Source organism: Papio anubis, chromosome 1, assembly GCF_008728515.1.
Source record: "Papio anubis isolate 15944 chromosome 1, Panubis1.0, whole genome shotgun sequence".
NCBI classification, from domain to species: domain Eukaryota; kingdom Metazoa; phylum Chordata; class Mammalia; order Primates; family Cercopithecidae; genus Papio; species Papio anubis.
The window spans coordinates 73,137,351-73,209,439 of record NC_044976.1 but is presented as its reverse complement, the minus strand read 5'-3'; the positions used below and the strand labels follow the sequence as shown (position 1 = coordinate 73,209,439).

The window sequence follows — 72,089 nt, the reverse complement described above, 5'->3', positions numbered from 1 at the left end:
TGCAGGTTGGGTCAAATTTGATAGACACTCAATTGTTTAGCTGACTTAGGAAATGGTATTTCTTAGAGAAAACAGAATTTTATTTTCATATCTTATCAGTAAAATTTAGATTCAAAATGAAGATATTTCAAGCTATATTTTTACTTAAGTCAAAAGTGTTAATTTCATTTTCACTGTTCACGGTGCCTTTCAAATTTTGTTGTTTAACTTTGAAACACCATCTTCAACTTTTCACTGTGCCTAAAAGCCAAAGTTTTCTGGTCCACATGGAGTCTGTTTTTTGTTATATACATAAGGAGAACTCAATGGGTGTTAGTAATTAAGGGTTTGTATTGTAGGCTTTATGGTAGAATCTCATTGCCAAAGAAATACTTCTCAGAAAGGCAACCTGTTGATGAAGTGAAAAAGACATAGACTTTGAAGTAAAAAACAAAATAAAAAACAAAACAAGACAAAAAATCCTGGGACTCGGTGTCTTATTAAGTCTATTCTTTATAACTGTGTGATCTTAGAAGTATTATTAAACTTTTCTGTCTTTAGTAAGCTGTGAGCAAATATGCAGTGGTTAAAATGGTAGATATTGAAATCTAACTAATTGGGTTTTGATCCACATTAACTATGTAGCTTTAGATAAATTACTTAAACTCTCTTAGGCAACTGCTTTGTGTGTGAATGGGTGTAACCACAGTACTTGTTTTATAGAGTTGTATAATATAGGAGAAGTATTTAGATCACTGTCTGTTACAGAATAGTTATTCAATATATGCTGGATGTAATTATATTAAATAATCACCATTGCCTTATAATTCCTATTGCTGTCTATAAAATGGAAACAAATGGTATGAACTTTATGGAGGATTAAGTAAAGTAATAAACATAAACCACCTAAAATGGTGCAGAGCAGATGCTCAACAAATGTCAATTGTTATCTGTAAAATACTTTGCAAGTAATTTGTGAAGAGTAATTAAAATAATACATTTTAAAGCCCAGCATGGGGAGCAGAACAGTAAAAATGCTTAATAAATGTTGATGTCAACTTGGAAATATTTTCTTTTTCCACAGACTTAACTATGAAAACATATGAAATTTAAATTATTAGAAGTGTATTCCACTTAGTAATATTCCTTGTAGCTTTAATATAATGGCGTTTGAAGACCAACTCAGTCTTCATTTAGGTTGACATTAGAGAAAATCTCTCAGATGTCATTTTAAACATCTGAAGAATTATCTACCAACTAATTAATAAAATTGGCACACCCTGCTATGCTTGTGATTCTTCTAAATTCTCCTCATGCTTCAATTTCTATGAGGAGCTTACAGAGACCTTCCACATTATCTCCCTTTCTGTGGAAGTCTTGCTTTCTTTGGGACATCCGTCTTTTGTATGAAACTGCTCATGCTGTTTGCCTCAGAAAGAACTTCATTTTGGAACTGCGGGAACCACAATAACATCACTGCCTGGTACACTAGTACTCTGGAGATACAATCATTATCTACCCATGCAACACATACTTCACCTGCTTTCTGCAAGCATTTAACAGGGAAAACCACATTTGGGAGTGAGAGAACTGGGTTACAAGCCCTGGGGGATGGCAAGAGGTAAGGTAGAGGAGGGGCAGTGATTGGAAGAGTTCCAGACAATCTGTTTATTTTTATTTTTTACTTTCTATGTGAAAATCATGTACCTCCCAGTACCACAATATCGATGCTGCTGCCAGAACTACTTAAGTACTAGCCTCATTTTCCGGGCTGAGAGTCATACTCCTCCATTTACAGTGATTATCAACATTTTTTACACCAAAATGCCCTCAAACCCAGGGGACTTGGCAGAGCTCAACAGCCATGTCAGCAACTTCTCAGTTGTTGGATTTCAGTTTCAGAAATGGAAAATTTCAGAGCCCAGAAGTATGGATACTTTGCTGAACATCTGCTTCCCTCTGCAGGGGGCAGGAGGTAGACAGGGAGAGGTCTTGGTGTTTGTGGTGACTGCTTCCATTGTTTATCTTGGGCTCCCAGGGAGGCAGCAGAGTCTTATGGGAAGAACGCTGGTTTTGGAGTTAGTCAGATCTGTGTTCACATCCCAACTATTTCACTTATTGCTGTGTACTTGAGCAAATTACTTAAGTCTTTCTGAGGTCCATTTTAGTGATCTATAAAATGGATTTTATGAATTCAAAACTTGCAGTGTTGGCATGAGGATTAAATTATGTAATTATGGAAAGGCATCCAAAAGATGTTCTTTTGTCCTTCAACTGTTGCTTAACCATTATGAGATAGGCACATGCAACTCTCTTGGCAACCCCGAACATGGTTTACTTACTACTAGAAGTGTCATAAAACTTGTGTCTGTCTAGGGGAATGTAAGTGAAATAGGCAACTGATCATTTTCCCAGATATCTTTATTTCTATAGGTCCCACCAACCTTATTGACAACAGAGTATAGAGATCTTACATAGGAATTTTTAACTCCAAACTCCATCCCTGTTAACTCCCATCACCTACCATCTTCCCACATTAGTGAAAGTTGATGATTTCTGGCTGCTATTGCTGATATACTTTCCAATCTATTCATCTTTGGCGATCATGTTCTATAGCAGCTGTTGCTGCTCTCAGAGCCTGTCAGAAATGACCAGCTGAGGACCACTGCTGTGGCTCTCAGCTTTGCTGATGGCATTTGTTATCACTTTCTCTCACTTCCTGCTGCTGCCTTTATCACCATGATTCCTGGCACTTCTACCCCTGGAATCTTCTCAGGAGGCCTGTCTCCTTATGGTGATTATAGGCCTAACCAACCTGTAGGATTTTGGACTCTGCTGAGGAACTTGAAACACACAGGTTTACAGAAGTTTGGCTGATATTGTATGAGAGACACCTCCCAGGATTGTACCGTGAACATACACAGTGTCCCTGAACCAGTCAGCATCCAAGAATTGGGTCTGAGAATGTCAAATTCAGCTCCCTTTTACTAAAACATCATTATCCTAGTGTCAGTTCAGGGATCAATTCAGTCTCTAAATGTCTTCTTTGACTCCCAGGTATGACTAATCTGTCATGGTCACGAAGAGGTAAATAGCAAAGTCCTCATCCATGCAGCAACTTGTCCTCAGTGGGGAACTTTGAACTCTACCCTTGGATTTCAATTTTATTTGTTTATATAACTATTGATGCTCTGGGTTGGGGGACAGTTAAGAATGAAGAGAATAATAGAGTAAAAGTCATCTTGAAGGATGATGGAAGGTCTCCAAGCAGGTGAATGCAGTCCCAAATCATGGATGCTTAGAGTGCTTTGCATGTAGTTTCATATCTGGAAGAATTTGAGTTACACACGTTTAAGTGATAGCAATTAGTAACAGAAATAGTAACACTAGACATGCACTTTTTGATCTCTTTATAGAAGAGAAGTAAAGACTTTATGAAGGATTGAACTTTGAGTAATGATATACAGAAAAACTTATAAAGCTCTTTATTCTGTTTATTGAGTATATTGATGTTGTTATTCTAGAAAACCAGGCTAGCATGGACCAACCAGAGATACAACATGTAGAAAACAAGAAAATAGAAGAATTCATGCTAAGACGTCATTATCAGCCACTTGAGACTTAGATAATGTGGCCATAAAATTTTATCATCCAAACCAGGAGACTCTTGAGAATGAAAAAGGATAATATTACAGTGAAACTTTCCCAGGCACAAAATTAGAATATATGGTCACCCTAGGCTTACAGCCTTGCCATTGCTAGTGAAGATCTATAGGTAGACACATTGAATGTGTGCCTGTGCATGACTAATAATTTATTGTGATTGTTTACATGTAAGTTAACTGTTATTGAACTATATATTACACATTCCTTAGGAAGGATTCAAGTCATTTGAATTAGTTTTGTTGTTGTTGTTGCATATCTTCAAATTAAAAGAACCACTTTCAGAATTGTTATGAAGAGATACTTGCTCCTTCTTAAAAATTGTAGTTCCCATCTTCATTACCAAAGAAAGATTAATTTGATTTTATAATTTGAAATGCTAGTTCACCACCAACTTTATTTAATTCTGTGCTCTGCGAACTCTGGAATAAATGCTGATGACTGAGTGGCTCATTGGAGTAAATACTTATGTTTATGCAACCTACTTATTTCTATTCACTATGGAAATATAGTTCTTTTGGTGCTCCTTTTAGTTGTAACAGATTTGAAAATAAAGTTTCACTTATTTACCTATTTTACATGTATCATCGTATTTTGTGATTAAAATAAAATGCATTCATCTTCTAATCTGAAGTATAGAAAAAATAAGTTTTGACATATTTCACACGTCAAAAGACTTTACTCCCAACACTAGCCTTGAGATTATACTTACCTCTCTAAAAAGTAAGTCATTTGCTATAGTATGTATGTAAAGTCATTCAACTTAAAAATATTACATTTGGTCTTGGCCAAAGAAAGGTAGGTTAAGCGATAGGCAGTAAAAGCTGAATAAAGGCATGTTGATTCTCACAGCATCTTTCAAAGTAAAATTTTGCTCTTGATTTTAAAAGCCACTTCTTAGATTACTCAGATGTCGAGTAAGTACATACAGTGTTCCAAATTACTTATTTTCTGTTTAGTGGATAGTCTTTCTGCCCATCTCATTTCAAAATTAATCATGTATTTGAAAGAAATAAAGATAAACTCTATACATCTAAGTACTTGTAGCAAACAGTATATGTTCTGCTTACCTCTACCCCTTCTTCATAAATTGAAGGAAGTCACTCTCTATCCACATCTACTGCTGGCATCCTGCCCTTTCTAATACTGAATAGATTACTTTACTCATGGGGCATGTCCTTTTCTCTCTCTTTTCCAATCAATGTCTGATTGGCTTCCTGGTAACCTTATTCCTGAATGTGTACAGCTAAAATGAAGACCTACAATTTCCTTCTTCTAGCCAAGTTTTATTTAAAAAACTAGAACTTAGAAAAAGCTTACTTTCTTTCCTAAACAGTAAGGAAAAATGAGTACTCTTCTAGCAAAATAATGATATCTTCTGCTCTATTTGCACTTTATTTGTCTTCCAGGAGTTCCTACATTTAGAATTTTCTGCTTGTACCCGATTATTTTATGTCACCTATAACACGCTAGTGGCTGCTTGGCTTCTCTTTTCTTCATGAGTTTTGAGATGACCTGGAGAGATTATTGTGGTATAGCAGTGAGTGGAGCAGCCATTCTTTGGCCTACCTGAAATGAAAAGCAAGTATACAGAAACATTTCTATTTCTTCAGCAGGAAGCAAAGATAGAGGGTTCTGTTTTTCACTTATCACTAGTCAAAAAGAATTACAATTCTCAGGAGCAAATTGAAAAGTTAGGGGGAAAATATTTTCAAGAGTACAAGTTCTCCAGGTTTTGAAGGGATTGAACACAACAGATCTAATGGATGTATCAACATTGACATTTGTGAAAATGTGCATGAAGAAATATGCATTGATTTTAAATGGCATGCCACAAAAGCCTGAAAAATAATGCATGATTTTCCATCTTCTAACTTAGATGGAAAAACATGTGTTTTGCTCACAATTTTGTCTAAGGGAAATGTGAACTCCCAGCCAATTGCATTCACATGCAGGCCCTTCTTCTGAGATTGCTTTCAAATGTAAGCATAACATATGTTGTTCTGTTAGGAAAATAAATGAATAAAGTTAACTTTTACAATGTAAATTCCTAATATATAGGATTATGGGAGTCGTGTTGTTTAAAACAATGTTTAGTTTTCCCTCTAGGTAGATTCACGGGGGTGGGGATGAGGGGTGAGCAATTTTAACCCTTGCATGGTTTATGTTACCCCATAGTGCCTGCATATGTGTCAGAACAACTTTTCTCTGATACAGCATAGAGAGTCAAGCTCAATAACCACTTGAAGAAGAAGAATAGGCCAATGGCACATGTGTTGACAGATGTGTCTTACCCAGTGGAAGGGAGATAGAGGAAATTAGATGATGAATTTTAAGAACTGAAGCATATACTGTAGTTTTTAGAAATCGCCAAAGATTGTGTTCTTGAAACCACCAAATATGAGTTGGCTGCCTTCAGTAACGTGGAAAAGCCCTTAGAGTCTAAATGGATGAGGTCTGAAATTGGTCCCATGATGAACTGCTAACCAATTTGTCTCAACTGGTGCTTGAATACAGAATTTAAAATGAAGGTCTTCTGGACTGCATTGCAGCCTGCAGAAGAGCACTGAATGATTTATTCTCACTCATTTTCTCCACTTTCCATGCTAAAATATTTTTACATGGTCAATAAATTATGGAGGCTGACATTAACAGAATGAACAATGGATAAAATTATGTGAGCCTGAATATTTATAAGAATGTGAAATTGAAATTTTACTTTTTTTCCAACTAGCTCTGGACTTGTGGGATCTGTTAAATGACGGCATCTAATTTACTTAATTCAGATTAATTTAGTAAGGAGTCTTGGAAACTGATGAATCATGGGTTATTAATAAAGGAAAAAGAGGGTGCTTAATACTTAGGACATTTTAGTAAAAGAAGGTGACATGTTTGGAATGAGTAAGATACTTTCACTCCTTTTTGGGGAAGCCTTTGGTATTGATACTGAATTTGATCCTGACCTAGAGCAATATATGAGTTCTGATTTGCCAGTAATATATATTTGTCATGTAAAGGATCAGGTTAGCATCTGGCAGAGGTTGCTTAGGACCAGAGGAGAAGACTAACGTTGCAAGCTGTCCCAACACTAGGGGCATATTCTAATAAAAAAGGAAAGGAAATTTAATTCAGGAAGAGTTAGTTATACATTAGAGAAAAGCTAAAATGTTCTACTTGGAGAAGGTTGTATGACTCACTTCTGAGAAAAAAAAAACTCCACATCTTTTGAGAAATCAAAATATTACAAAAGAACCATTAAGAAATAATCCAGGCAGATAGGGAACAACAGTACTGGCAACTAACATTTTCGGCTTGTAATATAACATCGTTGGTACAATTTTTACTTCATTTACATTTCAAGACTATATTATGAAGACAGGCAGGTCTTAGGTTCTTTTTAGTTTTTGTCTATGAACTCTGTCTTGCATTTACAATAATAATATCAAATATATATTAAGCCTCTGCAGGCCACAAATCCCCATCCTAAGTCTTTGAGCATGTGTCAGGCAGGCAATTTAAAAAATAGCAAGTATTCCATGGTGTATATGTGCAATATTTTCTTAATCCAGTCTGTCACTGATGGATATGACGAGTTGATGGGTGCAGCACGCCAACATGGCACAAGTATACATATGTAACAAACCTGCACGTTATGCACATGTACCCTAGAACTTAAAGTATAATAATAATAAAAAAAAAATACAACGAGGTGTCACCTCACAGCTGTTGGAATGGCTATTATCTAACAGACACAAGATAAGTGTTAGTGAGGATGTGGAGAAAGGGAGACTTTGCACACCGTTGGTGGCAATGTAAATTGGTATATCCATTATGGAAAACAGGATGGAGGTTCCTCAAAAAACTAAAAATAGAACTACTATTTGATCCCAGTAATCTCATTTCCGGGTGCATAACCAAAAGAATTAAAACCAGTATCAAGCCAGACACAGTGGCTCACATCTGTAATCCTAGCACTCTGGGAGGCTGAGGCAGGCGGATCATTGAGGTCAGAGTTTGAAATCAGCCTGACCAAGATGGTGAAACCCCGTCTCTACTAAAAATACAAAAATTAGCTGGGCATGGTGGTGCACACCTGTAATCCCAACTACTTGGGAGGCGGAGACAGGAGAATTGCTTGAGCCTGGGAGGCAGAGGTTGCCATGAGCCAAGATCACGCTGCTGCACTCCAGCTTGGGTAACAGAGCAAAGACTCCATTTCAAAAAAATAATAATAAAAATTTTAAAAAAATAGCAAGAGAACATTTTTGCTAAATGCTTTATACTATATTGCTTTATACCTGGATTTTGCACAATCAGTAGTCTTCAAGTTTTATGTGTTTTTCATGCCTGAAGAGGGAAATATATTTTCTGGAATCCATTAGGATCTAAATATTTGACTTTTTTTCTAGATGCCAACTTCCTGAGCTCAAAGGTACTGACATGACAAGCACATGGAATGTATGAAATGCTTGTGACCTCATGAACATTGAAATGAGAGATGACGAAGTTTATTTTTAGCAGAGTGTTTAGAGGAGTCCCATGGGCTAATTTTCGCTTAGGGCTTTATATAACAGTTGAAGATGTGCTAATAGGGAACACTGCCAAAGTCTATGATTATTGCTATTTAGCAATTTAAGAGCTTTAAGCACCATCCAAAAATATTTATTAAGTGCATGTATCTTCAGGGCCAGGCTGTCTGAGTGCTGGACAAGCTTTGTAGATCTAAAAACTGAATAATTTCAGCCTTCAGCGCATGAAGAGGGATAAGGGCCATTATTCCCTATGCTCCACTGAGCAGAAGAAAGCATGATTTGCTTAGTTCTTTTCACAAAAAGTATCAGAGTTTTGAAAAGTTACAATTCTGCTTTTGCTACTCATATTAACTTATTATTTGCTGTATATTACACATAAAAATTGAGAAATGAAAAATAACCTGGGTAGTTCAATGAGTGTGGCAAGATATTCTGTATCAATGTAGTACAAACCTCCTTCTTTGCCCCATAAAAGCTGGTTGGTGGGTTGTGCTGGGTTTTATGGATTTTTTTTACTTTTCATTTTTCTACTTCCTTGTGTGCTGTAGGGATCTACCCTATCTGGGCAGATTCTATTTTGACTTTTTTTTTTTTTTTTTTTTTTTTTTTTTTTTTTTTTTATCATAATGGGATAGAAATTTCAGGACAGGATCTCAAAAGACAGACTGGCCAAAGGATTTTATTGCTCTTAATTTGTTATTAAATTTAATGCCCTGCAATATCCAGATGCAATCCATGTTTCTCCTAGTTCTCTGCAAAAATGTGGAAATCCTCAATCATTGAAATGACCTGAAGCTCCAAAGGTGGTCAAATTCACTGATTCTGAGGATGGAGACAAAAGGTATTTGCACTTGTAGGATAGCCATACTCCTGTAGAGATTGTCAAGTGACCTGTCCAAGAAGGAGTGGGATGTTCTGATCACTCTATTACTTTTTCTAAAGAAAAATGTGAGTCTGTGGAGAAAGCTGATTATAACCTCTTTTGCCTTATTTAGACAAAGGAGAGATTTATTCCTCCTCTGTTCATATTTAAGAACACATTATGGTTTGAATAAACATTTGTGTCCCTGCAAAATTCATATGTTGAATTTTTAACCCCAAAGGTGATGTCATAGTAGATGGGGTCTTTGGAAGGTAATTATTTCATGAAGGTGGAGCCCTCATGAAACGGATTAGTGCCCTTATAAAAGGGATCCCAGAGTGCTGTCTTCCTCTTTCTTTGCACCATGTGAAGATACAAAGGTAAGTCACTGCCTGCAACTCAAAAGAGGGTCCTCACCAGAACCCGACAATGCTGTCACCCTGATCTCAGACTTACAGCCTCCAGAACTATGACAAATAAATGTTTTTTTATTCAAGCTATGCAGTCTACGGTATTCTGATTTAGCAGCTTGAAATGAGATGTAACTGAAAAAGCCAAGCAAACAAAATTTACAGGCAAAGGGCTTTGAGAAAGGAACCTCAAGTATCTCTTACTTTCTTCTATGTAAATAAGCATTTTAAATTTAGGAAAAGGGTGCCATGATACCAATATGCCCTTAGAATATTGATCATAATCTAATTAGGCTATGTATTGCCATGAGAAGGAAAAGTCGTTATGTAGGTGTGCCAGAGGTTTAAGCATTGAAGTCTTCCATATGCTTAATCTTACAGGTGTTGTAGCTAAAGTTCGAATGAGTTCTAACGTCCAACAACAATCAGTAAAAAAGTGGATTGTCCTAACTTTGACATTTATTTTCTTTATCTAAGAATTTAATTATCCTAAAATAGAGATCATTAACACAACACATACTGAAAAAAAACTAGCCAAAAATTAGTAATGTGAACAAAAAATAAGTACAAGCATACATTATTATTTTGCTATACTCAACTGCTAATACTTAGTATTGCATAGAATAAAAACAAAAGCCATGAATTCAAATAATTATGTTGGAAAATTTTTATGAAGATTAAATAAAATGTTTCTGTAATGCCTTGCACAGTGCTTGACATATGTAGGTGCTGAATGAATCTTTAATACAATTTTTTTTGTAAAAGTTATTAACCATCTATTAATATGTAGCAATGAAGGTAACCGTCAATCATCATTTTGTCCAGCATATCCATGCTGTATACATTACACTGATTAATGTATGTATACATTAGTCATTGACATTGTCTGCTTCTGACATCCAGCCATCAACATTGTCATGGCCCAATGATCCAGGATCACCCAAAGCAGATGATCTTCCTTTTTGACATATCATCAGAAGGCCAGTAGTAACCTAATGCTATGTCTCAACACCTGCGTCATTCACCTCATTTCGTCTAACCAGGTAGGCGTTTTATCATCTCACGTCATCGCAAGAAGAAGGGTGCATATAGCACCCTTTGGGACAAAGAAAGACCTCTTTCACATGACTTTTGTTGTAATTATTTTGTTATTATTACTTATTGTTAATCCCTTAACTATGCTTAATTTATAAATTGAACTTTAACATAGATATGTATATATAGTCAAAAATCACAGTATGTATAGAATTCTGTACCATCTGCATTTTCAGGCATCTGCTGGGGGTCTGGGAATATAAGCCCCACGGTTAGAGGGGCACCACTCTCGGTATGTCATTTGGGAAAAATTACCTTATTTCTCAGTGCCTGTTTCATTTTTCATACAATAAGGATAATAAGAATTACTTTATAAGGTCCCAGTGAGCATTAAAATATATAAAGCATGTATATCAAAGTGTTTGTGCATGTGTTTGTGTGTGTGTGTTTCACTTTATTATGCTTCACAGATATTGCATTTTTGTTTTTTTTAAATGTATTTTATTTTAAGTTCTGGGGTACATGTGCAGGATGTGTAGGTTTGTTACATATGTAAACGTGTGCCATGGTGGTTTGCTGCACCTGTAAACTCACCACCTAGGTACTAAGCCCCACGTGCATTAGTTATTTATCCTGATGTTGTTCCTCCCCCACCTCCACTCCCAGTGTATGTTTAAAACGTTAAGTAATACACAATTCTAACTGAGTTATTTTAAGTGATACTTCCATAAGGATAGAAAAAATCAAGCAGCATAGAAAAGTACAAAATAAAAGGTAAAAGCCTACCCATCATTCTCAATAATTCCAAATGACACCTCTCTTAACTATGGAAATAGATATCTATTTGGTTAATATTGCCTGATATATATACAGAGATAAGAGAAGGATGTTTGAATGGATGGATGGAAAAATACACAGATAGAATAAAAAATCTTATCTTATAAAAATAGGATCATACTCTTAAATTGTTCAAACGATATGGAATCTCTAATTTAAAATTAAACACCTTTTTGTTATAGAGAGACAAAAGCTGAGTGAGTTGATTAGCTATTAAAAACTGTATGAATACCCCTGTAGTTTTAAATAGCTCATTTTAAGTTAAATAATATGGAGTTCTAGAGTTAGTGATGGTTCTCAGAATTTATATAAGCTTAAGAAAATAAATAGAATCAAGAAGGGTTTAGATGAACTTATGGATCATGAATCTATAGCAGTGAATAAAGGAAATTGGGGATATTTATTGATGTATTTACTTCTGAGATAAAATAACTTGCCATTATGGAAAACATACATTGGTTCCATTGCAAATTTAAATAAGAATTTAATAGGGCTTAAACAATAGGACATTTATTATGGCAAAACTATACAGAGATATTAAACTTCTCAATGTATTTTATTCTCAAGTAGAAAGTCATGCATGTTTTGCAGTGATCTTGAGAAACTGTGCAAAATAATTAAATGAGCACTGAAATAAGAGTCAGCTGACCTGACTTCCAGTTTTAGGTAAACAAATAACTCCCTGAAAATCCTTGAATTCATCACTGGTGCTTTCTCAGCAGAACTTCATCTTTAATTAGTAATGAGACCAAGGCACTTCTAAGACTCTGGTAGCCCTTACAGGAGAAATCACACCTCTCACCTTTCTTGCTCCTAATAATGACTGCATAGTTAACAGGCCCAGATTATAAAGCATGGTTCAAAATCCCAGTCGCATTTTCAAAAGTGACCAAATGCCCCAATATACTTACTATAGTCACTTTTTGATTATCCATTTTAACAGACAGGACAGAAAGGAAAACAATCTTTTTAAAGCAGATGAGCCTTAAAAATATATTTGGCTTGAGATAACACCATGTTTAGTAATGTTTTTATAAGAATTTTTTTCTCCATGTTATATTTTACTTTGACTAATGTAACAATTGGTAGATATTTCCTAAGAACACAATTTCACATTTGGAGAAGAGAGTCTTAGAATCGACTTGGTATGAAATGTTTTCTGTTTGCTGTTAATAATTCCAAGAGAGAATAATCTGCATCTGCATAAAATTAATAAGGATACCTACACTTTCAGCAATTTTTGGTGGTCTAAAGGATGTTTTTAAAGGATGTGTGCAATTCTTGGATACTCCTCCTGTCTAGAGGTGGAGTCTATGCCTTCTCCTATTCAACCTGAGTAGGACTTAGTACTTAGTGACTTAGTGAAACAGAGGTGATGCTGTGTGATTTCAGAGGTTCAGTTAGGAAAGGATATGTATCATTCACAAGTTGTTCTCAGGATAAGAACAGCTTGTGTTTAAGCCACCATGTGTGCAATCTGGGTATCTCAACATTGCCTTGTAGAGATCCTACATGGAGCAATAACATGTGGAGAGAGACAAATAGCCCCAGCTTTTCCAGCCCCTGGATGTTTGAGCCTTTTCAGCTCAGGCACTAGACAGGTTACTAAGGAAGCTTTAAAGGTGACCCTAGCCCTAGCCACTGTCCAGCTTAAACTCATGAGACAACCTGAACAGAACCTGCCTAGCTGGGTCTTATCAAAACCCCAATTCATTGTGAACAGAAATAATAGTTATTGTTTTAAGTCATTATTTTTGGTAAGTCGTTATGAAATAGATAGCTAGAACACACTTTCAAAATCATTTCATCCCCGAAATTTCCCTGAGAGGGCAAACTTATATTCTTGTTTCACAAATAAGGAAACTGAGACAGAAAAATTAAATAGGTGAACTAGACTAGTCCAAGTTCCTCTTTTTACCAGTGTGGAAAATGAGGACCAGAGAGGTAAGATGACTTGCAAAAGCCATAAAGCCTGTCAGTGGAAAAGCTGAGCCTTTTTCCAACCCTCTTTTCAGTAATTAGTTATATATATGTCCCCTGCTCCATTATGGCGACACTCACTTTTCATTAAAATAAGTGGAAGTGTCTAGGATCATTTTTATATTTAGGTCAAATTGTCCTTGCATCAGTAGAAATAGTGGAAAGAGCACTAGCCTTTTCAAATCAATTTGCTGGCTGTGTGTTCACAGTTAAATTATTTAACCTCTCTGAACCACATTTCTATCATCTCTGAAACATGGATAAGAGTGCTAACTTTGGAGCAGTGTTAGGAAAACAAGATACATAAGGACTCTAAATTGCCTGGCACAATATAAGTCCTCAATAGATGTATCTTTAGAAAGTCTCTTGTAAAGTAACATTTTAGTACCATCGTTATTATTTTAATTTGTTTCCCGAGGGCCTAAAATGATAAAAGTGATAATATTATAGTGTAATAATACTAGCAACTATGATTTAGCTTATTTGATCCTCACAGTATGTGGAATAATGTTTTTAACTTTTCTTAGATGAGGAAACAGTCATGGAGCAATGGTTAAGTAATGTGCCAATGTTACTTGGGATTTGAATCTTGGCAGACCAGGAGGAGAGAAAAATTATTTTTTAGCACAGTGTTAAAAAAGAGAAAACATATTCTGTTACTATTTGACCTCCCCTTCAGGCCCTATAGGGAATAAAACCAAGTGTAATATGCCTGATAACGGCCAAATCTTCTACCAAGCCAGATGATTTCCCAATCATTCTGGAAAGTGAATCAAATTCTATGTAATTGTATGTAACATTAATGTTGCTTAAGATAAGGTCTTTCTGGAATGTGAGGGATTTATTGTCTAGGGTCTGCAGTGTAATTTTCATGTTCCAGATAAGGGCTCCTAACCTGAAATGCGTATGCTCTAAATGAAGCTATGAAGTGTATTTGCAAACTGAAGCATGAGACACCACTATTAAGAACTATTTCAGGCTCAGAGTGAACCTGAAATGAATGTTTATTTGCATTGCGCTATAATTTTTAGATTCATGATTCAAGAGTTTTGAAGTAAATTGTCTTTATTGTAATGTTACAGCTATCTGTACATGTGGATCACATTACTTATTAAAAAAATTCTTGGGGCTTTTACATTATAGAAAGCCTTGCCATTGGCCAATAATCCCCTTATTCTTTAAAAATGTAATATGCTTATTACATTATATAATTTTCTAGTGTGAGAGTATCTTGTAAATTTCCATGTTGTCACAAAGTTATTCTAATAGCGCTGATCATTTCTCTTGGCAACCCATTTAGGACTGCTCACTGGGGAAGAGTCTGGGGAAATACCTCAGATGTTAAAGCTCAAAGGCACATTGTAACTGCCGGTCTTCATTTCCTTAGAATTCAGACTGTTAACAAAAGTCTGAAAAGCTAATGTTCTCTACTTTCTCTCCTGTCCTCCATAAACTTCTTTAAACTCTTCCTTTTCATTCCCTGCAACTTACATAGTCAAATGAGAATGTCTTGCTTAACTAGTAGAGTGATGCATATGCTTTTAATTCAGGAGAGGGAGGCTGACAATTTAGCATGTTTATGAATCAAGACTAGACTTGCACTTCACTAGAAACAGTTTGTGCTTACGTATTATTGGAGAATGCTGGAAAGCTAAGTGTCCACTCTAAAATTTTTCCCAATTTTGATATGTCTAGAATTTTACTGATGGAGATGATTTCTTACAGTTATAATAACACAAACCCAAAGAAATGATGGATAAAATATACAATTAAGCAAACAAGAAAAGGTACATAGATGTGCTGGAATTAAAAGTGAACAGTAGCCATCGTGATAGTAATGTGAGCTCTTGAAACCATGGATCAGGAGGACATAGCACCTAAACAGAAGATCTAAAATCCTCTCATGAAAAAAAATTTTTTTAAAGTAAATCACATCAAGAAATAATCCATGAAAAACTAGAGAAATAACACAATCAAAAAGAGAATGTGTTCCCTCAAAAACCTGAAAAGACAGAACTACCCAAAAGATCCTATAAAGCAAACATATTTAAAGTAATTAGAGACATAAAATAAGGAAATAAAAATTTTTTAATGAAATGATAAGACCCTGTAAGAAAACAGTAACAGTTATTTGAAAAAGTATATTTTAGAAATAAAAAATAGTTACTGAAATTTAAGCCCATGACCATCCTATGTGGCAAGTACTATAATCATTCCCTCCATTTAACAGATAAAGAAACTGAGGTTCTGGCAGGGCACAGCGGCTCATGCCTGTAATCCCAGCACTTTGGGAAGCCGAGGAGGGTGGATCACCTGAAGTCGGGAGTTCAAGACGAGCCTGACCAACATGGAGAAACCCCATCTCTACTAAAAATACAAAAATTATCCAGGCATGGTGGCGCATGCCTGTAATCCCAGCTACTTGAGAGGCTGAGGCAGGAGAATCGCTTGAACACAGGAGGCGGAGGTTGCGGTGAGCTGAGATCGTGTCATTGCACTCCAGTCTGGGCAAAAAGAGCAAAATTCCATCTCAAAAAAAAAAAAAAAGAAAAAGAAAAAGAAACTCAGGTTCTGAAGATTAAATAATTTGCCCAAGTTCACATAGCTTGTAAATGCTGGAGCTGGACTTGAACCCATGTCTCTGACTCCAAAGTTTGTACTTTTAACTATTATGCTGTAATTATTAATGAAAGTATGACTCTCATAACCATAATAAAGGTAGATATACACATATATCTTTATAGGTTACCAATGTAAACATCTATGTAAGCAAACACAGAGATACAGTAATGTTAATAGTGGTGAATTATGAGAGTTGATTTACTTCTAATCTTCTCTGTATCCAGAATTTTTTTATGCTGTGGACTGAATGTTTGTCTCCCCTCTCCCCAGATTCCTATGTTGAAACCTAATCTCCAATGTGATGGTATTTGGAAGTGAGACATTTTGGAGGTAAGTAAAACATGAAGATGGGACCCACATGAATGGAACTAGTGTCCTTATAAGGGCATGTAATTACCTTCTCCGCTATGTGATGATATGAGAAGACAGCCATCTGTAAACCAGGAGAAAGCCTTCACCAAGAACCCAACCATGCTGGCACCTTGGTCTTGGATTTCAAGCACCAAGAACTGTGGGAAACAAATGTTTGCTTAAGCGCACACCTTATAATATTTTAGCAGCCTAAAGCTAAAACACTTTACTTAAAACATAATAATATAAAAATAAATCGTCACATCTTATGACTTCCTTTGCTGAATAATTGGATGAAGTAAAGAATGAAAAAGCAAAACAAAACCAGACACAATGAAGAGGATAAAAGGCAGTTTGAATTCTGCTGAAGACAGAATGTGTGATATGAAAAGTAGATCTGAGAAATTACCTATAATACAATGAAAAGAAATCTTATACATTCAATTTCTAGTGGTTGCTCTCATATTTTAAACATCCATACCTGGTTTTACATAATCTAGTTACTCAGTATCTTTAGGCTCTTCCCAAGCAACACAATGATATTCCAATTTTTAACTCTGAACCTCTGTTTGAAATACAATTTTTGCTAGTATTTCATTTCCAACTTCTGTGTGTTCCCCCATCTTTATTATTATTTATATTGTCCTATATAGTCAACGTTTGTTTAGAGTTATCCATTGCTTTTTATATCTCCAGCTTCCATCTTTTGAAAATACACTGTAATAGTATTCCATAACAGTGTAAGAAATTAACAGAAACTTGGTAGTTTACAACAACATACAGGCAAGCCTTTTTTTGTTTTGTTTTGTTTTTTGTTTTGTTTTGAGATAGAGTCTCACTCTGTCACCCAGGCTGGAGTGCAGCGGCACAATCTCAGCTCACTGCCACCTCTGCCTCCTGAGTTTAAGCAATTCTCCTGCCTCAGCCTCCCGAGTAGCTGGGACTACAGTTGTGTACCACCATGCCCAGCTAATTTTTATATATATATTTTAGTAGAGACAGAGTTTTACCATGTTGGCCAGGCTGGTCTTGAACTCCTGACCTCAAGTGATCTGCCTGCCTTGGCCTCCCAAAGTGCTGGGATTGCAGGCATGAGCCACTGATCCCGGCCACCTTCTTTTTTTGTACCTCACTTTATTGTGCTTTGCAGATAATTGTGTTTTTTACAAATTAAAGGTTTGTGGCATACCTGTGTTGATCAAGTCTGTTGGCACCATTTTTCCACTAGCACGTGCTAACTGTATCTACACCACATTTTGGTAACTCTCACAATATTTCAAACATTTTCATTATTATTATATCTGTTATGGTGATCTGTGATGAGTGATTTATGGTGTTACTAGTTACTATTGTAACTGTTTCGTGGTACCATACACTGTGTCTATAAAAGGAAGAACTTAATTGATAAATGTGTGCATTCTGACTGCTCCACTGACCAACAATTCCCCTGCCTCTCTCCCTCTCCTTGGGTCTCCCTATTCCCTGAGAAACAACAATATTAAAATTAGGCCAGTTAATAATCCCAAAATAGCCTCTAAGTGATCAAGAGAAAGAAAGAGTTGCGAGTTTCCCACTTTAAATCAAAAGCTAATTAGCTTAGTGAAGAAAGCATGTCAAAAGCTGAGAGAGGCCAAATTGTATGGCCTCTTGTGCCAAACAGTTAACCAAGTTGTGAATGTGAAGGAAAAGTTCTTGAAGGAAATTAAAAGTCCTACTCCACCAAACACAAATGATAAGAAAGTGAAACAGCCTTATTGCTGATAGGGAGAACATTTTAGTGGATGGAGATCAAATTAGCCACTACATTCCCCTAAGCCAAAACTGAATCTAGAGCAAGGTCCTAACTCTCTTCAATTTTATAAAGGCTGAGAGAGGTGAGGAAGCTGCCAAAGAAAAGTTTGAAGCAAGCAGAGGCTGCTCATGAGGTTTAAAGAGAAAACATAGAAGTTATAAAAGTGCAAGGTGAAGCAGCAAGTGCTGATGTAGAAGCTGCAGCAAGTTACCTAGAAGATCTAGCTAAGAAAACTGTTGAAGGTGGCTCCACTAAGCAATAGATTTTCATATATGAAACAACCTTACACTGGAAAAAGATGCCCTCGATGCCTGAATCCAAAGCTTCAAAGGACAGGCCAACTCTCTTGTTAGTGGCTAATTCAACTGGTGACTTTAAGTTGATGCCAATGGTTATTTACCATTCTAAAAATGCTAGGCCCCTTAATAATTTGTGCTAAATCTATTCTGCCTTTGCTCTATAAATAGAACAATTAAGTCTGGATGACAGCGCACTTATTTGCAGCATGGTTTGTTGAATATATGCAGCTCACTGCTGAGACCTACTGCTCAGAGAAAAAGATTTCTTTTAAAATATTATTGCTCATTGACACTCAGCTAGTCACCCAAAAGTTGTGATGGAGATGTACAAGGAGATGAATCTTGTTTTCCTACCTGCTAATATAACATCCATTCTGCACCCCATGGATCAAGGAGTAATTTGAAAATCTTCTGGTAAAGGATGACTTTGAGATGTTCAAGACTTCAGTGGAGGAAGTAACTGCAGTTGTGGTAGAAATAGCAAGAGAACTATAATTACAAGTGGAACTTGAAGATGTGGCTGAATTACTGCAGTCTCATGAAACTTGAACTGGTAATGAGTTGCTTCTTATAGATGAGCAAAAAAAGTGGTTTTTTGAGTCATTCATGAAGGTTGGAATCGAACTCTTCCAAACTCCTGTTAATGTTTGTATTTTGACTTCCTTTCATGAACATGAATGTTCTTAATGGCACCTAGAATGATGAATCTTTCCAGAAGATTTTCAATTTACTTTGCCCAAACCCATGATAGGAATCACTGTTTATGGCTGCTATGGTTTTATGAAATATAGTTTTTAAGCAACAAGATTTGAAGCTCAAAATTATTCCTTGATCTATGGGCTGCAGAATGGATGTAGTGTATGCAGGCAGTCTGTTCCTGGTGAAGATGCTGTAAACATTGCTGAGATGACGACAACAACAACAACAAAAATTAGAACGTTTACATAAACTTGATGGAAAAAGCAGTGGCAGGGTTTGACTCCAGTTATGAAAGTTCTATTGTGTCTAAAATGCCATCAAACCGTATCTCATGCTACAGAGAAATCTTTCATGAAAAGGTCAACCAATGCAATAAATTTTGATGTTGTGTTATTTTAAGAAATTGGCACAGCCACCCTAACCTTCAGTAGCCATCACCCTGATCAGTTAGCAGCCATCAGCATTAAGACAAGACCCTCTGCCAGCAAAAGGATTGTAATTCACTGATGACTCAGATGATTGTTTGCATTTTTTATCAATAAAGTATTTTCAGATTAAGATAGGTAAATTGTTTTTATATATAATGACGTTGCACACTTAATAGACTACAGTGTAGTGTAAAGATAACTTTTATATGTAGTATAAAACAGAAAAAGTTGTGTGACTCGCTTTATTGCAATATTTGCTTTACTTTGGTGGACTAGAATGGAACCTGCAATATATCCAAGGTATGCCTGTACATCCTTTCAGTTATCTCTCAGTTTCTGTGGATCAAGAGTCCAGACACAGGTGGAAACTTGGACCTCTGCTCAGCTTTTCAAAAGGTTGAAATCAGGTTGTCAGCCAGCCTGCATTGCTTCCTGAAGGCTCTGGGAAATAATATGCTTCCAAGGTTATTCAGTATGTCGGTGACTACAGTTTTTTGTAGTCATAGGATTTAGGATCCCTTTCTGTTGGTGACTATTGGCTTGGGTCTACACTCTCAGCTCCTAGAAGCTGCCCAGTTTCTTGCCATGTAGCCTCCTTCAACTACCCTCACACTTTGAGTCTCTCTGACTTCCCCTGTCTCTGATCCCTAAGCCCAGATCTAAAGGACTCGTATGATAATCTCCTTAAGACCAGTTGATTTGGGGACATCAATACATCAGCAAAATCCCTTCACAACAGCACCCCAATTAATGTTTGAATAACTAGTAGAAGGTATGTTTACAATAGTTACAGGTAAGCATCATGGGTGCCATTTCAGGATTCTGCCTACCACATAAAATGTTAACTTATTTTTTAGATAGAGAAACTATAAAGAGTAAACTCTCTCAGTATTTTATTGTCTTAAAATTTTTGAATGGCTACACTCTTAAATGGTTGTTAAGCTTGATTGAGGATTCTATATTGACAGTACAGTAATCCCCCCTTATTTGTGGGGGAAGTTTTCCAGTTCCTCCAGTGGATGCTTGAAACTATGGAGAGTACCAAATCCTGTATATGCCATGTTTTTTCCTATACATACATAACTGTGGTAAACTTTCATTTATGAATTAGGCACATTAAGGGATTAACAACAATAACCAATAATAAAATAGAACAATTATAACAATATGCCAGCATCACTACTCTTGTGATTTGGAGCCATAAGTGAAATAAGGGTTACTTGCACACAAGCACTGAGATGCTACAACAGTCAATCTCATAACCAATATGGCTAATAAGTGACTAACAGGTGGATTGTGCATGTAGTATGAATATGCTGAACAAAGGGATGATTCACATCTCGCCTGGGCAAGACAGAGTGGGATGGTGAGACATTTCTTCATGCTGCTCAGAAAGGTGCCCAATTTGAAATTTAACATTTTTTTTTTCTAAAATTTTCCATTTAGTCTGTTTGAACTGCAGTTGACTGCAGGTAACAAAATGTGGAAAGCAAAACCATAGATAAGGGGGGACTACAGTAAACTCTTGGCTTTAAAATATTCCATTGTCTTCTGGCTTCTCTTGTTGTTGTCCATAAACCTGCTGTATGTTGGATTCTCAAACTTCGTAGCAAATCTGTCTTTTTTACCTTGATTTTGTTCTTTAAGTTTTCTTTATTTTTGATGTTCTGCAATTTCACTAAGGTATATCTAGTGTGGATTTAGTTTTATTTATTCTGCTTGTTGTACATCCTGAATCTAAGAATTTTTGTCTTAATAATTTTGCAAAATTCTCAGCCACTATCTATTTGAAAATTACTCCTTTTCTGTTTTGTTTTTTTTTTTTGAAACATCTATTAAACCTATGTTGTACCTTCTCATTAGATCTTTCATGCCTTTTAATTTTGCTTTAAAAATGTCCATTTCTTTATATTGTTAGGTTGGATTCTGAATAATTTTCCAGAGACATTTTCTAGTATATTAATTCTCTGTTCAGCTGCATTTAATGTCTTTTTAATTCATCCATTAACTTCTGAATTTCAATGACATTGTCTATCATTTCTGGATGTTCTCTTTAGTTCTTTTACAAATCTGCCTGGTTTTGTTGTTGTTGTTTTCTTTTTATGTTGTCATTTCTTTATTTATACTTTAATTTACTTAAAATCCTAATTTATCATAATTTGGCAACTAACATAGAAATAAGTGTTTCAGGTAAGAATCATCAAGAGATCCTAAAACTAATGGGTAGAAGTTTGATAGGAAATAAAATATGTACATAGTCTCAAAGTATCTCTCCACATGAAATTTATTAATTACAAAGGAGAAATAGTAAGTTTGTGCTGAAGAAACCTGACACACATTTCTTAACCAAGTGTTCAAAGTTAATCTCCCACAGTAAAAGGGCAAATAGACATCATTTGCCTTCGATATGTTGCACTGAGAAGAACACAATATTATTCTTGCCAAAAATACCTAACTTGAATCTACTCATGAGGAAATTTGAGAAAACCAAATTAGGAGATATAGTACAAAATAACTTGCCTCTATTCTTCAAAAATATCAAAGTCATAAATGACAAAGACTGAAGAAGGATTTTAGATTGAAGGAGACAAAAGAGACATAGCAACTAAAAGCAATGTGTGGTCCTGAATTGGGCCTTAAACTAGACAAACATTTTTTTCTTTTACTTTAAAGTATGTTCAATGGACAATTGACAAAATTTAAATAAGTTCTGTAGATTAGATAATAGAGCTATATCAATGTTTATTTCCTGATATTATAATTATATACAGTGATTATATAAGAAAATAGCCTTATTTTATGAAATACATACTGAGGTATTTAATATTAATGTGCATTACATCTATAACTTACTCAAATGGTTCAGAAAAATATCTGTATATATATGATAGAATGCTTATGTTAAACATTGGGAAAATCCAGATTAAAGGTATATATGACTTCATTATTTTTACAACTTTTCTGTAAGTCTGAAAAATTTTTGAAACATCAAAAATAATGAGTTTTATAGGTTCTATCATATTATATTATCTAATCAGCTGTTTGTAGCACTCATAATGAACTGTGTACTCTTTGATTTTAACATTTGGAACTGTGAACTGATCTTTAGTGGGGCTTTAACTGTCAGACTCAGTACACCTGAATTGACAGCTTTTTGTGGCGGTTTCTTCTAGGAAATCTAGGGATAATATTGGCCTAAGAACAAATTTGGAGTCTTTTGTTTTGGCTTAGGGTTTCCCACAATACAAAGGTGGTAAAAATTTGAGACCAAAGTGCACATGATTTTCAGTTCTGTGGTTATAAAGTCTTAACGGAGACTTTTGTCCACTTATAGACAAGTTCTTTGTTATCTTCTTGCCAGCGAGCAGATTTTCCTTCTTTCTTTTTTTTTCACCCTGTCATTCACTGATGCTGTAGCTCTTTGACTTGTACTATAGTTCCCACTCCCTCCCACATGTGGGCCTAATATCTCAAATTTGTGTGTGAATGTCAAAAACACTTTCTGAAATTATCAATATGCTGTCTCCTCCCTCCTAACCTCATTCCAGTGATAGTTACCACAGATTGGGTTTATATTCTTACCATTCTATCTTTTAGTTACCATCTCACATCTGACCTTTGGGGATTTTGCTTACTTTCTTAAGAACTCAGATACACATTTATTTATTATATTTTCATCAAACAGTTCTTGGCATTTCCAGAGTAACTTTTAGGCAATAATTTTCCTTATTTCCAGAACTGAAGCTAACACATAAAAAGATTTTAAAAATGTGTAAGCAGTTAAGATATTTGGAAGATAGAATAAGAAAGGCCAATATATGCCTACAGAACTTCCAGACGGATATATTAAAAAGAATGGTGAGAGGTACTATTTGAAGAATTTTGTAGAGATTGAATAGCACATGCTAATCTAAGGTATTTATTCTTTTTCATTTAAGGCTTTGTTCACTATCAATTGCTATTTCCCTTTTGAGGACGAAGTGCTATCAATCGATCATAATGTAATATATATTACCTACTGCTATGGTTTGGATGTTTGTCCCCGCTAAGTCTCATACTGAAATTAAATTCCTATATGAACAGACACTTCTCAAAAGAAGACATTTATGCAGCCAACAGACACATGAAAAAGTGCTCATCATCACTGTTCATCAGAGAAATGCAGATCAAAACCACAGTGAGATACCATCTCACACCAGTTAGAATGGCAGTCATTAAAAAGTCAGGAGACAACAGGTGCTGGAGAGGATGTGAAGAAATAGGAACACTTTTACACTGTTGGTGGGACTGTAAACTAGTTCAACCATTGTGGAAGACAGTGTGACGATTCCTCAAGGATCTAGAACTAGAAATACCATTTGACCCAGCCATTCCATTACTGGGTATATACCCAAAGGATTATAAATCATGCTGCTACAAAGACACATGCACACGTATGTTTATTGCAGCACTATTCACAATAGCAAAGATTTGGAATGAACCCAAATGTCCATCAGTGACAGACTGGATTAAGAAAATGTGGCACATATACACCATGGAATACTATGCAGCCATAAAAAAGGATGAGTTCGTGTCCTTTGTAGGGACATGGATGCAGCTGGAAACCATCATTCTCAGCAAACTATCACAAGAACAGAAAAACAAACACTGCATGTTCTCACTCATCGGTCAGAATTGAACAATGAGAACTCTTGGACACAGGGTGAGGAACATCATACACCAGGGCCTGTCATGGGGTGGGGCATGGGGGAGGGATAGCATTAGAAGAAATACCTAATGTAAATGATGAGTTAATGGGTGCAGCAAACCAACGTGGCACATGTATACATATGTAACAAACCTGCACGTTGTGCACATGTACCCTAGAACTTAAAGTGTAATAATAAAAACAACAACAAAAAAAGAAATTAAATTCCTGGTGTGGTGGTATTGGGAGGTGGGGCTTAGTGGGAGGTGTTTGGGTCACGGGAGCAGATCCTTTGTGAATAGATTAATGCCCTCCGTCATGTGTAAGTGAGGGCTCACTCTATTAAGTTCCCAAAAGAGCTGATTATTTTAAAAAAGAACCTGGACCTCACCCATCCCTTGCTTTCTGTCTCACCATGTGATCTCTGCACATATCAGCTCCTCTTTGCCTTTTATTGTGAGTGGAAGCAGCTTGAGGCCCCTACCAGATACAAGTATGGGTGCTATGCTTCTTGCATAGTCTGCAAAACCACATGCCAAATAAACTTGTTTTCTTTATAAATTACCCAGCCTTAGATATTTCCTTAGAGCAACACAAAACAGACCAAGACACCTACTGATTCAGAGCACAGGATTTAGAGTTATATAGACTTGATTTTGAGATCTTGAGCCATCATCCACCTTGAAGATATAAAATGTTGAAGCTGAAATAGTTGGGAGAGAGGATTACTATGGAGAAAGCGATTCCACTCCTGTGAGATAAAAGGGGTGCTTTTTCCCCCTTAAGCTAAGAAAGCAAGCTTCACAGGAATTATTTGCAGGACTTGTCGTGTAATCCTGGATCCTTGAAGCAAGGGAAGGCAAAAGAAACTAGAGACAGATTGTCCCAAAACAACAGAGCAAGAGAAAGAGGGTTACCTTAGGAATGAAAATCTTATCCATCAACAGCATGCTGAGACAAGGATGCAATAGTTTTTTTCATAGGCTGGATAAGAGCCGTGTGAGAGAGAGAGGTGATGGGAACTACTTTAAATTCCACCCCCCACCACCACTTCAAGAAACAGCCTGAATATAAGGTGTGACCCCAGGTAGGGAGTTGACTGCCACATGGTCAGAGGCTGAGGAAAGAATTGAAAGCAGCTAGCAAGCGAGAAGTAAGCATCAAGGGAGTTGTGATTAGAGGAATCCAGTTGGGATATCATTAAGAAACTCATCAAAGCATCCCACAAGAGGAAGAATCAGCTTTGGAACACTGCCATACTCAGGGGCTTCCAGCAGAGATTATATCCATGCCACTCAAGTAACACTCAAGTGTTGCATGCCTCTCTTCCTCACTCTCCATCTCCAAGCCTGACAGAACTCAGATATCTAAGTCCTAAAAACAGGAAGAAGAGGATGAGGAAAAATAGACAGAGAAAAGGGAGAAGTGAAATGTCCTCTTCCCTCATTCTGTATTTCCAGGCTTAAAGCAATATCAAGGTGAGAGGTGGTGGTAGTGGTAAGAATAAGGAGCAGGGATTATTACATTCTTAGCCCTGTAATGAGACTATGGGTACACATAGAAGTGAGTGGAGCACTTCTATTAACTGAGTATAATAAAAAGACTTTGAAACCTGCCGAGATTTCATTGTAGCAGTGAGGAAGAAATAGGTCAAAGAGTACATTTGAAGAGACACGGTGAAAAAGAATCGTATTTGGTTTTGATTTTTCTGCTTGTATTTGTTTCAGTTCAGATCATTCAATGTCCAGGTTTCATCTGCAACTTGTGCAAGGTCATGTGGTGGTTAATTGGCAGAACTGAAATTGAAATTCAGAGACTGTTTACACTATATGATAATGGCTTTCTTTAAAAAGGAGAATATTTGGTACTTATTTGCATAATTAGAAAGCTTAGTTTCATCTCTGGATAATTTTTGGCCCAAAAGATAAACACATGCGAAGTGCTTGATCCACAAAATGTTCTCTCCAAGGACACCCAAGTCTTGGCTGACTTGAGTATGGAGTTTCCCCGGACATGAAGCTAAGATCGAGACATCAGGATTTCCCTGGTGAGCCAATATTCACCAAGAGAGCAGATGGTTTTCAAAGTAAAACCTAGAGAGAGAGTTCCCAAAGGACACTGGATCTGAGGATTTTTGGCAGAGAAGAGGTTGTTTCACCAGTAGATTGGAAACAAATCACACCCTCATCATTCCCAGTCTGATTCCCTTCATACACATGCTTGTAGGGTATATTCTCCACAATGACAACACGCAGCAGTGTTCACCACTAAAGGATAATCATATCTTCCTGCTGAACGCAGTGGGCTTTTCAAACAGATTATGAGGAGCCTGCGTTTTGTCGATAAACCTCTAGTAAGACTCAGAAGAAAACCAGAACACAGAGTTGGGATTTGAAACCATAGCCTGGCTAGTGACAGGAACCAGGCCTGCAGCGTCACTGTGGAGGGCAAGGAAGAGGGAGTGGGAACCAGGTGCAGCACAGGAAGGGGATTTCATGCAGCATCTGCTTTCAGTTCTGCATCACTTGGAAACATCACTCTTACTGGAAACCATGCTAACGAATGGCAATCAAAGCACACGTGGTGTACTCCTAAAATACAGGAGTTGCTTCCCAGAGCCACTGGCCCAACTATTTGCATGACATTTGGGTTTTAATGTAGTATGGCTTCATTGTGTTATGAGGGGTATGATACCAGGCGTAAATTGGATGTGTTTCCTACAGGAAATTTGCGATCTGAGCAGTGCTCACTCTAAAGTTCTGAAAACCGGTACTTCGGCTCCCTTCAAACAACCTTTCTGAAGTAGAATAGAAAACAATATTGACAGGAGGCTCTGAAGTTGGATTTATTGTTCCTGTCTACTTTACAATAAAAGTTACCTTTCTGCCTCACTTTTACAAAAAGGACAACTTTGAGGAAATTTCAATTTACTTTAATATTTGAGAAGGAAGAATGTAAAACTGATAGTATTAGCCAGAGTTCTTTATGTTTGAAATTTTAAAATATTCTTTAAGAACACATTATAATTCTTCATTAATGGTAGCCTATATTTCTTGAACATAATTAGGGGTTCAATGGATAACTTAAAAATGGATAAAAATATAAATATAAAATATATTTAATAGTAATTATTAAATATATAATTAAATATAAAATAACATAGATTATCTATGATATAATATTAATTATCTTATGCAATATTAATTATAATATTAAATATATATTATTATATATCAATAATTAATGTAGTGTATTAGTTATTAATTTTATATTAATAACCATTACATATGCTATGTGATAGATATAACGATATAACAATGTATAATTATTATACAATATTATTAATACAATTATGTAAATATAATTATACTAAATTTTATTTATTTATTTATTATTATACATTAAGTTCTAGGGTACATGTGCACAATGTGCAGGTTTGTTACATATGTATACATGTGCCATGTTGGTGTGCTGCACCCATTATCTCGTCATTTACATTAGGTATATCTCCTAATGCTATCCCTGCCCCCTCTCTCCTCCCCACAATAGGCCCCGGTGTATGATGTTCCCCTTCCTGTGTCCAAGTGATCTCATTGTTCCATTCCCACCTATGAGTGAGAACATGCAGTGTTTGGTTTTCTGTTCTTGCGATAGTTTGCTGAGAATGGTGGTTTCCAGCTGCATCCATGTCCCTACAAAGGACGCAAACTCATCCTTTTTTATGGCTGCTTAGTATTCCATGGTGTATATGTGCCACATTTTCTTAATCCAGTCTGTAACTGATGGACATTTGGGTTGGTTCCAAGTCTTTGCTATTGTGAATAGTGCTGCAATAAACATACGTGTGCATGTGTCTTTATAGCAGCATGATTTATAATCCTTTGGGTATATACCCAGTAATGGAATGGCTGGGTCAAATGGTATTTCTAGTTCTAGATCCTTGAGGAATCGTCACACTGTCTTCCACAATGGTTGAACTAGTTTACAGTCCCACCAACAGTGTAAAAGTGTTCCTATTTCTCCACATCCTCTCCATCACCTGTTGTTTCCTGACTTTTTAATGATTGCCATTCTAACTGGTATGAGATGGTATCTCATTGTGGTTTTGATTTGCATTTCTCTGATGGCCAGTGATGATGAGCATTTTTTCATGTGTCTGTTGGCTGTATGAATGTCTTTTTTTGAGAAGTGTCTGCTCATATCCTTTGCCCACTTTTTGATGGGGTTGTTTGTTTTTTACTTGTAAATTTGTTTCAGTTCTTTGTAGGTTCTGGATATTAGCCCTTTGTCAGATGAGTAGATTGCAAAAATTTTCTCCCATTCTGTAGATTGCCTGTTCACTCTGATGGTAGTTTCTTTTGCTGTGCAGAAACTCTTTAGTTTAATTCGATCCCATTTGTCAATTTTGGCTTTTGTTGCTGTTGCTTTTGGTGTTTTAGACAGGAAGTCCTTGTCCATGCCTATGTCCTGAATGGTACTACCTAGGTTTTCCTCTAGGATTTTTATGGTATTAGGTCTAACATTTAAGTCTCTAATCCATCTTGAATTAATTTTCGTATAAGGAGTGAGGAAAGGATCCAGTTTCAGCTTTCTACTTATGGCTAGCCAATTTTCCCAGCACCATTTATTAAATAGGGAATCCTTTCCCCATATCTTGTTTTTCTCAGGTTTGTCAAAGATCAGATGGCTGTAGATGTGTGGTATTATTTCTGAGAGCTCTGTTCTGTTCCATTGGTCTATATCTCTGTTTTGGTACCAGTACCATGCTGTTTTGGTTACTGTAGCCTTGTAGTATAGTTTGAAGGCAGGTAGCCTGATGCCTCCAGCTTTGTTCTTTTGGCTTAGGATTGTCTTGGCAATATGGGGTCTTTTTTGGTTCCATATGAACTTTAAAGCAGTTTTTTTCCAATTCTGTGAACAAAGTCATTGGTAGCTTAGTGGGTATGGTATTGAATCTATAAATTACCTTGTGCAGTAGGGCCATTTTCATGATATTGATTCTTCCTATCCATGAGCATGGTATGTTCTTCCATTTGTTTCTGTCCTCTTACTTCACTGAGCAGTCTTTTGTAGTTCTCCTTGAAGAGGTCCTTTACATCCCTTGTAAGTTGGATTCCTAGGTATTTTATTCTCTTTGAAGCTATTGTGAATAAGAGTTCATTCATGATTTGGCTCTCTGTTTGTCTGTTACTGGTGTATAAGAATGCTTGTGATTCTTGCACATTGATATTGTATCCTGAGACTTTGCTGAAGTTGCTTATCAGCTTAAGGAGATTTTGGTCTGAGACGATGGGGTTTTCCAAATATGCAATCATGTCATCTGCAAACAGGGACAATATGACTTCTTCTTTTCCTAACTGAATACCCTTTATTTCTTTCTCTTGCTTGATTGCCCTAGCCAGAACTTCCAACACTATGTTGAATAGGAGTGGTGAGAGAGGGCATCCCTGTCTTGGGCCACTTTTCAGAGGGAATGCTTCCAGTTTTTGCCCATTCAGTATGATATTGGCTTTGGGTTTGTCACAAACAGCTCTTATTATTTTGAGATACGTTCCATCAATACCGAATTTATTAAGAATTTTTAGCATGAAGGGCTGTTGAATTTTGTCAAAGATCTTTTCTGCATCTATTGAGATAATCATGTGGTTTTTGTCTCTGGTTCTGTTTATATGCTGGATTACATTTATTGATTTGCATATGTTGAACAAACCTTGCATCCCAGGGATGAAGCCCACTTGATCATGGTGGATAAGCTTTTTGATATGCTGCTGGATTCAGTTTGCCAGTATTTTATTGAGGATTTTTGCATTGATGTTCATCAGGGATATTGGTCCAAAATTCTCTTTTTTTGTTTTATCTCTGCCAGGCTTTGGTATCAGGATGATGTTGGCCTCATAAAATGAGTTAGGGAGGATTCCCTCTTTTTCTATTGATTGGAATAGTTTCAGAAGGAATGATACCTTCTTGTACCTCTTGTATCCTCCTTGTACCTCTGGTAGAATTCGGCTGTGAATCTGTCTGGTACTGGACTTTTTTTGGTTGGTAGACTATTAATTATTGCCTCAATTTCAGAGCCTGCTATTGGTCTATTCAGGGATTCAACTGCTTCCTGGTTTAGTCTTGGGAGAGTGCAAGTGTCCAGGAAATTATCCATTTCTTCTAGGTTTTCTAGTTTATTTGCGTAGAGGTGTTTATAGTATTCTCTGATGGTAGTTTGTATTTCTGTGGGGTTGGTGGTGATACCCCCTTTATCATTTTTTATTGCGTCTATTTGATTATTCTCTCTTTTCTTCTTTATTAGTCTTGCTAGTGGTCTATCAATTTTGTTGATCTTTTCAAAAAACCAGCTCCTGGATTCATTGATTTTTTGGAGGGTTTTTTGTGTCTCTTATCTCCTTCAGTTCTGCCCTGATCTTAGTTATTTCTTGCCTTCTGCTAGCTTTTGAATGTGTTTGCTCTTGCTTCTCTAGTTCTTTTAATTGTGATGTTAGAGTGTCAATTTTAGATCTTTCCTGCTTTCTCTTGTGGACATTTAGTGCTATAAATTTCCCTCTACACACTGCTTTAAATGTGTCCCAGAGATCCTAGTATGTTGTATCTTTGTTCTCATTGGTTTCAAAGAACATCTTTATTTCTGCCTTCATTTTGTTATGTACCTAGTATTCATTCAGGAGCAGGTTGTTCAGTTTCCATGTAGTTGAGCGGTTTTGATTGAGTTTCTTGGTCCTGAGTTCTAGTTTGATTGCACTGTGGTCTGAGAGACAGTTTGTTATAATTTCTGTTCTTTTACATTTGCTGAGGAGTGCTTTACTTCCAACTATATGGTCAGTTTTGGAATAAGTTGATGTGGTGCTGAGAAGAATGCATATTCTGTTGATTTGGGGTGGAGAGTTCTGTAGATATCTATTAGGTCCGCTTGGTGCAGAGTTGAGTTCAATTCCTGGATATCCTTGTTAACTTTCTGTCTCGTTGATCTGTCTAATGTTAACAGTGGGGAGTTAAAGTCTCCTATTATTATTGCATGGGAGTCTAAGTCTCTTTGTAAGTCTCTAAGGACTTGCTTTATGAATCTGGGTGCTCCTGTATTGGGTGCATATATATGTAGGATAGTTAGCTCTTCCTGATGAATTGATCCCTTTACCATTATGTGATGACCTTGTCTCTTTTGATCTAATTAATCATATAATTTATATGACATATAATTTTTATATTTAATATAATTACACATAATTATTGTATTATGATATTATATATAAATATATAATTTATAACATAATTCTTACATAGGTATAACAAATATAACTATTATTTAATTATACTATTTTATAATTATATAAAATGTATTATATAACAATATATAACAATTATATATTTGTTATATGTGATTATATTAAATATATTATTATATAACAATATATAATTATAGTTAATATATAATTACTAATTATTCTATATAACAATATATGATTATATTAAATTATCTTTAATATAAAATTAATAAATATGTATATAATTATTAAATAATTTCATAGCATAGAAAGTATTATAGTGTAATTATAAATATTACTGTCTTTCAATAATGACCCAAAATATATAACATTCTTAAATTCTTTTTATTCTTTTATTTTCTGCATACAATATTAAGGAATCACATATAAGAAATATTGATCATATGTTCATTATTTTTTGCATCTGTGGTTCCGACTCCATTATTGTTAAAAGTAAATTATTTTTCAATTTATGTAGTTTTGATGCATTTAAAATGGGAAAGGCATTTTTCAGTTTATGTAGTTTTGATGCATTTAAAATGAGGAGGTAGATTAAGGACAATTTCACTGAAGTGTGTTTCCCCTTAGATCTGAATGTGGTGCAAATGGCACCTAAAAATGATAATTTATGTATATAGGGTCACAAACTAATAAATGTAAAATCTGTTACTTGTCTTCCTTTCTCAGTAATGCTCTGAGGGTGTCTATTAGCAGACTGGCCTCCCCTCAAATCTAAAGAAACAATTAATTGCACGCTGGTCTAAGAACATGATTGATGAAAACATAAATTATTTTACTATATTGGGAGATATAAAAATGCAGTGTTTTATGGTTGAAACAGTATTTTTCATTCATATGTTTATGTAGAATATATTTTATTATACTAGTGTTTATTTTAAAAAATACCACACTATCAAATACTTTAGGAGTAAATAATACCAGTCCCACACAAATGCTTTCAGAAAATAAAAAGTAGGGAACTGATATGAGGTCCTCACTCCCGTTATTCCAAATGCAGGAATAAAAATAAAAGTACAGTAGTTCTCCCCTTATCCGCAGTTTTACTTTCATGGTTTCAGTCACTCATAATCAAACATAGTCAACTGTGGTCTGAAAATAGGTGGGTATAGTACAATAAAATATTTCATATTTTGAGACAGAGGGAGAGTGCAAACATACACATAACTTTTATTTTAATATATTGTTATAATTGTGCTCTTTTATTATTGTTGTTGATAATCTTCCACTGTGCCTAATTTATAACAAACTTTGTAATAGGTATGTATGTGTAGGAAAAAGAACATAGTATATATAGGATTCAGTACCATCTGCAGTTTCACGCATACACTGGATGTATTGGAATATATTCCTTGTAGATAAGAGGGCACTACTGTATAAAACAATATCCCTTACCAATAGACACTCAAAAATCTATAAGAAAATTAGCAAATTAAATATAGCAATACATGAAAATTTACTATATCATGATCAAGTGGGATATACCTCAATTAGTAAAATTTAACATTTGAAAATTTATCAATGTAATTCACCATAGTAACTGAATTTAAAAAGAAAAGACATATTATTATTCTAGTAGATATAAAAAAGCATTTGAAAAAATATAATTGCTGTGACTGATTTAAAAATTGCTCTCATCAAACTAGGAACAGAAAGGAACTTCCACAACTTGATAAAGTACCTACAGGTAATATTATACTGAAGGGTGAAAGACTGAATGCTTTCCTCAAGATTCTATTTAACATAGTACTAGAGTTCTTAGTCAGTACAATAGGCAAGTAAAAGAAAAGAAAGGCATGCAGATTTGAAAGAAGGAAATAAAACTGTCTTTATTAGTGGACACTGTAATTGAATACATTGAAAATCCCAAGAAACCTAAAGGAAAGCTACTAGAAGGTGTGAGATTTACAAGGTCACAGGATTCAAAGTCAGAAATCAGTGGTATTCCTATATATTAATATAAGCAGAAACCAATCAGAAATTAAAATACTGACGCAATTCATGAAAACCTTAAGTAATGAAAAAAAATGCCATGTCTTTTATGAATTTTTAAAATATGCCATGTCTTTTATGAATATGAATTCTACATTATTGTCACTTCTCCCTACATTTATCTATAGGTCAGTGCAATCCCAGTCAAAATTCTAGTAGCTTTGTTGTAAAAATTGGCTGTTATAGTTTGGATATTTGACCCCTCCAAATCTCATGTTGAGATTTTATCTTCAGTGTTGGAGATAGGGCTTAATGGGAGGTGTTTGTGTCATGGAGATGGATCCTTTATGAACAGAATAATGCCCTCCCTGGTGGTGGAGAGGGGTAGTGAGTTCTCACTCTATTAGTTTCTACACAAGCTGATTGTTTTAAAAAAAGAGCCTGGCACCTCTCTCCTTTCTCTCTTGCCTCCTGTCTCATCATGTGATCTCTATGTACATATCACCAGCTCCTCTTCTCCTTCTATCATGAGTGGAAGCAGCCTGAAGCCATCACTAGATGCTGATGCTGGTGCTATGCTTTTTGTACAGCCTGCAGAATCATGAGCCAAATAAAACTCTTTTTTGTATAACTTATCCAATCTCAGACAATCCTTTATAGCAAACAAATGGATTAAAACATTGTCTATCTTATTCCAAAATTCATACAAAACTACAAAGCACCTAGGATAACCAAAGCAATTCTTAAAAATAAGAACAAATTTCTTTCTAATCTCAAGACTTGCTACAGCATTGTTAAAGATAATTTTATGTGATAATAAACATGTTCTATTACTGTGTGTTGACCTATAGTGTATGAGATAAAGTGGGGAATCCAGAATTATTTCTTCATTTTTCATCCAACGAACTAGGTTTTTGGTGGTACTTTTTCCCATGAAGAAGATGGGAAAAAGAACTGGTTGAGGCAGACAGCCTCTTTTTAATATGCTTGCTAGACTTCCAAGTAGAAATTTAAATATTTACGTTTCAGTAGTCAGGAAGATTATGGTAGCTTGGACTGGGATGATGTACTGATGGCAGTAGTGAACTTCTGAGACATAAACTAACTAGAGGTGTTTTTAGATGTTCTCAAACCTTGTGATATATTAGATGGGAGTGCAAGAAATATTCAGGTATCAGAGATCACACTAGTTTCTTCTGCTTGGGCTGGGATGATGTGATGGCAATGGTGAACTTGTGAGACATAAACAAGGCATTTTTAGGTGGTCTCAAACCTTGTGCTATATTAGATGGGAGTGTAAGAAATATTCAGGTGTCAGAGGTTACACCAGTTTCTTCTGGCTTGCAGAGCTAGATGGGTGGTGGCACTTTTGAATGGAAATGGACAAGATTTGGAAGAAGATCATGAATTTCATACTGGATATTTAAAGTTTAAAATGATTGTTAGACAGCCATAATGTGCTGCCAAGCTGACAGTTGTATAGGTGTCTCTGGAGATATAGATTTGGGTATCACTGGAATGTATCAGGTAATTGGACCACGGTCAAGAAAAGTAATCATCTAGGCAGTGAGTATAGAGTTATATGATAAAGAAGCATAAGACTGAGTCTGGAGAGATTCCAGTGCTAAAGAACTGGGTGAAGCATGTTGAGCTTGTAAAAGAGGATGCTGAGAGTCCCAGTAAGATAATTTATGTGGGAGGTATTTTACAATTTGTAGAAGTTCAGGCAAATGATAATTTTGATAATTAAATTAAGCCCATGCTTCTCAAATAGGGATTTGAGTGCCCCCAGATGTAAGCTGATTGAATCAAGGGGCACTTAAAGCCCTGAGATAAATAATGATACATTTTCTTTGAACATGAATTTTACTCAAGAGTAAGTAATTTTAAATATTGTTTTTATATGGAAACAAACAGATATATTATGGATAAATGGAAAAATCAAGTCAACTTAAAGGCTATTATGTAAGACTTCAAGGAAATCATCTGATTACACTCTCAGAAATTCCTCCCACAGCATACTTTTTCCCTTATCTCTTGTTGTCTTCACAGGAATGTTTAGTGGGGACGTTTGAGATGCACTGATCAGAGTCTTTAAGGTAATGAAAAACTCTTTCCTCACTTTCAACTCAACATGGTAGCAAACAAGGTGCTTTTGAAAAGACACTGCTTTCTCATTTATAATTTTTAAAAGTAACTTTATAAAAACATTCAAGGTAGAAAAGTGTGAAAAGAAAAGCAAAACTTCTTACTACTCAGAAATCACCAAAGTTAACATTATACAAATATCATTTCTCACAATTCCCTTTGTAAGTATACAAATGGTAGGATACATATTTAAAACCAATTATTTTAAGATGATGCTATGGACTGAATTGTATCTCCCCAAAATTCATATGTTGAAGTTCAATCCCCAATGTATCTGGACATACAGTCTTCAGCAGGTAATAAGGCTGGTGCCTTAATCAGACAGGATTGTGGCGTTACAAGAAAAGAAAGATCTCACTCTCTCTCTCTCTCTCTCTCTCTCTCTCTCTCTCTCTGTGTGTGTGTGTGTGTGTGTGTGTGTTATGTGAGGACACAAAGAGATGGTGGCCATCTGGAAGCCAGAAAGAAAGAGTCCTGACCTACATAGAACTAAAGAGTCATCCACACTGACTGCTTAATATTGAACTTTCCAGACTCCAGAACTGTCAGAAAATAAATTTCTGTTGTTTAAGCACCTAGCCTGTGGTATTTGGTATGGCAGTGCAAGCTAAGGCAGATGAGATGATACTAAGAAAACTTTTAATTCAAAGTATAAATTTAATTCTATCTTTAAGAGGAAAAAGAGAAAGTAAAATGAGATGAAAAGGAATTACTGAAGGTTCCCAGAGGAGGAATTGTTTGTTTCTTGGAAAACAAAGAGTTAAATTTTTTATGCCAACTTACGCTCTCTTCACAAGGAAATAAAAATTCACATTTTTACTACATCCTTGCCAAAACTGAGCACGCTATTTTCAAAAATAGGATTTTTTTCCAGTGAAATATGTATTGTCTTAATTTATATCACTTTGATTCCTGGAGAGGTAATAATGTTTTTCATTTGAGGAGAATTTATATATTTTTTTCCAAATATTACCTGTCACTACATTTTCTCTGTTTTGTTATTTTGAGGTCTTAGAGATACATAAACTAAATAAATAAAGGAATCAGAGAATTGCTATTGAGCAGCCACAATAATAATAATTATTTGAGATAAGAATCATGTGGATGTGAAAATTGTCCTTTCATGAAGGGAGCTGCCTTGCCCAATGCTATCCTCTGCTAGGTGATAGTACCCATCCACAAGCCAGGACAGTTTATATGGGACTGGATTCTGATGGTACCAAATCAAAGGGATAGAATATCAAATTGGAGAAGAGAGAGTTTATCAATATGAGAGTGTTTTCCCAGGACATAGGATTTAATGCCCAAGCAAGGACCCCAGGAGACAACACTAGTATGTTCTAGAATGGCTGTTGAAAGCTTGGAAAAACTGATCACCCACACTAAATGAAATAGAAATGCAGATTTGCTATGGGAGATGGTAGTAGAAGGGATTAAAAGACCCAAGAGGTGAGCACACTAGACTGCCAATCAGCTATGTTCAGCTGGGGAACACTGCCAAAATAATAAAGAATGTGCTGGAGAAGGCAGCATTAGCATCATCAAGATCAATGATGGCTGTTCTCTGTAATCCAGGACTGTTGCAGAACTAGGCTTTCTGGTAGCAAAGGGATAAAAAGATTCTGAAATAATAGAGACAAAGTGACAACATGTAACCACCAGAAGCAAAATAGGCAGAATTATTTTAATGAGTACCAAGTTCAGAGTGGCATCCAAAAGGTCTGACCTACATAGAACTATAGAGTTTGTCCATGGAACTCAGCATTCCTATGGGCAAGATGGATGGGCAGTCAACAAGCATATGCTTAACTTTCTTAACGAAAAGAAAGTGAGCATGGATGATCAGAAAGCTGAGGGCTCCTGCCCTAGTTAAAAAGTCTTGATTCCGATCTGAACCAGGCAATTTTCAGACCTAAACCCAGCGCCTAAAAAGAGAGGCTATGTCTCCATGAGGAAGAATCTTAGAATAGCATGGCAAGTTTTATCATAATGATTCTCCATATCTTTCTTGAAAGGAACATATGGTCTTTCACTTAGGTGACCATACATTGGAGTAAGAATACCCAGACATTTCAAGGACTACTGGAAACACTGTACAAGTTGACATTGAAGGAAGTGTCACAATGGATTCTTCTATTAGAGCAGCGGTCGGTGGGATCCAGGTAGTAAATGGAGTCCCAACCTTGATCTCCCTCAGTGGGTCAGTTGTGTTCACAAATGCAGTGGCCACTTTCCCAGGCCTCAAGTGTATAATTGAAATGTCCATGTTTAGTAATTGGCAGAACCCTCCCATGGGTTCCTTGATCTGTGGGATAAGGACTAGCACAGAGGCAAACACCACACAGAAGACTCTGAAACTGCCCCCTCCATTGGCCAAGATAGAAAATCAAAACTATTATCATATTCTGGGTTGGGTTTCTTTTATTTTTCTTTTTTTTTCCTCTGGAGCATAGATTTATGTTGCCCTGAATATAAACACCTTGAGTTTCTTAGTGGCTTGAAAAAGTATAAAGTAATGTTGGAAGAATTCTTTATAAAGTATTGACATTTTTACAGTATTTAGCCTTCGGCTCCCAGAAGAATAAATGCAACTTTCCATTTATTCAAGGTTCCTTGCATATCTCACTCAGTGTGGTTTCCTATGTATAAATATTGCATGTTTCTTGAGAAAGTTGTTCCTAAATATTTTAGTTTTAATGGCCATTCTGGATGGGAAAGTTCACTACATTTTCTGATTGTTCCTGCCTCTGACCAGCTCTCCATTACTAGTATAATTCCTTAATCCAACAGAGGAATCATCATCTCCATGATTCAAAAATAATATTCCTTTGAGAAACACACCTAAGGACAAAGCAACCAATTCAGTTTTGTTTTGTTTTAGGGAGAAGAATATTAATCATTTATTCAACAAATATTTATTGAAGGCTCATTGTGAATACAAATTTGAACCAGATGCTTTGTAGGTAGGTATACAAAAAGGAATATACAGACCCTGTCCTCAAGATGGTTACCAGTTCATAGGAGAAATAAATCTGTATTTCATTAATAATAAGAATGACAACAACAAGAAAGGTAAAGGATTATTGAGGTGGGGAAGGCGGGAGAGGGAAGGAGAGAAGGAGGGAGGAAGAATGATGGCAGTTAGAGGAGGGAAAGTTGTCTTCTGAATAACGGGATTGCAGATAGCCTCAAGATACAGGGCACAATGTCAGCCTTGGATAGGAAGTTCTCTTGCCTCTGTCATAAAGAGAAGAGTTGCAAGGATGGATTCAGAAAAAGAGAGAGAGACGCTCAAAGAATGGAAACTGAAGAAATGCACCTTAGTTACCTTGTTCTCTGTTAAGTAACAGGCAAGGTCGTCTGTAGATAGTGAATACTGGGGTTTAACCCATTTATACCTGAGGTTGCAATTTTTTGAATTTTTGCAATCAGACGTTGGTGATGACCTTGAGCAGTAGGATATAAATCACTCCCACATGCTTAGCATTCCAATAATGGAACACTAGTTAAGGAAAAGAACCACCCGGCATGGTGGCTAACATCTGTAATCCCAGCACTTTGGGAGGCTGAGGCAGGCAGGAGTTCAAGACCAGCCTGGTCAACATAGTGAAATACGTGGGGAGCATTCCTGTAATCCCAGCTACTTGGGAGACTGAGACAGGAGAATTGGTTAGACCCAGGAGGTGAAGGCTGCAGTGAGCCAAGATCACACCACTGCACTCCAGGCTGGCCACAGAGCAAGACTTCATATCAAAAAAAAAAAAAAAAAAAAAAAAAAAGAAAGAAAGAAAGAAAAGAAAAGAATAATAGATTTTAAAAATTGGTAACGTGGGAGACAGTGTAGAGAACAATTAAAGATAAGAAAAAGCAAGGTTTCACTAAGTGTGATCTTACAGATCACCTATATCTGAATCACCTATGGATATTTGGTAAAAATGAGAAGTCCCCAGTTCCACTCTAAACTTACATAATCAGAAAGGAGAGGACAGACAAGTGCATTTTAGTGTCCTCTTTAGGAGATTTTTATGCTCACTTTAAAGAAAAAAAAAAGAATCAAAGGAATTCTGAAGCACACCAAGTGTTCAGATGAGGTTAGGTTACTTAAATTTGTATATGAAACATTCAATTAATTTGACTTTTATATTAAGACCGAGGAATTTTTAAAGACTGTCTTTAACACTAATGATCAATACTAAAAATATATTTGGTATCGTGATAAAGACCAGTTAATGACTTCTGGGAAGGGGACAAAATCGTGGGGGGATAAGAAGATAAAGAAGTTAAAGATGGAGTGGAAAGAGAAAAAAAGTGGACAAAATGGAAATATTGGAGAAAGAATGAGGAAGGCACATGAAGGAAAATATTAGAAGCAGAAAGGGGAAAAGAGACACAGTTACACAGGGAGAGAAATTAAGGGATTTAATAAAATGTGAAAAGGAGCTAAGTAGATTTTGGGGGTAGTATTAGCATAGCCTGCTTTTTAATTTAGCCTTCAGAATAAATTATCACATTGTTTTCACCTTATTTGCAATTCTGATTAGCTAATTTGCTACTCTCTTTCACAGTTAGGAATTTCAGCCAGCAATGTTTTGGCTAACCACAGCCATCCTGGGAAGGAAGTTGTACTTGTTCTTCTACAGCGCTTTTTGCCACAGGATGACAAAATTACACCCAGAGCTCATTCTTCTGGAGACTTCCTATTATGACTAACCCCTAGGGCTCAAAGATGAGGAAAAACTGGAAAATCTGAGATGTAGGCTGCAGACAGTTATGGTTGGTACCTGACCTTTATTCACATACACACCATCATGTCAGTACTTTTCCTTTTGGAAATCACTTGTTACGTAAGTAACCAATCAACTAACTCTCTCTAATCTGGATGCTAGATCCCTAAATACATCATCACGTGTTATTTATATTCCTTTATAGAATAAGTGGAGCTAACTCTTCCTTATTACAAGCCCAGCACTCCTGTGTTAGAAATGTAACATAACAGTGGTTGATGCCCATCACAGAAAAGTTAGTGCCTAGTTGACCGATGGTATGGAGACTTTCCTGGAAATTCCTAAGCAAGGGTTTGAAGTGCAGAAGTGAAGACAATTTGGGGAAATTGTTCTTCCAGGTAGCAAAATTTGTGTAAATTAAACTGTGTATTTACAAAATGGCCTTTGATGAAGTTGAGAGGCATTCACAAAGATTCAAAGAGCCATCGGTTGAAGGAGAAAGATAAATTTATCTCAGCAAGAAGTAGAGCAGAGCTGTGGCCTTTACATACTTCATAACCTCACCACACTCTCACTCTTACCATCTTCATGATCAGCAAGCCACCCCCACTTCCTCTCTTCCCTCCCTCATAGCTTTGGGTGTTCTTTCATGAATTTTCTTCATGTCATTCTTATTGTTAACCTGGTTTAATGAAGATAAAGATATTTCCTGTGGAATATGGTGCCTCTGTAGTTTGTTTGTTTGTTTATTTTTCCCAGAGATGACATACGTAACAGTCCCTGAACAATGTAGTCTGTTGGGAGTCAGTTTTTAGATAGAAGAAATTCTAGACTGTCACTATAACTTCATAGAGGATAGCAGCCTTAGACAGAGCTTGATCAATTTTTTAAATAAGTCTTAATTACATACCGTTACTATCGCTGAGGACAATTTGAAATTGTACCAATATTCCCATATCACATTGTATGCAAAAATAAAGTATAAAAATAACATGAAATCTTTAAAAGTGCATATGCTTTGGACCAGAAATTCTGATTCCAAATAGCTATCTAAAGAAAACTAGGATACCACCAATGACTGCTATGTGTTTACCAATCCTACTTCTCTTTCTTCCTGGGTGCCTTGCCTATATCTCTGTCTCCTTTGCAGTTTGGTAGAATCAGGCGACTCTGAGATCTAGTTAATACAATGAGGGAAAAGTGATTTACATCGCTTCAACAACTGGGCCATAAAGAAACCTTCCATACAACTCTCCAGGCTCTCTCTTTCTCTATCCATGTGACTTTATGCCGAGGAGGAGAAAGTCCTAGAAGATAGCTGAGTCACATAAAGGAAGGTGCTTAAGTCTGGGATTGATATGGTTTGAATGTGTCCTGTCCACATCTCATGCTGAAATGTTGTCTCCAGTGTTGGAGGTGGGACCTGGTGGGAGGTGCTTAAATCATGGGGTCAGATCCCTCATGAATAGCTTAACACCATCCTCTTGGTGATAAATGAGCTCTTGCTTTGAGTTCACATAAGATCTAGTTGTCAAAAAGTATATGACACTTCTCCCCTTCTCTTGTTCCTGCTTTTGCTATGTGACATGAAAGCTCCTGCTTCACCTTCTGAAAAGGGTAAAAGCTCACAGAGGCTTCCCTAGAAGCCAAGCAGATGATGACACCATGTTTGTACAACCTGCAGAACCGTGAGTCAATTAAACCTCTTTTCTTTACAAATTACCCAGTCTCAGGAATTTCTTTATAGTAATTCAAGAATTGCCTAATACAGAAAATTGGTACTGAGGAGTGGAGTACTGCTATAAAGATACCTGAAAATGTGGAAGTAACTTTGGAACCAGGTAACAGGCAGAGGCTGGAAGAGTTTGGAGGGCTCAGAAGAAGACAGGACAATGAGGGAAAGTTTGGAATATCTTAGATACTTGTAAATACTTGTGACCAAAATACCGATAGCGATATTGTCAGTAAAGTCCAGGCTGCCAAGGTCTCAGATGGAAATGAGGAACTTATTGAGAACGAGAGCAACGGTCACCCATGTTGTGCCTTAACAAGGAGTTTGGCTGCATTGTGTTCATGCCCTAGGGATCTGTGGAAGTTTTACCTTCAGAGTGATGATTTAGGGCATCTGGCAGAAGAAATTTCTAAGCAGCAGAGCATTCAAGAAATTGCCTGGCTGCATCTAACAGCCTATATTCAGATGCAGGAGCAAAGAAATGACTTAAAGTTGGAACTTATATTTAAAAGAGAAGCCGAGAGTGAAAGTTGGAAAAATTTGCAGCCTGGCCATGTGGCAGAGAAAGGAAAAGTTTTTCAATGAGAGAAATTCAAGCAATCTGTGAAACAACCACTTGCTGGAGAGATTTGCTTAACTAAAAAGAGCCAGGTGCAGATACTCAAGACAATAGGAAAAAGGCCTACAACGCATTTCAGAGATCTGTAAGCAGCCCCTCCCATCACAGGACCTGAGGCCTAGGGGGAAATAATGGTTTCCTGGGCCTGGCCTAGGGCCCTGCTGCCCTGCACAGCTTCAGAACAGCCCTCCGCACACCCAGGCCCACTCTGTCTCCAGCCTCAGCTCAAAGAGGCCCAGATACAGCTCAAGCCACCACTTCAGAAAGTGCAAGCCATAAGTCTTGGTGGCTTTCATGTGGTGTTAAGCCTGCAAGTGCACAGAGTGCAAGAGTGAAAGAGGTGTGGCAGCCTCTGCCTGGATTTCAGAGGATGTATGAAAAAGCTTGAGTGTCCAGGCAGAAGCCTGCTGCAAGAGTGGAGCCCTCACACAGAACCTCTACTAGGGCAGTGCCAAGAGGAAATGTGTGGTTGGAGACCCCACACAGAGTCCCTACTGGTGCACTGCCTAGTAGAGCTCTGAGAAGGGAGCCACAGTCCTCCAGACCCCAGAATGGTAGATCCACTGGTAGCTTTCACCCCACAATTGGAAAAGCCACAGGAACTCAACAACCTGTGAGAGCAGCCCCAAGGGCTGAACACTGCAAAGCCATGGAGATGGAGCTGCCCAAGGCCTTGGGAGCCCACCCCTTACACCATTGTGCCCCCTGGATGTGGGACATGGAGTCAAAGGAGATTATTTTGGAACTTTAAGATTTAGTGATTGCCGTGATATGTTTAGAACTTGCATGGGGCCTGCAGCTTCTTTTTTTTGTCTCACTTCTCTCTTTGGTAACAGAAAAGTTTACCCAATTCCTATACCCCCATTGTATCTTGGAAGTGAATAACTGTTTTTGGTTTTATAGGCTCATAGGTAGAAGGGACTTTCTTTGTCTCAGATGAGACTTTTGACTTTTGAGTGATGCTGAAATTACTTGAGACTTTTGAGGAGCCATTGGCATGGGATGATTGTATTTTGCAATGTGTAAAGCACATGAGATTCTGGGGGCCAAGGGTGGAATGATATGGTGTGGATTTGTGTCCCCTCCACATCTCATGATGAAATGTGGTCTTCAGTGTTAGAGATGGGGCCTGGTAGGAGGTACTCAGATCATGGAGGCAGAGCCCTCATGAATGGCTTGTCACCATCCCCTTGGTGATAAGTGAACTCTCTCTTTGAGTTCACATGAGATCTGGTTATTTAAAAAAGTGTGTGGCACCTCCCCCTGTCTCTTGTTTCAGTTTTCTCCATGTGACATGAAGCTCCCACTTTGCTGTTGCCATGAGTAAAAACTCCCTGAGGCCTCCCCAGAGACTTCACGGAGCTTTGGAATAGATGCTGGTGCCATCCTTGTACAGCTGCAGAACCATGAGCCAATTAAACCTCTTGTCTTTATAAATTACCCACTTTCAGGCATTTCTTTATAGCTATGTAAGAACAGCCTAATACAGGGACTAACTGTATGCAGCAGACTTCTCCTGCCAATATATGTTGAACTACATAATTGATAATTCAGTTTTACTAAGCCACTGAAAGTTTTCATCTATTTTTTGTAACATTTAGCTTACTTTCACAAATACACATGTTATAACACAATATACATGTTATAACACTTTAGCAGATTGAGAAGGGAGTACATAAAGATTAGAAATTCGAAACAAAATGGTTAATATTGATTAATAGACTGTCCAAGAGAACACAAAGCATTAGAAACAATAGCAGAGTTCAGTTACATTTCTGGGAATTAAATAAATATTCAAAATTTATTTATGCAGAATCTATACTCAAGCATCAAACTATAAATTAAAATTACAAAATAGGTACCATTTATAATACCAATAAAACCTATATGGTACTCAGGAATAAATCTATTAAAATATGTGAAAAACTTACATGGAGAAAAATTAGAAAAGATGACCTGAAAATGTATATATAAAGACATTTATCATAAGGAATCAGTTCATGTGATTATTAAGGTGAGCAAGTCATAAGATCTGCAGGATGAATCAGCTGACTGAATCAGCTGACCTAGGAGAGCCAATGGTTTAGTTCCAGACTAAAGTCTAGAAGGTTTGAGATCCAGGAAGAACCAGTATTTAAGTTAGTGTCTGAAGGCAGGAAAAAAGCCAATGTCCCAGTTCAAAGGCTGTCAGTAAGGAAAGAATTCTGTCTTATTGGAGGGAGGGGTCAGCCTTTTTGTTCCATTCAATCCTTCAGCTGATTGGCTGAGGCCCACCCACGTTAGGGAGGACAATCTCTTTTATTCAGTCTATCACCTTAAATGTTAATCTCATCCAAAAACACTCTCATAGAAACATCCAGAATAATATTTAGCTAAATATCTAAGCACTCTATGGCCCAGTCAACTTGACATGTAAAATTTGCCATCACAAGCTGCGAGCCGCCATCCTCAGCAAACTAATACAGGAACAGAAAACCAAACACTGCATGTTCTCACTCATAAGTGGGAGTTGAACAATGTGAACGCATGGACACAGGAAGGGGGACAACACACACAAGGGCCTGTGGAGGGTAGGGGCAAGGGAAGGGAGAGCATCAGGACAAATAGCTAATGCATGCAGGGCTTGAAACCTAGGTGATGGGTTGACAGTTTCAGCAAACCACCATGGCACACGTTTACCTATGTAACAAACCTGCACATTCTGCACATGTATTCCAGCACTTAAAATATAAATAAATAAATTTAAATGAATTATTAAAAAATTCACCATCACACCAACTTTATGGAAAGAGTTACTACTATAAAAACAGCCACTTCTGCCAAATTGATTGGAATTTAATACAATTTAATATAATTCTAATCAAAATTATATTTTTCATATAATTTCATGAAATTCATTCATCATTCATCTAAAGTTCAAATAAAAGAATAAAGGTCCAGAAATAACCAGGAAGATTAGAAAAGAAAAACAGTAGGAGAGAGTTCTTCTTACATTTATTTGTATTGGTTTTCTATGGATGCTATAACAAATTGCTATAAAATTAATGGCTTACAACAATGCAAATATATTATGTTAGCATTCTGTAGATTATAATTTCAATACAATTCTTACTGGGCTAACATCAAGGTGTCAGAAGGGCTATATTCATTTCTACAGTCCCTTGGGGAGATATTTCCTTTCCTTTTCCAGCTTCTAGAAGCAGCCAGCATTCCTGGCTCATGCTTCCTTTCTCCATTTTCAAAGCCAACCACCTTGCATGGTTTTCACCATTCTGCTGTAATTATATCTCCCTCTAACTCTAATCTCAGCTTGGAAAAGGTGTATCCTTTTGTTGACTGCTGAATGAGGTTGGGCCCACCCGAATAATCCAGGATATCCCCATTTCAAGGTCCTTAATTTAATCAAATATGCAAAGTTCCTTCTGCCATGCATGGTTACATATTCACAGAGTCCAGAGATTAGGACGTGGACATCTTTGGGGAGCCAAAGTGTGATATTGGTATAAAACTATTAAAATAGAGACCTAGGAAAATCATATATATTGGAAAGTTTAGTCTATGAAAAAAGAGAGTTGCAAATAATAGGATGAGGGATAAATTATTCAATTCTTAACACAGGGACAAGATTAAAACAGACCCCTATATATTATGCAAAAGTTAATTTTAAAAATAGTGGCTCACACTTGTAATCCTAGCATTTTGGGAGGCCGAGGCAGGAAGATTGCCTGAGCTCAGGAGCTTGAGACCAGCCTGGGCAACACAGTGAAACCCCATCTCTACTAAAATACAAAAGAAATTAGCTGGGTGTGGTGGCGTGTGCCTGTAGTCCCAGCTACTCGGGAGGCTGAGGGAGGAGAATTGCTTGAACCTGGGAGGCTGAGATTGCAGTGAGCCGAGATCGCGCCACTTCACTCCAGCCTGGGTGACAGAGTGAGAATCTGTCTCTACAAAAAAATAATAATAATAGCAATATAAAAATAAAAGTTGTAAATCTTTTAAAAGAAAATATTAGAGAAAACTTTTATGGCATTATGTGAAGAAGCATTTCTTTAACAAAATACAAAACGCAAAAATCACAGAGGAAAATATCAATAAATTTAAGCCCATTAAGATGAAAGCAGTTTCATGAAAAAGACATCGTAAGATGAAAAGACTGACAGAAAGACATTTTGCAACCTATGTCTTAAAAACCAACAAGAATAAGAAGACATAAAGTCAGAAGGCAAATTAGCAAAGGATATGAACAAGCAATTCATAGGACTGTAAATAGTCAATAAAATATAAAAGAACGCTCAATAGTATTAGTAGTCAGAGAAAATTAAAACATCAATGAGATATAACTTCACAACCATTAAACTGACAAAAAGTAAACAGTTGGTTTACATCAAGTGTTAGTGATGATGTGAGGAAACAGCAATTCTTATTTATTGCTGATGGTAGTGTAAATTGTTACCATTTTAGAGAGGAATGTGGCAATGCATGAGAATGAAGATGATAATTCCATAGCTTCTAGCAATTTGATTCCTAGAAAAACTCTCTTACATGCATTCAAGAATATATACACAAAAAAGTTATTTTCAGCCTTGTTTGTAATAGTAAAAAACAAAACAAAAAATCCCGCCATCCTATTAATTGGGATCAATCTAGCAGTTACTGAGAACTATCCCCTTAGCAAGAGAATAGGTTATTCACATAAAAGGATAAAGAAACGTTATTCTGTTGTTAAATCACATACATAAATATGAATAAATTTTAATATGTTAGAAAGTTGCAAGAGGATATACAAAGCATAATACCATGTATGAAAAGTGTGAAATGAAATGATAGTGTATGGAACACATACTAATGTAGTGAAAGTACAAACATATGTACAAAAATGATTTTTAAAAAACTGCAGATAAGTTTTCACCTTTGAGCAGAACTGAAGGGAAAAGGAGACGGGGTGAGGCTATAGCTATATGACATTTATGTCTATGAAAGAGGGAGATATCAAGCATATATTTAAAAAACATTAAAGTCTGTTTAATCTTGGTGGTGGAAAACAGAGGTCTCTTATATTACATCCTGTGCTTTGTGGCATGTTTTATATTTCAAATGAAATGTTTTATTCTTTTTTAAATAAAAAAAGAAAAGCAGAGATGGGCAAGAGATGAGAGAAAAGCCAAGCAGTGAAAACACTTTCCTTGAACTGAAAATCATTCAATATTTTTTTCAACAGGCATTGATTACAGATTTGCAATGTGACTTATCTTTGTGTTAAGAAATTGAACAAAGTCCTGTTTTTTTAAAGTTGTGCCAGTAGTAATTATATTAGTGTTATTTAATAGTAGAACACTATGCCTTATGACTTCAGCCAGCTGAAGTCAAACTCAGTAGGGATGCTTTATTTTGTATAATACAGACTAGTCCAAGTCTTTAGTTTCCACTAGATTGTTCCTGTGTATTTGGATGGCTGCTGAATCTTTTAAGGACATACCCCTGTTCATTAACTCAGCTGCTTCCTCTTCAGTGAAAACTAAACCATCTGTTGTAATGAATATAAGGCTTCCTGCTCTCAATTCTGTGTTCTGATTCCCCTACTAAATGCTGGTTGTCACTTTTAATTTAGAAAAACATCACTATACTCTCCAATTCCTTCTTTAGAATTTTCCTGTGAAGATCTCAAAGCTCTTCATCCACGTGAGGGAGGCATTGCAGTTTTTCTAGGGGATTCAGTTGTGGTGTTAGCCCCATTTTATAGACTGAACAAATGGAGATTTCTAAAAGTTTCAAGGCTTTCTAGTTACTGTTTTGAAAGTTAGTGCCAGTCAAGAAGCAAAGTATTAGTTGCTACTTTGAAACCTAAAATGTCATCAGGTAGTGCTCTGTGGAAAAATATCAGCAAAATGTTCACAGCATTAAAATCTACCCTGACGGACTCTCTGTCAGCTGTGGCTGACAGGTTCTCAGCACTTTTCCATTTGTAGGATGTGGGTGGTCTCCAGGCTGGTAGAGCTGGTGAGTGAATTGGATGGGACTTGAGGAGGAGAGAGGTACTTGGAAAAGAGAAGGCCTAGAAATGGTGAGATGGAGGTAGGGGAGAATTTTATCAGTGAAAGTAGACACAGCAGAATACCTGGATCTTACAAGGGAATCATTGAACCAGCTATTCATTAATCAAGGGAACTGAGATTTAGAGTTGTAATAGAAAAGGCAGAAAAATCCTCATTTGTAAATAGGAAATGGGAAATTTCACCATAGTAACCACAAAACAAAGAATTTAAAGTGAATTAAAGGGTTTTTCTAATATACTTCTTACCCTTTCTTTGTTTTCTTCTCCTCTTCCTTTTTTTTAAAATTTTCTAGAAGTCTCTCTAATATCCATCTGTCAAAGGTGGTCCATGAGATATTGTCAAGAGACAGCTTAGCAGTTTGACCCTTTCAGATCTTGAACTATGAGATGCTCATTGATTGGATTCTGTGCCCCCAAGTAACATGATTCATTCCACTCAATTAAGAAATTTAACTTTTCACTTTCCACTCTGTTAAAAAGAAAATAAACCTCTTAGCAATGTGGGACATACCTGTATCTTGAGCATCGAAACTAGCTCAGTGTTTTCAAGGAAATATAGTCTTTATATCATGTTTAGGTATTAGCCTCACAAAAATCATCTAGGAGTCATTAAAGAAGTGACTGAACTGTGCAAGTACAAATTTCTGATTTGTTAATAAAATGAACTTTTCATTCTAAATGACCAAATGCCACTTTCCTGTGTGAACAACATATTGATCTGGCTTATATTCTAAATACGGCCACTCAAAAGAAATCCTGCGAGGTTCTGGCTTGCCCTTTGTATTGACAGATTCAGATCTCAACTATATCAAACCTAAATCTTAAGTCTCTTTGTTAGGGACCAGCAATAAATTACTTGAGGTCAAGTTCTGTTTATACAGTGGACTGTTCTAAGAGAATTACCTTCTTGACTTAATAGCTTCCTTTTGGGTGACATTTCTCCCTGAAAGAAGACAAATTGTCTAAGGTCAGTCTGCAGATCAGTTCTGAGTGTAGGAGGAAATTGTAGTGGATCAACAAAATTGCACCAGTTCTACCAACCAGCATAAGGCAGCATGCCGCCAGTCAGAGGCCGACCCTGAGGGACTGCAGCCAGAGCTCCTTGAAAGGGCAGAGTTTTCACTTCTTTCTTTTTGGGCTGCTCTTGACTTTTATTTTCTCAGGTCCCACTAAAAAACAAAAACAAACAAACGAAAACAAAAAACAACAACAACAAAAAAACTAAACAAAAGAACCCCTGCATTAACAATGAATTAAGATCTATTAAACTCTTCGTTCAGTGCTGAGTTGCTTTAAAAGTTTATTTCCCTCCATCTACCAAGGATAATTTGAAAGTTGAACAAAAAGAGAGGGTGAATTACAGACTCAACTTGAGCTTGAATCTGTTCTGTTTCAGCTATTGGAATGACTAAGTGAACCCCAAATTGCCATTTTAAAAAGGGAAACTTTAGAAATCAGAAGTGGATTTAAAGCAATTAATAAGTTTCAGGATACTAAAAATTGAGTAATTTATTCTTAAAGTTAAATGTATTCTACATGAAGAAATTTAAAAACACAACTTCCTCATTACATATTCACCTACAATGGAATTGGTAGATTTGCCTTTTTACCCCTCCTTTAGAGGAAAAACAGAGAAAGAGAGAAAAAATAGAAATACAAGTCTCTTTTTAATTAAGCATTTTATCCTTTGAAGTTATTCTGATTTTTTTCACATTGATGATGTAATTTATGTAAATAATCATCTATCTATGAAAGGAGTGTGTCTGTCAAAAGCTGAAATAAAAAACATCCGTCATTTTGAAGTGATTAACATTCTCCAGATGTTTAAATCATCAGATTTCAGGAGTTTCTCTTTGTTGTGATAATGATATAGTATCCAGAACAAGAATGTTTACTTTTTTCTATGGGTCAAACGCAGATTTTTCACAATCCTATTAAGGCATGCAGTTCATTGTAATTGTATGTGCAGATGAAAGCATATTCAGTTATTATTATTCCCCTTAATTGTAAACTGCTGCTGGTAATTTTACTGTAAAGCTCAAACAAAAGGAGAATACTTGAAAGGACCACCACTGCCCACTTATGTAATCAATTTATATATGTCAAGTTTGTACTGGGATGGTTATCCCCTTCTGTTACCAGACATGTGACATGCTACCACCCTGCAGCTCGGGGCCATGTATGCATGTCTCTGGCTCCTTTTGCAGGCTGCTTGGAAATACAGTACATGTCGGTGATAATGTTAAATGACAGTTTCAAATTATTTCCCTTAGGCCTGCTTGACCCTTGGGTTCAAGGTAAAACAGGAATGGTTCCGCTTACCTTCAAGACCTGAGCATCCTCACCACTGGCAAATTTAACGTGGAAGCTTGGTGAGGTTCCCTGGAGATCCAATTACCCTTGTTAGGGGACCTATTGAAACATTAATGACATGTAGCCACTTCATTCATAAAGTTGGGCTCAACTCATGCCTAGCATTACCTCCCACACACCCCCAGCCTCAGATCTGAAGTGCTTGTAGGGTTTTATTAAAACCGTTTGACTAGGGCACAAACTGACTACACGCTTATTATATGCTACCCCAACGCAGACAAGCCTGAGAGGGGGGGTCTCGATCCCCATGTGCCAGTGCAGTCTTATAGAATTGCATTAATTAAGAACAAGAGATATCAGAATAGTGTCTCCAGAACTGTTCATTATTCGTGTTTTTGGCATTTTGAGTGTGTGTGTGTCTATTGTGCTCCTGACATATATGTTCAGGAATTTAATGTGGTACTGTTCCATAAATTGCCACAAAATTTTCTCTCTCAAACATAGCAACAGAAGGAGGAAATGTCTTCTTTTAGTGTTCTTATGAGAAATCAAAGCAGTAAAATGGTTAGATGATGATGAGTCAGACATAAAATACCTTCTTTCTTTCTGGACTGAAGCCTTGGTAATAGGCTAATAATTAATAGCTACCATCTGCTATTCCTTGTGCCCTACCTTCAGATCATTCTTCATTTGTATTTGAACACACACATTCCTTTTAATCATTCTATGGCCATTACAGAACTTTGATAAACTTTCAGTCCCTAAAATGTTTCCAAATCATCCCCATCTGACATGTACCCTTGAATTAGAATTTTATTAAAGAGGAAGTGTGTCTAATAAGTGACAAAGGGCTGGAGCATTGGGCTGGGAATCAGGTAACTGGGGCTCTCTTCGTTGTTATGTCCAAGCATCAAAGCAGGCACCTCAGCCAGTCCATTGGCTCAGTGCATTAGCATTTTGTCCTCATCTTTTCTGAACAAACGTAGTGGCCTCTTCTTTCACATAAGAATGGGTTTCAACCCTCCTGTCTATGTACCCCTCATTTTTCCTCTATCTAGAAGAATGTTGACTCTGGGATTATCATGGGATTGGAACATCATTCTTTCTCTAAATTAGAGAAAAATATTTGCTTCCAGGTTTTTATACATTTCAGTTATGTTTCCACTGGATATTGAAAGGGTCAAAAATGTCTTGAGTAAAAGAAAATAAATGTGCAGCGGAATCTGGGGACATAGCAACTCTATTTTTTATTTATCACCATCATCATCACAGCTACTCTTCACTTACCATTGATAGAGCACATTGTAAATCTTCATATCAAATTAAAATAAGAATATTATTTCAAAAATTTAAAATGGTTCCAGATAGGGTAAATGACTTACCCAAGGTCTTATATTTGTTTATTCATTTATTGAACATCTAGTTTGCTGAGCACTGTACTTTACGTTTATCATAGAGCAGGAGTAAAATAACGATCTCCTGTCTTACGAAAGAAGCAGAGCCAACACTAGAAACTTAGGGTCAAACTGCTTCTGCTTCTATTTCCCACTTGTTCCCCTCACATCTGAACCCATTGTTTTTAAGCATAAAGTGATTTTCTGTTGTGATTGGGTTTTATTTGACAATTAACCTCATGAAAAAAACAGTGGCCACACTTCTCCAAGGAGGATAGGCAATGGCTATAGAGGAGAAGAAAGAGCACGCCATTTATTTTCTCAAATTATTAAACCTTCACATTATGATATTTTTTTCCTGAGATCCCAAACTAATGTCTTTACTGATAAACCAAATCATATCATTGACAGAACAGAATTCTTTTTGATAGGATAAAATTTCCTAGACCAATTTTAGACTCATTGGGAAATTTGTAGTAATCTTCAAAATAGCTAAAAATGTTAATGGTGAACCTTTTGTCTTGAGCAATCTCTCACCCACGAGCTACTATCATAGATCAATGATGTTCAAGAGCATAAATATGTAAAATTGAACAAACAATGGGGAAGGTATCAATAGGACATTCTCAAGACTGACCAGTCCTCCCAGATCTCTAGCAAGTAATTTAGCAGGAGATGGAGACAAGTTTTCTTATTTTTATATTAATGCCATATTAAATAGACTCCTTAATGAAGTCTGTAGATGTTCCCTTCTTTGACTTTTAAGGCTTTTGAATTAATGTACTTAAGTCTTAGGCAATTTTTTTCTGTTTCATTTCCTTGATATAAAAAATGTGATGTACAGTTTAAGTCTAAGTATTTTTTAAAATTTCAGTATGAATGGCTATAGCCTGTTGGCAGAATCAGAATAACGTGTTTTGTTAATTTGTTATGCAAATGAATCTTTAAAAAAATTCTCCCATTTCTCTCTCTTCGCCTGCCTCGTCTCCCTCTCCGTCCTGCTTTCCCCTCCCTACCATTTGCTTTTCTTTATATATTGGTTATAAAGACTCACTGTCTCTACCTTCTTAGTCTATATTGGATCAAATTGTTTCAACAGGTATTGTATCTAGGCCCTAACAAACATGTCTTAGCTCTTCACTTTAAGGCCATTTTTTTTCACCCCCTCACTCACTGCTAGGTTAGTCTTCCTCATATTCAGTTTTCATGTTAGTAAATAACCATTAGCTAATATAAAATCCAAACTCCTTTGGATTTTTTTTTTTTTTTTTTGAGACGGAGTCTCGCTCTGTCGCCCAGGCTGGAGTGCTGTGACCGGATCTCAGCTCACTGCAAGCTCTGCCTCCCGGGTTCCCGCCATTCTCCTGCCTCAGCCTCCCGAGTAGCTGGGACTACAGGCGCCCGCCACCGCGCCCGGCTAGTTTTTTGTATTTTTTAGTAGAGACGGGGTTTCACCGTGTTAGCCAGGATGGTCTCGATCTCCTGACCTCGTGATCCGCCCGTCTCGGCCTCCCAAAGTGCTGGGATTACAGGCGTGAGCCACCGCGCCCGGCTGGATTTTTTTTTTTTGATCATTTATGTGTCCTTTTTAATCATCTCACCCTCTCATAACTCGTTTCTGGGTTAGCATCTTTAGTAAGTATATTATGTAACACTTTACCATTTACAATGTAGTTACTCAACTGATAGTCCATAAGAGACTCATAAAAATTGTAGATGAAGCTTGGAGATAATAAACTACTTGTTTAACATCTCACAGGTATTGAAAGAGCATGCATAGGCTTGAACTTTGCCTTATTGGACCCAAACCCTAGGTACAGGGATTGGCAAACTATGACTTAAGGGCCAAATATGATCTGCTGCCCATTTTTGTAAATAAAGTTTTATTGAAATATAGCTAAGATCATCTGCTTTTCCTAATGGCAGAGTTGAGCAGTTGTGACAGTCATTGTATAGAGTGCAAAGCCAAAAATATTTACTATTTGGCCCTTTAGAGAAAGATTGCTAACCCTTGGTCTAATGTATCAAAATCTGATCTTTAAATTAACAAAAAAAACCCCTTAAAATTATAAAACAAATACATGTTTATTGTAAGAACTTCACAAAATATCAAAAAGTTCCAATATTAATCCTATTTGTCCTTCATTTTCCCTCCCTAAACAATTGGATCTCAGAGCCCATAGGTGGAGCTGAGCCTGGCAGTTGGGTAAGGGTTTAGGAGTTGCAATGGCCCAGAGGAAGGGCACACCTTACCCATTCTCCTTAGTGATTAAGATAAATTAGGAGGGCATATTCATAGGAAGACTGCCCTGCATGGGGAGTTAGAGCCCAAGCAAGGTAAGGAGGGCATTCCTGTGTGTGGACAGCCCAACATGTCTTACAGAGCTCCAATGGGATAAGAAGAGATTGGAGGGAGGGGGTTGCTGTGGGGTGTCAGATCCTGAGTAGAATAGGAGATTGCTACACACACAGGCATTAGTCAAATAAGAAATACTAAGAATCATGGGAACTAGGTTTCTCACTGTCAAGGAAGGGATTTGCAAATATGAAAAGGATGAAAATGGGAAAGAATCCTGTGAGATTTGCTTGGAATTGAAGGCATTGGTATTAATTTATAGATTTCAATAACTATAGGAATATATAAAAATAAATATAGATGTAAATATGGGTATAAATGCAAATGTTTTACAGCTCTGTATACTGACGGCCCAAGAACAGTAACAAGCAAGTAATTAGCATATTTGGCTCTAAAATGTTATCTTTTCAATGCCATTCTGCAGTAAAAGAGATCAAGACTCCTTAGAGAAATGACTTGGTCCAGGACTGGAGCAAAGAAAATATAAGATGAGCTCAGAATACCTTGCTGTGACAGAAAGCAAAGAAGTACTCAACAAATGATGAGGCATGTAAGCTTCCACTGCTCAAACAGAGGACAAACTAAGCATCAAAATAGCATTTTTAATAGATTACAATAAAACAAAATAAGAAACCAGTTAATAAATTTGGGAGTTTATTGAGAAGTCTGATGAGAAAGGATATTAGCATAGTGCCAAAGTATCTGTCTATAAAAACACTTCTTAATTACAAGTAAGAAGAGTAACTTTACATGGAGAAGCCTAGAGGACACAATTTTAATAAAATGATCAAAGTGAACATGATTTGTAATGCTGAGAAATCAAAATTGTGAACTACCTGATAGGATACAATGAGAATACATCATTGCTTCCTGTGATATTCGTGCCACAGATGCATAACCAGAATCTAATCATGAGGGAATTCCAGACAAACACCAATTGAGGGACAATCTAAAAATCACTTGCTTGTAAACTTCAAAAATACCAAAGTTAGGAAAGTCAAAGAAAGCCTGAGGAACTATAGGAACTATTCCAGAATAAAAGAGACTAAAGGGACATGAGAACTAAATACAATATGTGATCCTGGACTGGTTTTATTTTGCTACGATGTACATTTCAGGGGACATTTAATGGAAATTAAACGGGATTGAAGATAGATAGTCATAATGTATCAATGTTATTTTCATGATTTTGATAGTTTTCATGTGATTGGGTATCACTATGAATGTCTTCATTTTTAGGAAATACACGCTAAAGTAATCAGAGATATTGGAGGTAATATGTTGGCAACTGACTCTCAAATGGTTTGTGTTATGACCATTTGAGGGTTGCAAATTAAATTTATTTATATTATACTTACAACATTTCTGTTAGTTTGAGACTGTTTCAAAATTTAGAAAAATATCTTTCTTTTAAGTTAAGAGAACAAAAGTCACTTGTCAGTTTTCTATCCAAAGATAGGTAACCATTTTTTTAATTAACTTTGGTTTATAGATTTCCAGCTTTTGTTTCTGTGTATGTATTCTAAAATATTATTTATTATTTGTAATTTTAGTAAACTGGATCATACCACTTTTAATATTTCATTTTTTTTACTGAAGATAGTATTTTCTCAATTTATTATTTGTTAAATAATCAAATATTAGTCTTCATTTTTCTACAAGTTCACCAATAATGGCTATTATAAATCATTTTATTTTTAGCAAAGAGTCAAAACAAAATATTTTAATTTTAATTTTTGATTATTAAATAGATTGTATCTTTTAGATATATTATTGGCCATTTGTGCTTCTTCCTGTATAATTACTTTTTCTCTTTTTTGCTAATTTTCTGCAACAATATCCCTTTTTATTGATTTACACATTCTCTTTATATGGAATGACTTTAACTCTTTTTTCTGCACACATAAATAGTAGGTATATTCTTTTTCACTTATATTGACATTGTTTCTATTTTCATTATTTTTAGGAAAGAAAAAACTTCTCAATTGTCATTAGTCTTAATTTTTTGTATTGCCAAATGTATTTATTTTCTTTAGAGTGAGGTTTAGAAAAGCATTTACCACCTGAAGATCAGATAAATATTTATCTATTTATGTATACTATTTTTTAAAAGTGATTTAAGTTTTTCCCAGAAGTAGCAAGTGAAGATCCATTGAGAGTCTTGCTCAGACGCCCAAGCTGGAGTGCGGCGGCGCGATCTCGGCTCACTGCAAGCTCCGCCTCCCGGGTTCACGCCATTCTCCTGCCTCAGCCTCCCGAGTAGCTGGGACTACAGGCGCCCGCCACCTCGCCCGGCTAATTTTTTGCATTTTTAGTAGAGACGGGGTTTCACCGTGTTAGCCAGGATGGTCTCGATCTCCTGACCTCGTGATCCGCCCGTCTTGGCCTCCCAAAGTGCTGGGATTACAGGCGTGAGCCACCGCGCCCGGCCAAAAGACAACACTTTTACAAACCATATACTCTGCTCAGTTAGGTCTGCTCCTGGACTCTGAGGCTTTCTTCCATCCCAGAATAATCCTTGCTTATAGGCTTGGCTTCTTGGAGCAGGAGGAGCAATTGTCTACCTCCAGAAATAGAGTATGACCCTACAATTTGGGGACCCCAATCTGATGCAATGAAGATTTCCACATGATCATCTTTGTAGTTTTTAATGTTGTTTGTGGTTTCTATCTTGATAAAATAAAAATCTGCTTTTGTGGTATATCAAAACAAATAGAATTATAATAAGTTACATTCTAAAAATAATACAACTGTTTAATAAAATATCTGTAGTATTAAGAGGCAAACATGTCTTGGTGTAACTGACATATATTGTAACACCAGTGATTTGTTTTCTAATAATTTACATCCAAAGGTTTAGGATAGTCCAAGTTTAGCCTCAAACAGCTTAAGGCAAGAATAACTAAGATTAACCCTTTTGAGTATTGTTGGCACCTTGTTTTCTTTCTCAAATTTAGTTTTTAGTTTTACCAAAATTTGTTCGTAGGTTAAAGAGTAGAACACTAACACTAATAGTAGCAAGTGTGGTAGTCTTTAGTGCTTTTTGCCAAAATTTCTGCCTCTCTCTTTACTTCTGAATACGTGGTAGAATTGGATGTTTTTGGTTCCCTTATATTTGTGTGGAGCCAATGTGTTGTAAATAGAAGTGGGATATGAGGTGTGTCACTTCCAGGCTGGAGCATTTAATTACTAATGTGAGGCTCTCCAGTACGTTTTTTTGACTGTGGTGCAGTGGCTGGCAACGTTCAAGATGGTAGCTACTTCATCAGCCTGGGTCTATGGGAATACAATGAATAGAGACTGCTCCTGTCAGCAGTGGACATTTAATATGAGCAAGAATAAATATTGATGCCAAATGTCACTGAGATTTTGCGATTTTTGTTACTGCAATATAACGTAATCTACTCTGATACATATAATAATGGTGATACTATAATATATTGTTATTTTATATTATCTATCATAAGTATTTTTATGCTTATTTACTATTATTTTATCATTTTTAAAAACAGTATTATTTTATTAATAGGTTATATTACTTGCTAGTTTATCATTATTATAATAGCAAACACTTAGTTATAATGATGTGTTAGGCACTATTCTAATGTTTTACCTGTATTAACTAATTTAATCTTCACAATTATTCATAGAAGTGCCATTATTATCTCATTTTATATGTGACAAAACTGAGGACAAGGTGATTACATCACTTTTCAAGTAAGTGTTGGAACTGAATTGTGAGTCCAGGCAGTTGTTCCCAGATTCCAGCATCTTAACCACTAAGGCCATTTTAGAAAGCTTCATTAGTTTTCTATTGTATAACAAATTACTCAAACTTAGTTACTTAAAACAACACTCATTTGTTATCTCACCATTTCTGTGGATCAAGTGTCTGAGCCTGAGTTCTCTGCCTCAGGATCTAAGCAGGCAGCAATAAAGGTATTGGTTTGGAGGCTTGAATGGGGAAGAATTTACTTCCAAGCTCTTTCAGATTGCTGGAAAGATTATATTTCTTGCAACTGTATTACTGACGAATCTGCTTTTTGCTAGCTGTTGGCTAGTGTCTACTCTCAGGACCGAGAGGGCACCTGCAGTTTTTTGCCATGTCACCCTTTCCATGGGCAGCTCATGACATGGAAGTTTGTAATGGAAAAGGTGGAAAACCTTCATGAAGAGATGAGAAATTTAAGCAAAGACGTGGAAACTATAAAATAGAGCTAACCTGGGATAGAGGAGCAAGTCTGAGTACTGTATGCTGCTTGACACTTAGATCAATATTCAGATAATCGCCATGGAGAGTGTGCTATAAATTGAAGGAGGAGAAGATGAAGCGGGAGGAGAAGGGGAAGGATAAATGAAAGGACAAGGGGAGAGGGAAGCGGAGGGGGAGAAGGAATGGAGGAGGTGAAGAAAGAAAGCACTTTTGTATTAAAAGTTCTGTAACACATTAGAGCAAGGGCAGATCTGCAGATGCATCAAATAGAATGTAGTGCAAACAGTCGGAGACATATGTCCCTTTACCATGCTTCTTTGGTGCATTGAGGAATGCAGTGCATTGGAGGTAGCCAGCACCTAGCAGAGCAGTGATAGGGCATGGAGAGAACATCAGGTTCCTGAAAGCAGGCAGTGTTAGTTTCTGACAGGAACAGTGGTGTTTGGTATACACTACAGTATATAACAGAAGCACAAGTGAAGATTAGCAAATGTGTTAGCATCCCAATGGAAACAGTAGTAAGCAAATATCTCAAAACAATTTACTTAGTTTATAAATGGTATCTTCCGGAGACTCCCGGAAAATGTACTGGGGACTTTTCAGGGCCCTGGTGTCTTGCATAGTATGTGGGGGCAAAAAAAAAAATGACACCTGGGTTATTACGGTTAGTATTCTAACTGTAAAATAGGCTGATAAGCCCTGCTTTTACTCCGATTTTGATAAATTAAATCTATTTCCCTTGTTGCAGAACTTTCATGATGAGAGAAAAGTGGCTTTTTTCTTTCCTGTGTATAAAGTTGCTCAGTTGATATAACAGTCACTTAAGAAATCAAAGAATATTCACTCTGTTTTAGAATAAGTCTTGTTGATCCAAACCACAGGTGTTATTCTGCTAATGGTTTCATTTGTTCTTGAAAGAAATCAACAGTCTTTTCCCCTTTCTATTTGGCATTCTTTTCTTTCCAGAGCATAGCTTATTGTTTGGGGGCTATGCCTTTTCCATTTTCATTTATAAAAACTACTAGGCACTGCTTTAGTTACTTTACATTTATTGAGACAATTTCTTATTCTCAACTAACCTAGTTTTATTTCTGGTGAAACTTGACTATCCTTAATAGGCCTTTCTATTTTAATTCCTTGCTTATTAGCACTGCTTTTCAATGTCACTGGGTTGATTACAATCAAGAGCTTTAACTGCACCATCCTTCAGTTTAGGTTTCAGTGTATAGATTTGAACAAATTATGCAACTCTGTCAAAAAAGGATTAACCTGTCCTTAAGATTGAATCATATTCTTAGCAGAGTCTCCATTGAAAGTCACTTTTTAAAAAAGTAATCCAGGTGTCTCATAGTACCAAGTCAAGTATAAAAATAATAGAAATAATGACTTCTTTCTACTGTGTACAATGAAATTTGATGGAAATATTCAGGCCATACAGCACTTGCCATTTTTAACATTATATTTGCAATAACATTTGCAGCTATAAGATAAAATATAATAACGATAATTACTGAATTCTTAGTTATATCCACAGTTCTTGTAAAAAAGAAACACTTTTAAGTTTGCTAAGTCAAATAACAGTCCTTAATGTTTTGTGCAATTGTATGTTGTGTTTATTGGGTATTGTTGGCTAAATTCTTATTGGTAAAAGGGTAGGAGAGAAATGAGAGGCTTCTAGAGCGACCAAATTGTGTTATAGTTATATCTTGCTTGTGATATACAACAGATATCAGATGGAAATATGGACTTACAAAGTAAATTCATTCAAAGTTGATAACTTGATTTCTAAAAGGATTCACTGCAAGGGGTTTTAAATTGTAGTCTCTAGAAAATAATGAAATGCTTATCAATTTTATTGCTAAAAGCAAGGTACATGTACCTCTGCTACTTTAGAGCTGAGCCGTGGAGATTACAAAAATGTTTTGGGTTTTCCTTACAGGTAGCTCCCCACATCTGCCCTCTGACCCCCTACCAAGGAACTTCAAAAGCAAATGAATTAATTACCAATAGTTTTGTCCACATTTCTACCACATTTGCCTGGTGAGCTTAATATTCAGCAATGGCTGTAAAGGTGCTGCTGCTGGTAATCAATTTTGTGAGTATTGCTTAGAAGAAAGCATTTTACAGATAACATCCTGCAGTAGGCTTGGGAGGGCAAAGCTCAGGGTCTCTTGCTTGAGAACAAGCTTTTTTACATCCTGATTTTTCCTGTCATTTACTGTTACTCAGAGGGAGAAGCACAGAGAGTGGGGTTTTGTGGCGTCGGGTTCATTTACATATGCATTGTTCAAAACCACTTGTGACTTGAGCAAGGCTGAATTTTGAGATTCTGTTGACCTAGCAAGGAAAAGATTTAATGATGAACACGAAATTAGAAATGAAGATTTTAAACAACAACAACAACAACAAACTTGTTTTAGTGAAGACTTTCATATTACTTTAAAGGAAATGTAATGCAAAACAACTTCTTTCTTCTCAAACTGACATGAATGTGATTGTTGATTTTGTTTTTAACCTTTTACTTTTCTATCCTACTCTGATTTTCTTTAAACAATTATATTAGGAACTGATGGGATATTGTTCTCCATTAAGAGTTCAAAAGAGATTTGCTCAAAGTTAAAAACTTTTGTGCTTTAGAGACGCTATCGAGAAACTGAGGAGTCAACCCGAAGACTGTGACAAAATATTTCCAAATCATATGTCTAATAAGGGACTTATGTCTGGAACATATAAAGAATCCTTACAACTCATTAGTAATAATTTTAAAACACAAAAAAAATGGGGAGAGGACTCGAAGAGACATTTTTTCAAAGAAACATACAAATGGCTAATAAGCACATGAAAAGATTGTCATCATTAGTCATTAGGGAAATACAAATCAAAATCACTAGATAAAATTTTCACACACTAAAATGGCTATAACAAATAAGACAGACAATAACAAGTGTTGGTAAGGTTGTGGTAAAATAGGAACTTTATACATTGTGGTGGGAATGTATAATAATGCAAACATCTGCAAAACAGGTTAGCAGTTTTTAAAAAGTTAAACATAGGTTTATCTTATGATTCAGCAGTTCTGTTCCTAAGTATCTACACATGAAAACATATGTGTACACACAGATCTATACAGGAATGTCTGTAACAGTAATAAGGAGAATATTCCAAAAGTGGAAACAATTCACATCCAAATGTCTGTCACTGGATTAATAGATAAAATGTGATGCATTTGTACAATGGAATACTATTCATCACTAAAAAGGAAAAAAGGACTGTACATGCTACAGTATGGAGGAAACTCCAAACCTTAAAAATATCTCAATGAAAGGGCCTGACATAAAAGAACACATATCATATTATTCCATTTATATGAAATGTGCAAAAAAGACAAACATATAGAAATAGAAAATAGAATCATGGTTGCACAGGGCTGGGGGTGAGAATGGAGAATGATTGTAAATGGGTGTAAGATTTCTTTTTAGTATGATAGAAATAATCTAGAATTAGGTTGCAATGATAGTTGTGCAATTCTAGAACTATACAAAAGTTTGTTAATTCATACATTAAATGAATGAATTTTATGGTTGGCAAATTATAACTCAAGAAAACTGGTGAAAAATTCGTTACGAGTTTTGACTCAGATTTTGGGGAATTACTACCTACCAGATGGTATTAATCTTTGTGAACTTCCTTTTATCACACAGGTTTATTATGACCCAGACTCGAGAGTGTTTTTAAGAAAATTCATTCTGTGGAAGTTATTTGGATATTTTAATTTGGGGGAACAGGAGCAGAAGAGGGGTGTAGGGCACAGATTCTTACATGTGTATTGTTATTTGAAGATGATCAGCTCATTCCAACATTGAAAGTCCAGTTTCTTTGGTGATTCTCTAATAAGTTTCAAGGTATAAAATGAGCTGAGTTTAACTCCTAATAAAAATGTCCCTTACTGTTGACAAGAATATATCTTTTTAACTTAGAGGAAGTATTAAGTAATTTTTGAACCCAATAATGTAAGTTTCTATTTTAAAGAGTTTTTTAAATACCTTCTTTCTATAGGCTTTAAATATGGTGAAAAACTTATAAAATGCCCTCTAAAACAAAGCAAACAAGAAAGCTCTTGTTTCTGTATTATTTTCCAGAGAACAAAGACTATGCTAGTGTTAAAGTTGAGTGTGCCCTCTGATGCCTCAGCCCCAGCTTTGTACCACTATACCTGTTTGTTTGTTTGCTTTTTGGATAGAGAAATGGGAAATATGCTCTAACAAGCTTCAAGTCGCTTTCCAAACTTATTTATTGAGTGTAGAAGTTCAAGTTCCAACATGACTGTTATTTAGAGCGAAAAACTTCTCTCTGAAAATATAAAATAGGCACATTAATAAGCCAAATGTACATTCGTTACCTGCTCCCATCCCCCCCTCCTTTTTTAAAGAGAGATACATTCTGTATGATGGAGGCTAAAAGGTGGCAGCTGTGCCAAAGTAGTGGACCCTAAATCGCTGGGCAAAAAGGAGAGGGGGAGGCTCTGATTGCTCACAGTACAGGAGTGAATATGCGCTCTCAACCACAAATCAAGCAAGCTGAAGAAAAAAAAGGCCCAATCAAGGCAGTAATGGCCTCCACTTCACAATCAGACAAGTGCTTCTTACTTGAAAAATCCTACCATTTATAGCTGATTGCTAACCCGAGCCTCATTTCTAATCTAAAGGGCGAGTAATAATTTGGAAAAGGAATTATAACAACTTCCCAACAATTTAGCAAATTGTTATTATTTCAGGGGAGGGAAGGGTGGAAAGGAGTTGCTTTTGTAATGTGTTTCTCTTGTGGGCTACCATTTTCATGACATCAAATCCCATTGCCACTATGCTAGAATAACAACTAATATATATTGAAAATGTGCTTTTAAAAAAAAAAAAAAAAGAAGAAGACAGAGAGAAAGATGATATTGTATGCCATGTCACATGTTTCAATGTGGTCAAAATTGAGGGTCTCTAAAGAAGAAAGGAGGAAGAGGAGCTGTGAATTCTTTTGCATAATTTACCTGTAATACTCCCAAATAAGTTTGGGTGATTCTCTCTCAGTAGCACTGTTTGGAAAGGATTTTGACCTTTCAGAGAATTTGACTTCACAAAAGATAATACCTTTAAATGCTTCACTGAGTTTGTTTTTCTTTCAGTGTTGATGAATTTGGATCAGATAAGGTTTTTATTACTGAAAATATTGTAATATACAGTCATTATCTGCAACCTTATTTTTTAGCTTCTAACTTAGAATGTGTATGTACATATGTACATATATTTGAAAGATATATATATAGCCAAGCATTTCATTAATATTTTAAAATGAGGCTCCTTTTACATGGATACTATTTTGGAGATTCAGCCTCTTTATTATTGTACAAATGAGAAAACAGAGGCTACAGTAAGGTAGTAATTTCCTAAAGGTCACACAGCTAGTCAGTGACAGAGATTAAAATAGAACTTGGTTGACCATATCTGACTACAATACCTTTTGTATTATAACTTACTTTTTCAAGATCATTCTTTCAAATGGCTTTAAATTATGCATTTTTAGGAATGTGGCACATTAGCCTCATGTAGTAAAGGCATCAGTGATTTTTGGTAATAGAATATGTTTGACATTAACATGCAACTTTAAGCCTGAAGTGTAAGCATTAATATTGTTTCCTTGTGTTTTGCCACTTTCCATTACCTTTATAATAAAACCTATCTGTAATTTAGAACCGTTTTGTCCTCAGATCTGAGAATGTTAAATGCCATCTATTGAAAATATGCCTCGTTCTCTTTTATTTCCAAAATTAAAACAAGCTAATTAAAACTGAATAGATAATTAGCAGAACCAAAACACAGTATTGTTCTTTCATTTCCCTTTTATAGGTAGGTAACCAATAACAGAATTTGGTAAGCAGAATGCAGGCCTCTGCTGCAGTTACAGCTATACATGGGGCAACTGTCATATCTGGAAAATCAGGCCGTAATTTTGATTCTAAGTTAGAAAAAGGGCAATTCTCTATCATTTGCATCAATGTAAGCTTAATAAACATTTTTATCACTTATTCATTTTTAGCAGAAAAAATAACTTTCTTTGGAATTTTCCATATGTTAGGATATGCTAGATATGGAAAACATATCTAGTTTTTGAATCAAAGGAAATATTTTGATTTTAGATTGAAAAGGTTAAACATAATATACCATGCTTTCTGAAGCACAGCCGATTTTAAGCAGATCTAAAAAAAATAGATTTAAAGAAACAAATAAAACTCTCTTTATTTATGTGTGTAACTCGAATAAGGCGGCTAAATTTTTCAGATATGCAGAAATGATTTATAGCTTGCAATTACCCACTCCATTCAATATAAACAGGATCATAATTCATATTACATAATCTAGAGCTCATGTGAAAATACATAATGCTATTCTGAAAAAAATAGTTTCTTATGTCATCTTGCATGTCTAGCACCATGCCCTTAAAGTGATTTTTTAAAAATAAATAAGTAATTTATATTATTAAGTCCCAGAGAGGAAAAGCAAAGAACTTTTAAGAAACTGCTTGAAATTCTAAAAACTTTTAAGGGTAGAAAATCTGAGCTATAATAGAATGTGTTCATTTTGTTAAGGGAAGAACACAGTTCTATTCTAACAGATGCATGTGCTTATACTTCAGAGCAGTTTGAAAATTAGAGAAAAATAAGTAAGACTTCCATTGTAACTCAAGAGGATCAGAATATAAGGGCTTGAAGAAAAGGGCCAAGCAAATCTCTAAAGATGACAAAATAGTAAATAGCAACCAGGGGCAAATGGTGAGATGAAACATGATGCCTTCAGGAGTGGAACCTGAACATTTTAGCAGAATTAACAAAAATGAACTCGAGATAAGAAACCCAAAGCACTTTTCGGTTTTACTTTTGAAAAGTAGACACTGTAACAGAATCTGTTCACACCTCGACTAGGGGAAAAATTAGGAATCCTAGCCCAGCAAAATGTTTCTCCAGGATAATGTTTTCCTAGGAAATGTCATATTCCTACTCTCTTTTATTAAAACTAAATATCGTACACTGTTGCCACAAGCTGAAATGACCCCTAGTGTTAGGAAATAGGTTCCTTACAGTGAATCACAGGCACCAAATATCATCGATAGATACAATAATGTTAGCACACATTTTGTCTGTGCCTCTAATATAATAGGCTGCTTTAGTTAATACAAAGAGACACAATCAAAGCGTATGATCAAGGAAATCACTTTTCTTTTGCCCATTAATAAAAGAATATCTAATCCTCAGAGCCACTCAAGCAATTTGAGATTCTTGTCATCCAGAAAGGACTTTGTTTTCATTATACAATATATATTTATAGCCATGAGTTATAGCAGATGTAACTACGAGAAGGAAAAAGGAAAGATTTTTTAATAAAAATTCTGGTAGCATCGTCAAGGATAATGTGTGGAAGAATTTCAAGACAAGTTTCTTGAGTAATAAAGTTACTTATATATGGGAAATCCTAGCTTTTATGGCTAGATGGAAAAGTACTCAAGCTGTTTTAGCTGTGCAAATCATTAGATACATTATAAGGAGACTCTGAAACTTAAGTATTTAAAAGTACTGTCTCATTAAACCTACATAAATGAAGTCTGTGGTAGCCACTTAAGTTTTATATCTTAAAGAGCAAACTTTGGGGTAGAAATATAATATTAAGGAATACAGTTCTCACAGGGTATCAAAGAAGTACAACATGTACATTGTATAGAGGTCTCTTTACTAAGAAAATTATTGCTGAAAGAGGATTGCATTACAATCCAGTAATTAATAACTAAACTCTACTATGATTCTTTTTGTATTTATATCAAATAACCAAAGCTAGTAAACACCAATCAGTGTGGTTTATAGAAGCAAGGAGAGATTAAAACCAAAATTAACAAAAAACCTTCACTGATTATAATTAATGTGAAATGAAATATTAAAATACAAAATACAGGCATATACTTAAGCTTTTTAGAAATTATCAATCATAAATGAGATAGATACTTATGTTAAGAATAAGAGGTTTTATTTGCACTGCATTATTTATAAATGAAAAATAGAAAGAAATGAAAGTACGAACTAATGATTTATAGATTTATGATACGGGTTAAAAATAAAAATTACTTACCTAACATCCAAGCACAATGTAATTACATTCAGAAAATAAATAATACTACATACATATGCATATAAGAAATATAGAAATCCACTTTCAAATACATGTTTTGAACTCTGCTCTGAGATTAATTCGAAAGCTTTCCTGGAAGAAAAAAAAAATACCAACCTTCTTATGTGCTTATTGCTACCAGAGTAATTATCTAAGAAGAATATGCCATGATGATAAACTTCATTACTCAATAACATTAGTAAACATTAAAATATTTAAAGAATACTGTACTGCATTATGGTTTATTCTATTTAAATCTCACAATTATAGCAGTCTTTTCTAACTTGTATTGCTCTATGGAATGAATTGCTAGGATTTGATAATCTCCTGCTAATGCAAGCTGATATTATAGTCATATGACCTAATTAAACATTAGGATTCATATTTTAAATGTATAATTACCAGAGTGTCATTTTTAAAAATGTAATTACTAGTTTCTACTTTAATAGCAAAAATTGGTGTTCATGTCAACAGACTAAGGAAAGTTTTCTGAAAAAATGTCTTTTTTCTCTGATTGTAAAGAAACAATGAAAAATCTCAGTGTCGAAAACCATTATTAATATTATTTTCATGAAATAAATTCCCTTGTTTTTTATCATTGTGGAAATTTCTGCTTCCAGAATTACATTACATGTCATTTCTTATTGTCACTTAACATTCATTCATCTTTTCTTGCAGAAGTATATTTTCATTTTTAGCATTTAAGAAATTCATCTAACAATGCTAACATGATATATAAGTGAAGAAACAAATTTCCATTATTTTAAAACAAAATAGACTCAAAGATTTGGGGCTTTGGGGAAGAATTTTTCATTTCTGAATTGCACAAAATCATTCATAATTACCTCTTAGTGATTTCGATATCACAAATCCCTTCTGATTAGCCCTCTTAAAAAAAGAGACAAATCTGCTTCGGAATTGTTTAGCCCTGTTGGAAGCCCTGTCTTAGAGAACGACAGATTATATAATTAAATTGAATCGTGTATTTTCCATAGAAAGAAGGCATGATACTGGAACTGATGCAAGCTATATGCTCATTTCTATATTTAGACGCTCAACATCAACAGGGCAGCAGCCCACTGACCAACCAACCGAGTTAAGGGATCATATGTAGCTTTACCATTTAAAAAATATGGAAAGGCAGAAAAAGAAAGTGACTATAGAAGTGGCTGATGAAATGTAACCCTTTTAAATAACCATACTTCATCCCTTGAGTGAAAGAATGTCCCCACAAATAATATTTTCCCATTTAGGAGATTGATTTACTAAGAGTGCAATATAGAAGTCTGGGGAAGCAGTTAAGTTTAGCATCCAAAACGGAGATCCAGGCAAGAAAGCAAAAATGCTAAGTTCACGGAGGAACACATGCCAAATACCTCCAAAAGTTTGTAAGTGAAAATACAAATGTGATATTTAAGAAAAATCCTGCTTTGTTTTTCAAATAAAAAGTGCAAACTAGAGATTACAAGGATAAACCAGACGTTACTGGGACTAAATCTAACACGCACTAGCAGTAGCAAGGGAACAAATCGCTAAAGGCTTCTCAGAATTTGGTTATTTTTATCTTTGCATGAAGGACAATATTTCTTATCAGACTTTACTTCCAGAGTCTCTTAATTTATTTCTACTTTTCCGCCACCAACCAAAATTGTAATCCTAAGTACTCAGCTGTGCTGTATTTTGAAATCCTCCGCAGTGTTCTCTAAGCTGAAAGTGTATATTCAATTTTACTTACACCATCACAAAGAGAAATCAGTGTCACAAAATCCCTTAAAATTAAGAGATCAAAAATAATCTATCAATAGTTGTACAAAATCTAGAATAAGTTTCCATTAGGAATTAATTACTATCAATCTTAGAATGATTGTTTTAAACTGGAAGCAATGGATTATTTAGAGACTTGGTGGCTAAATGTAGGTAAATATTGTAACTACTATTTGTTATTCAAGTATCGAACATTACAGTTAACATAAAGAATAAACAGGACTGCGTGAGGAATGGAAATATTAAAAGTATAAAAGCAAACAGTTTGACACAAAAATCTATAATCCTAATACATTTAACTGTAATTGTTTAGTTACAGTTGTTTAGAACAATTTCCTTAGAGACTTATACACAAATAAATAAGCCCTGTCTATTGTATATAGGCCTCTAACAAAATTGGATAGAATAGGATAAATAAGATTTATCCCCTGAATTTGTACAAAATGATGTTGATTATGAATTCCTTACATATATACATGATGTGTGAATAATATATCTAAAGATATGAAGATTTTTTAAATGATTTCACAATTTTAACTAAATGCAGGTTTTAGATGGAAACAGCCTAAAAATTTGAAGTAAATCTTGTTCCCAATATTTCTTTCATTTTACTCTTTAGAAATAACATAATTTTAATGGCATACTTTAATAACAAAGTGAAAACTTCTGGATAGCTTTTGCTGTTGAAATACCATACAACCAAATTATCCTTTGATGTTAGATAATTTAATTTATTAGAAGGATAAGCAGAAATTATGTTTTCCTAATGTTATTCTTTCTTAAAAATAAACCTATCAAAATATTATAGAATTGATTTTATTAAAAAAAAAAAAAAAAAAAAAAAAACCAAAACCAAAGCCTACTCCGTCTTAAATGAAGCGCAAACTGCTGTGTCCACTGCGTGTAGTACTCTGCCACCTGGTGGATAATTGTGAAAAATCAGACAATGTGAGTGTTTGGTTTCTCCTTTTTCCTTCTTATCCGCCGTTTCATAGAACCTATGAATTAAACTTCAATTTGACAATGTGCCTATTGCTGTGGGAGATAGTGGCTGTAGGAGAGATTGGTTAGTCTATGTGACTTATTCATTTGCTTTTGCCTCATTTCAAAGCATCATTAAAAATAACCATGAAGATTAACAGGTTTGAATAATGTATTGACAATTGTTAAGTACAATGAAATTAGCCAATATTTCTTGATCTCTGCAAAGTTATTTTCTCCAAAGAGTTAAGGACAATTTATTTAAGTCTTACCATGTCACAGAAAATAGGTAGGAGTTGGTATGAAAAACTGAGGAATAAAGGAATTCATTAAATGAATATAATGAGACTATTTCAGTATATTAATGTGAACATTCCTGCTGCTATATGACAGAGAAATGAACTTAGTAGACAGCTTTATATGTCATTTCTGTCAACACATCTCATGGATGATGTAAACTCTAAGATCTAACCTTTGAATAATGATTATTTACTGATTATTATAGACTGATGAATAATTCTATAATTAAAAAAGAGAAAATGCTGTCATGAACACACTTACGGCTTAGGAACTTTGTTTCTAAATGCCAGTTCCCACCAAAATGAATTGGGGTTCTTTGGCTGATTCTATGGCTGGGGGCAATGAATGTACAGGATGAGCCTGGAAAGCCTCCTTGTGCAAGATAATGAAGAAATGCTCAAACACTAAAAGAGATATGTTAAAAAGTAGACAGAGGTCAACTTGAAGGGACTCCCACTGGTCAAATCTGGAATAATATGAACATTGAAATAAATAATGATAGCAATAGATTATAAGCTTTTGAATCAAATAAGAATCCATAAGTTCATATGATAGTTGATGTGGGGAGAGTGTGTGAAAGTGAAGCTATCTTTTAAAGTCGAATGCCAATTAATAAATGTAGAAGGAATAATGGAGGTAACAAATCATTATTTTGCAATCATAGTAATAACTTATTTGCAGAAGAATAATCAACAGATGCTGAAACTAGTGGGTAAAAGTTGGATAAAAATAGGTTATTTACATATTCTCAAGGTAGAGCATCCTTCAAATTTCTTATTAATTACAAAAGGGAAAATTACCGTTAAACCTAGCAGACACCACATTAGCCAAGAGATCAAAGTTAACATAACCAATAATGGGACAAACTGAAATCCTGTACCTACTGAAGTCATGCTTTGACAAGAACACATCACTTATATGATATTCTTGCCCCAAATGCATAGTTTGAATCTAGTTAAAAATGAATATTAAAAATATAAATTGATGGCTATTAAATTTTCCTGTATTCTTCAAGCCTATAAATGTTATCAAACACAAAGGCTTATAACCAATTATGTACTTACTATTAAACAAGATTAAAGAAACATGAAACAAAATGCAATTCAGTTTATCCTACAAAGAATATCTTTGGGACAATTGATGACATTTGAGTAAGTTTTGTAGATTATATAATTATGTTGTATAACTGTTAAATTTCCTGATTTTATAATTGTGCTGAGATTATATGAGACTGTCCTTGTTCTGAGGGAATATACATTGAAATATTTAAGAGTAAAAGTAAAATATCTTTAACTTACTCTCAAAAGTTTATATATGAAATTATTCATATGTACTATATGTCTATATATGAGAGAGAAAGAGAGAATGGTCACTCTGGGTAAAGTATATTCAGGAATTCTTCATGCTATTATAACTTATTTATAGATCTGAAATTATTTCAAAATAAAAAGGCTTTCAAAAGGCTTAGTGTGAAAAAATAAAGACAAGATATATCACGTTTAGTCACAAGGTATATCTTGAAATACTAACATCTGGAAATTTGGATATTTCGTGAGATATAAAGAATAGTATTATGCACATGTTTAGTGACTTCCAAGTATCTTTTTTTTTTTTAACTTCAGTCATTTAACTTTATCAATTTCAAGATTCTTTCAAGAAGTGAATAGTAATAGAATTTGGTTAGGGATTTTGTCATTTGCTTATAAAATGATAAATTAGATAATACTCATGAACTCTCCCATCTACAATGCATTTATAAACCAGAATAGAAAGTACTTGTTAAAAAAACAATGACGTCCAAGACGCTGCAGATATAAAAATGTTGGAAAAACAGCTTTGTCCCTCAGTTAGTCAAAGTTTAATAGGATGGTGGTGATGGATACATACGTATGTATGCA

The 72,089-nt window shown here is 35.6% G+C and overlaps 1 long non-coding RNA gene across 1 annotated transcript; it reads right to left on the bottom strand.

Annotated features, from left to right (window-relative positions):
• Positions 1 to 46,588: 46,588 nt before the first annotated feature.
• Positions 46,589 to 69,736, bottom strand: LOC103886101. The gene is made up of 5 exons (XR_004186008.1): positions 63,159 to 69,736; positions 50,992 to 51,081; positions 49,711 to 49,838; positions 49,573 to 49,612; positions 46,589 to 49,138 (listed from the first exon to the last, which is right to left on the bottom strand). It is a non-coding gene; the product is annotated as an uncharacterized LOC103886101 (long non-coding RNA).
• Positions 69,737 to 72,089: the final 2,353 nt, after the last annotated feature.